The sequence below is a fragment of the Bos indicus genome, chromosome 19 (assembly GCF_029378745.1).
Source record: "Bos indicus isolate NIAB-ARS_2022 breed Sahiwal x Tharparkar chromosome 19, NIAB-ARS_B.indTharparkar_mat_pri_1.0, whole genome shotgun sequence".
Taxonomy (NCBI): domain Eukaryota; kingdom Metazoa; phylum Chordata; class Mammalia; order Artiodactyla; family Bovidae; genus Bos; species Bos indicus.
In genome coordinates, this window is record NC_091778.1 from 51775371 (window position 1) to 51836318 (window position 60948).

The window sequence follows — 60948 nt, forward strand, 5'->3', positions numbered from 1 at the left end:
AATCCACCCAATGATGTGCTTAGATCATCTAAGCCCAGTTTTCAACAATACAGAAAGAAATACAGAATCAGCCCAAGGTTCAGTTAAGTTTACGGGAAGCCATAACTCAGATCTTTGTTTAACTAGCACAATGCTAACATTGTGATGTGAAATGGTGTGATTAAAGCAGGTATACAATGCACATGCAGTACAATTGACAATCTTGGTCGATAAGTCGATATCAAAATGCCCTACAATAAACAAGTACGGAAGGTGAACACACGATTGAATATAGCCAGTACTATTATATAAGAAGATATAATTAGAAGGACGAAACACACCCACAGTCCTATAAACACTATCGAAGTGCTCTAAAGCTGCTGGAATTTTCCAAATGTGCCATTGCTTGGCCCCACAATGGGGACGACAATCCTGGGTCATGGGAGTGATAAGCCCCCGTTATACCAATTCAGCAATATGTCCTTATCAGTCCAAAAACTTGTCTTAGATTTATGAAAGCCTCCAATGCTTGATCTATTAAACCAGGAGCAATTATGATGTTCCTCCTGCTCTTCAGAACAGTTTACATTGCCAGAAACAGCTTATCTGGAGTCATAGGAGTTCCAGTATTCTTCAGTGTCTGCTCAGCCTGACGAGTCATGTTTTCACTTGAGCCCATGTCGGGTAAGGATTCAGACGATGGCGTTTCCTCATTGGCTCCTCCAGGGTCATTGACGAGACCCTTCGCGTCAACTTCGTCACTTCCCGAGGGAGTCCCGTCTTGGGGTCCCTCTTGGTAACAGACATGGCAAAGGGGAACCCAGATTTCCTCTCCATCTGCAATGACAAGACCATAACCCTTGCCTAAGAGTCGTAAGATTCCTGGAAGCCACTGATTAAATTGCTTATACCATATTGGTGTATTGATTTCTAATTTGCTGTTTTTGTCTTCTGCAAAATGTCTATCTGCATGAGTGTCAGAATTATTTTTTGTTAAGTTTAAAAAATTTAGGGAATAAAGAGTTAAATAAAATAATAATTGAGGGTTCATAGGATAAGAAGTGTATCTCCTCTTCCATTTTCCCCCTTTCTGTTTTAGTAAATGAGTTTTTAGGGTGTGGTGGGCTCTTTCAATAATGGCTTGACCCTGAGGATTATAGGGTATTCCTGTAATGTGTGTGATGTTCCATTCTGATTAAAATGAACGAAACGAATGCGAGGTGAATGTAGGTCCATTGTCTGTTATCAAGACAGAAGGAATCCCCATAATGGGGAAGGTGAGTAAGAGTGCGGAAATGGCGTGTTTATTGGATTCTGAAGAGACAGGTACTGTCCAGATAAAGTTGGAAAATGTATCTATTGAGACAAAAAGTAAAGAAAATTTTATTTAAGGAGCAGTGAGTGAAGTCAGATTGCTAAAGGGAATTAGATTGTTGCCCCTGGGGATTAACTCCTGAAATTGTAGTTCGTAAGTGCAGAGGGGCGCAGACATCACAGGTTTTAATAATATGCCGTGTTTCAGTGAGAGGAATATGGTATATAGAGTGCAATCTGTTAGCACTGGTATGAAGATTAGCATGTTCGTCATTGGCAAATGTAAAAATGGGAGCTATGAGCCTGTCAACAGCATCATTTCCTGCGACCAGAGGGTCAGGTAAACCTGAATGAGCACGTACATGTGCAATAAAGAAAGGTTCCGTATGTGAGCGAATTAAAGCTTGAGTCTGTGGAAAGAGAGTATATAATTCTTCATCTAGATTGTATAAAAAGGCAGTAACAAAATCAGGAAAAAGGGAAGCAAGGTATTTGGAATCAGTATATACGTTGAAGGATAATGGTTGAAGTGACAAAAGAGCGTGTAAAGCATACAATTCAACTCTTTGTATTGAAGAATAGGTAGTGGGTAATTTCTCTTTGATATCAGGGCCGACAATCCCTGCTATGCATTTCTTGTCGCCATCAATGAAATAGGTGGGTGCATTGGTGATAGGCTGGGATGCAATGATATTAGTTATAATGAATTTAGTACATTGTAGAAAGTCCTATAATTTTCCTTTTGGTAAATGAAATGAGATAACATTTTGAAAATCATTTAATGCCATTTGTATGGTCAAGTTATACTGTAAGGCAATTTGCAATTCCTTTTTTGTCAAGGGAATGTGTATTGCATATGGATCAAATCCAGTCAAAGTTTGTACATGGCTTCTCCCTGACATAATTAAGTGCCCTATTTTTTCAATATATGATACAATTTTTTTAGACTGTTCAGTGTGTAAATATACCCATTCTATTGGGCTATGTTGAGCTATAATTGCAGTGGGCGAATGTTCAGTGGGGAATATATTTAAAGAAACTGGTTGATCATAATCTAGCCGAGTTGAAAAAGATTGTTGAATGTGTTTCTCCATTAAGGCCAGTTCTTCTTTGGCCTCTTTTGTTAGTTGTCTAGGGCTATTAGGGTCAGGGGATCCCTTTGAAATTTTAAATGGATTTTGTAAGGCATAGGTGGGGATGCCAACAGATGGCTGCAGCCAATTAATATCTCCTAGCAATTTTTGAAAATCATTCAGTGTGCGTAGAGATTGCATAGAAATTTGAGTTTTTTGAGGTTTGATTTTAGATTCTTCCATAACATGTCCTAAATAATTAAAGGGTGCTTTCCATTGAATTTTATCTGGTGCTACAAGCAGGCCATGATTTTTAAGAGTAGTAGTAACTTCATTATATAACTGTTGTAAATAGAATTCAGATTCCATAGAGAGAAGTATATCATCCATATAATGAATTATAAAGGCACTAGGATATTTATCTCTAATGGGTTGCAATAAAACAGATATGAGATATTGGAAAATGGTAGGGGCGTTCATCATTCCCTGAAGTAGTACCGTCCACTGAAATATTTTAACAGGAGCCATGTGATTTATAGAAGGAATTGAAAAGGCAAAACATTTTCTATCTTTAGGGTGCAAAGGTATAGTAAAAAAGCAGTCTTGTAAGTCAATAATAACTATAGACTATTCTTTTGGTACCATAGAAGGGGAGGGCAATCCAGGTTGTAAGGGCCCCATAGGTAACATGGTATTATTAACATTTCTTAAATCTATCAACATTTGCCATTTTCTTGATTTCTTTTTTATTACAAAAATAGGGGATTTCATGGGGAAAATGAAGGTTCTATATGAGCTTTTTGTAATTGTTCATTAACTAATTGTGTAAGAGCTGCCAATTTTTCTTTAGTCAGGGGCCACTGAGGTGTTCATACTGGGGTATCAGATTCCCAATCGAGGGGCAGCGGTGTTAACTCAATGGCCCCCATTAAAAGGTTCATTTAAAGAAATTGTGGCTTTCATTTGTTCAAGAAAATCCCATCCCCATAAATTGATTAGGACATTAGTAATATATGGTTTAAGATAAGCTACAATTTTATTAGGGCCATACATTTGTAAATTGGATGCATTGACAAAAGTTTGTGTGGCATTAGCTTCATTTACTTCTAATAGTCCAGAAGGAGCTATAACCTTATCCCAATCAAGGGGCCATTTTGCAGTTCTAATGATTGAAATGTTAGCTCTGGTATCTAACATGCCTGTGAAATTCTTTCCCTGTATGCGTAAAGTAAGCATGGGTTTCTAATGTTCCTTTAATAAGGTGGATAGTGCAGCAGTAAGGTTGGTACTGCCAAAGCCTCCCTGCCGAACTTTATCAGACGCCTTCATTGGTTTGACATATGGTAAAAGTAATAATTGTGCAAAGTGTTCCCTTTTTTATAAGTATACATTTCCCATTTTCACAACATTTACCATAACATGTATTTCCCCTTCATAATCTTCGTCCACAACACCGGTCAATACCATTAAACCTCTCATTGTGCAGCTACTACGTCCCAAAATCAGTCCCACTGTCCCGGGTGGAATCGGGCCATAATATCCAGTGGGAATCTTGTGGGGGTTGTATAATGCTATTAGTTCCATATCATAAGGACTAGGTATATCAATGCAAGCACTCTTAGATGTAGCTGCTTGTAGCGTCATAACGCTAGGTCCTCCTTTTGTAGTGGGGCTAGAGAACGGCCCCTTTATCAGTTTCCCTGTTGTTTTGGTTGTGTGTCGGGGTTCAAGGTGTTTCCATCCTTATCAAATTTAGAATGACATTCATTCAGCCAATGGAACCCATTTTTACATCTTGGACATATTCCTGGGAGTCTCTTCTTATTAGAAGTAGTAGTATTTTTTCTGGCCTGTGTTGACATGCGACATTGTTTTTTCATATGGCTGGGCTTCCCACAGTTAAAACATTGGCATTAGCAGCTTTTTGTACATTAGTTTCCAATGTTGCCAATTTTGTTCTATGGGAACTAGATCTGATATCCCTATATGCTTTCAAATATTCCATAAGAGAGCCAGTCTCTCGAACTGGTCTGAGCATGGACTGACATTCCTCATTAGCATTTTCAAAAGCAAGTTGTTTTAAAATAATATTTTGTAAAGTTACATCCTTAATAGATTTCTCAATTGCATCCTTTAATTTTCCTATAAATTGAGAATATTCCTCCTCATGTCCTTGAATAATCTTAACAAATGAATCATCAGAGTTAGTGCTATCAACCTTTGCTTATGCCCTGCAGGCAGTTTCTTTAATGAAATCTAACATCTGAGGGGTAATATTAGCTACTTGCGCAATCATATCAGCCATGGCACTTGTTCCAGTGAGTATATCATAGGTTAAACTGGCAGGGTTACCATGAGATTGCTGGTCAATCATCAGCTGTCGGGCCTCATCATTAACCCAAATTTGCCATTGCAGTAATTGTTGAGGATTTAAAACCATCTTTGCTACTTGAAAAAAAATATATGGCATCCAATGGTCAGCCCATCCTCTGAGAAATTCTCTACAGTAAGGAGAACTAGGTCCATACAGAGTACATGCTTTCTTAAAATTAGACAACATGCTAAAATCTAGATTAGCCCAAGTATTTTGGTCTTGGGCAGGTTGATTAAATTGCATTGGGAAAGCGAAAGTGCAAGCAGGCATCTCCCAAGGAGGAGTGAAATGATTAGTATGAGCAAAGTTAGCAATTGCTGTTACAGGCAGAGCAGAAGGAAAAACCTTAGATTTGGGCTGTCCGTTGAATGAAATGACCTCCGTTCTAAGTGGCTTCAGTTTTGACATAACCTGTACATATATGTATCTAAGTTGTTTTTCTAAAAATTGTGTCTGATTGAGCATAACATTCTTATATTTCAAAGCACCTTGTATATCTTGTTCTTTAAGCTCATATTCATGTAAAGATTGAATAGTTTTTACTTCCAAATCAATGTCATATCCTTTGATTTGTTCTATGACAGCCCATATGAGTGACCAGGTAACCCTTGCCGATATGCTCGCAAAACATTATTTTTAACCCTTTTCTATATGTCTAGATTGAGTGTCCCCTCTTCTGGGAACCATGAATTGTTCCAATAAAATATGATAGCAGTCGTTCAACTGATCTCTTGAAACATTAACACCACTTTGTTTCAAAAAATGATGCATTATAGAAATGAAAGGAATTTTACTGCTATGTTGTCCCATCCTGCTTACCTCTTTCTGCAGGGGCTCATTGCTTTGTTCAGCCTTCCTTTCAAGTCCCTGTTCGTGGCACTACTTGTTGGGGATTTTTTCCCCGGGACTTGGAAGCAACAAACCTGAAAGAATGACACTCGGACAGTCTCTTGCAAGGACTGACAAGTTTATTTCTGCAGTCAAGCCTTTTTATAGAAGCAGGAACAAAGAGCTTAAAGTATACGGCCAGCAGAGCGCATACGGGGTTAACACATTAATCAGTAAAAACATTTCATGGACAGCGTGCTCTAAGTGACTCATGTGCTTATCCCACAACCCGTTTTCTCAAGTAACATCCCTATTTATTATTAAATCTTGGTGTAACCGAAGGCAGGAGATGTTTTTCTGTCCACAGTACAAAGTCAGGTACTTCTGGCCCTTCGCCATTTTCCCAAGGACTTTCTCCTTTTACGGCTATTTGGTACTACACTTCCCAACACCTACAAACACAGGAATTTCAGAAAATTCTATTTTTCAAAAGTCTCACACAAAAAGAAAGATGGGTAGCGGAGGGGCAGTAGAGTTGGTGCAGTTATAATTGTGTCTGACTGCATCATGGAGAGCAGTCCTAGAAGTGAAATATGTGTTGACCAGCATGGACAAGTACCACAGCCTCTGCCAACAATCTCATTTTATACACCTCACCTGACCCTTCCAGGCACCAAAGGACACGGGTCCCTTTCGTCCACCCCTTGAACCACACATCTCACAGCTTCCTGTCATGAAGCCAGAGAGCCCACCCAGAGCAGGGGGCGTGTAGGGAAGAAATCTGTACCTGGAGGCCAGAATGAATTGCAAATGTAGTGGTTTAAAACAACAGCAGTTAATTTTTCCACAATTCTAGAGGCCAGAAGTTCAAAACCAACGTAGGGTTGGTGCTTCCTGGAGGCTCCAAGGGAGAACCTGCCCCAGGCTTCTTCCAGCTCCTGGTGGTGTCCGCGATGCGTGCTTCCTGGGCTTGTGGCCACGTCTCCACACTCTCTGCCCCGTCACCGCATGGCCTTCTCCCAGCATCCAAAATCGTCTCTCCTTATAAGGACATCAGTCGTATCGGGATTAAGGCCAGACAGGATGGTTTCGTCTTGACTACATCTGCAAAGACCCTGACTCCAAATAAGGTTCCATTCACAGGTCCGGGTAGATATGAATTTGGGGGAGTACCATTCACCCTTGGGCTTCCCCGATGCCTCAGCAGTAAAGAACCCTCCTGCAACGCAGGAGCCGTAGGAGACGTGAATTCAATCCCTGGGTCAGGAAAATACCCTGGAGGAGAGCATGGCAACCTGCTCCAGTATTCTTGCCTGGAGAATCCCATGGACAGAGGAACCTGGTGGGCTACGGGCTGAGTTACTAACAGTTATTTAGGCTCTTCAACATTTACAAGACCACACCTTCAATCTTTTGACTGACTCCCGATATATTGTAGGGTTGTTTCCTCATATAGAGACTGCTAATATTCCAGAAAATAAAACTACTATTTTCTCCTTGTTATCTGATTTACAGAAAGAGATTGAACATAGAGATAAAAATATTTTGTGGGACATATCAGAGCCCATTCCGGCTTGCCCGGCCCTTTATATGAAGGAAATGCTTTGGCAGATGCATTGACTAAAGTAACTACTTTAAACTTACATAAAAAGATTGATAAAGCCTAAAATTCTTAGAAAATTCACCTTTAAAATTCACCTGGTTCAAGGTATAAATTTCATATCCCGGCCAGATATGTTGTAACTTGTGGGAGAGGGTATGCTTGTATTTTTCCTCAGGACGCAGATTCTCCAATTTGGGTACCGGACAGGCTAGGTCCGCAGCGCGTGCACTCGCTCGCCCCACCCCACAGCCAGCTCTCGCCTCTGCACCGCCAGCCATGCCATGCACCCTCCTCGCTGCACCCCGGGACCTAGAGCAAAGAAGTTTGTGCAGCGAGTGAGGGCCAGAGAGGAAAGCCTGCCTGTGGAGTGCCCTCCAGACAGCAAGCCCCGCCGGCGAGAGGGGAACACCCCAAGCCCAAGCGGCTGCGGCTAGCCCGAGTCCGCAATCCCCGCCCCTCCGCCCGCCGTAGGCGCCACGGCCCCCAGCCTGCAGCTCGCGTTCTGCCTCCTGATGCTGGGAACACTGCTCCCCTGGGCCGACGCATGCAGCTGCTCCCCGGTGCACCCACTACAGGCATTTTGCAATGCAGACATAGTGATCAGGGCTAAAACAGTCAGTAAAAAAGAGGTTTTTACAGGATTTAGTGCGATCGTGATGGTTTGTGGGCTTGCTTATCCTGGGAATAGCAGCTTTAATAGCAGCAATTACTTCTGTTACTGTGGCAACAATATCATTGACTCAACAACTGCATACTGCCCAATATGTTGATACCATGTCTAAAAATGTTTCTCTAACTCTAACAACACAGAAAGATATAGATAGAAAGCTGGAGATGAGGGTAGAAGACGTGTTAGAAGAGGCAATTATGCACATTGGGACTGAGTTACAGGCTTTAAAAGTGAAGGTAGCTTTGACATGCCACGCTGATTACAGGTGGATATGCGTGACACCCTTGAAGGTAAACAGATTATAAATAGAAAAAAATTAAAAATCATATGTTAGGTGTTTAGAACAGCTCTGACATTGGCCTGGACTTAGGGAAACTTCATAATCAAATACACACCTTGGAACACTCTGGACTGGATTTTACCACAGCTGGAGCAGTTAATGACTTCTTCATACCTTCTCTAACTTTGTTTCTGAAAAAAACATTCTGTCTAATATCTTTAGTTATGCTGCTGTTGGTACTCTAATTTTGCTTCTCATAATCATTCTTCCTTGTATTGTCGATTCTTCAGCAGAACATTTAGAAGCTCGCGACTGAGCTGCATCTGTCTGTTTTAAGAAATAAAAAAGGGGGAGATGCCCGGAGCCAGCGTGAGGACCTCTGCCCGTGGCAAAGGTCATGAGGAAGGAGGCTCGGCGTACACAAAGGCGGGATCGAGCCTCAGGAGTCCCCCTGGAAATTCTCGAGCATCTACCCCCAAAACCAGAGTCTGCCTACTTTACTGCTTTGTGCTCTCACCTACACCTCTGACTTTACGGGGGGCTGTCCCCCACCACCTCTCTCGGGGAAGGAGTTAACTTAGAGCTCCAGTTAATAATAATTCCTGGGAGTGACAGGAGTGTTTCAACCTACAAACTCTTCTGAAGGTTCTCTAGCCTGCCTGACAGGCTTGTCCGGCCACATGTGATTGTTCACAGCCTCCCAACCGTAAGAGGCACGAGATGCTCTAAACTTCCTAAAAACAGATTCTTCTGAGAAGTTAGAAAATTATTAGTGTAGTATAGTGGGCTGATTAGAAATTGTATTGGTGAAGAGTTTTTCATTTGTTGAGCCAATGTTTGCTGCTAAGTCTCCACATCCCCTGCCCTTATACACATTAATGAATATATAGAAGAAATAAGTATTAACCTTTGATATTAATCACATTAGACTTTAGGCTAAGCAAATTCTTTCCTTAATTAAAACCCACTGCACCTTCACCCTATAGGAATATAACTTTATCTGGTACCTTCGGAAGGTGGCGTCTGTTTTAAGAATAATCACCCCTGGAGAAATAAGTGTTCTGGTTGACTGACTGCTGTCACAAGGAGAGGGAAATAAATTGTTAGCAGGCCCCCTGGCCAGAAGATGATGTAACACCCCTTTCTATACATTTGTATGAAGCACCTGATTTTGATAAAAGTCAGGACTGCTGACCCTGCGTGACTTTTGTATTATATCTCTGTGTATAAAAGTGGACCCTGGAAAATAAAGAATGGGATCAGTTCCTGGAAAGACTGGTCTCCCCATGTCGTTTTTTCTCTCACTTTCTGGCTGAATTCCCATCTGGAACGTGGAGGCTCGTCAAGCCTACTAATTATGCCTGGGCTTCTAAGATCTGACCAGGGAGGCCTTAGTATCTCCTCTCCTTCGGGAGAATGGAAGGACGCCTGCTGCCTACGTAAGTGATGCAAATTTCTTGTCTTGAAATTTTATTGGCTTTCCACATAAACCAAGTTATTCAGCCTCTTTTCTCCGCTGAACATTCCTACTGAGCTATCCTTATTCTATTACTCTTTATATCTCTAATTAATATTTAAATAGAGCTATTGTATCCAGTTCTATTACTCTTTATATCTCTAATTAATATTTAATTAAAGCTATTGTATCCAGTTCGCCAACGCCGTCCCCACATCGAATTCTCTGGATCCGTTGGGGCTGGACCCCGGCAGGGTCACAAAGTCAGACATGACTGAAGTGACTAAGCACATACGTTTTCAACCTCAGCTCACCATTCCTCTCCCAGATAGATAGCAAAACCTTCCTCGATCTTAGAGACACTGGCACACCCATCAATAGACCTATCAAATCAACTAAATGTATCATCAGGTCAATTTGCTCTTAACCAGGTCTCAGAGATTCTCTGGGCCAGACTGAGGCCGCTTAACACGCAAGCAGACTGGAGAGAGACAGGGGTCCGGATCACTGCAGTTACACATCTTCACCAAGTTTTACATCGTACATGATGCCCCAGGCCTTGGGAGCATCTGAGGCCTGATTGTCAGAACCACATAGTAAAACCGCCTCGGCCCACTGGATAGGATGTTTCCAGGAGATGGTGTCCACCCTGTGTTCCAGCTCACACCCCTTACACACAACTTCTAGACAACGAGAGTGGATGATTATTCCTATACAGCAGGTGCAATGGGCCCAGATCCTTGCAGGGCAGCACAGATCCCAGGTCAAAGACCCACCTCAGCCCCACATCCTGAAGCTTCCCTGAGAGTCTGCTGCAGGCCTCTCGACCATCAGAGCTGAGACCACTCCAGTCCTCTACCCCACAGTGGAACTTGCCAGCCCTGCCTCATACCACATTGCTGTGGGGTCAGCTCTGGGCTCTACAAGGAAGGCACACCCAATTCAGGGTCAGTGGGTGCTCAGCCTGAAGAACACTCCGGGCAGTGCCCTACAGATGCCTGACTGATGTAACCATGTTAAGATCCAAAGACCCATGGACACCCCAGACTCAGTCCTGCTTAAGAGGAGATTTACCATCCTCTTTTATTCGCCCTGGGCCAAGAGGAAGGCAGAGGAGGGGACTCAGCCTCCAGGCCACAGTCCTCCAAACAAGGAGGGGATGCCAGCACCAGTGGGCCCAGAACACCTGGGGAGAACCTGGCTGCTGTGGGAGCCTCGGCCCTGGGAGAGCTGCCACACTTCCAGCCCCTCAACCCAAGGTCCCAAAACTATGGACTGAGGCCCACGTGGTCACCACTGTCCTGGCCTCCCTACAACACCCCAGGCTGGGAAGGACTGACCTCTCCACAACAGCCCTGGTAGCCATTAACAATGAATGAGGCCTTGGGCCTGGAGAGGAACAATGGTGAGTGGCCCAGAGACTGAGACATGGGGCCCACTGTAGCATCAGGAGAAAGGGACACAAATACCTATAAGTGGGAGGGAAGTTCTCTGTCAGATGGATTTTTTCCCATCTGAGCCTCCAGCAAAGCCACACAGTGGCCCTCAAACATGCCTTTGCATCTGGCTGACCCCTTCCAGTGTTTGGGGTTCCCAGCCACATCCCATGACCATGCAGACCAACTGGGTTTAACACATTCATTTCCCTGGGATGTAGCAATATTGTTTACTTTCCTTCTTAAAGTTTATGTGGGCAGCTAGCAGCTGAAACCAGATATATCAAAATGTCCATCTCCCCATCATGGCTGAAAGCCACCTATTCTTGCAAAAGGTTCTGTTTTCAGACCACCCGCCCTCCCAGTTCATGCTGTGCATGCCCATCTCCCAATGTAGGAAGAGAGTGGCGCAGGGTTATGCCCCTTGTCTCATGGGTGCCTCTGGCAGGCAGGGTCACTGCAGGCTGGGTGAGGGGTGGCAAGTGAGGGGATGGAAGGGACTGGGTGCCTGTCAGCACTGTCACTGAGAGTTGTTTGCCATCGATGGCTCTCTGCTCCCACCACTGGCAGAAAGCTCAGTCTTGTCACTTCCAGCAAGAGTCAGGCCGTGACCTCTGCCAGCAGCCCAGTGTGCCCCTGGGCATGGCCCTGTTGGTGCTCCCTGCCCTGCTGCCTAGAGATATGTGGAAGTCAGAGTACCTCTGGAGTTGGGGTCACAGGCTCCCCTGCTGGAAGGTTCCCAGGGAGGGAAGGCAGCAGCATGCCTCTGCTCAGATTCCTGCTGCCTCCCCAGTGCACAGGCAGGGGGAGACACACCTTCCACCCTGGATTTCAGGGGGCCGTGTGTCCCCCTGCCACCACGTGCAGAATGGATGCTGCCCTGTGAGCCAGGCTGGGGTTCCCCTGGTTCCCATGAGGCAAAGAGAGGGCCTGAGCCCTGTGACCTGGGCCCAGCTATACCCGCCCTGCCTACCAGGCCAACAAGAGGACTTAGGATTCATGCTTCTGGGGTGCATGGATTAAGGAAAGTCTCTGATCCTAAAGGCCTGAGTGATGCTGATCTGGTGAAACCTCCCACTCTGGCCCCACCTGAGAAACGGAGAGGGGGCCCCACGGATATGGAATCCATCAGCCCCAGACCTTCGCTTAAATACACCAAACACCAAAGATGTAAACCTGAATGCTTCTGGTAGACTTTCTTTTTTTCTCTCACCACTCTGTAAAAAGAGCATCTCCTTCAAAACACACATTCCAGGAAGCTAATAGAAAATGCTGAGGATTAAACATTCTGGGGAAACCATAGCAATGCAGCCTCAGTGACTGTCGGCCTGCCCTCATGGAGACCGGGCTCGTCACTGTCTCTCATCTGAGTAAATGGCTGAGGCATTTGATGATAACACATTTGTCAGTTATTAACCATCTCTTAGATTTATTTCACTTTAATTTATTTGTTTTGAAGTGAGAGAAAACCCAAACTTGTATGGAGAATGAGCTGGGAGGTTTAGACATTTGACACAGCACAGGTCACACTCACTCAGCTCCCGCTCCATGACGGTCCTGCTGGTAGGCTGTAGACAGGTCTGCACTGGAGACACCACAGGACATATGTGGGTAGCCCTCATCACTGCCACGGAGCCCGAAGCTGGGCACGGTGGGGGATGCCATGAGAGGACATCCTGAAGGGAATCATTCAGTTCAGTTCAGTTCAGTTCAGTCACTCAGGCGTGTCCGACTCTTTGCGACCCCATGAATCGCAGCACGCCAGGCCTCCCTGTCCATCACCAACTCCTGGAGTTCACTCAGACTCACGTCCATCAAGTCAGTGATGCCATCCAGCCGTCTCATCCTCTGTTGCCCCCTTCTCCTCCTGCCCCCAATCCCTCCCAGCATCAGAGTCTTTTCCAATGAGTCAACTCTTCGCATGAGGTGGCTGAAGTACTGGAGTTTCAACTTTAGCATCATTCCTTCCAAAGAAATCCCAGGGCTGATCTCCTTCAGAATGGACTGGTTGGATCTCCTTGCAGTCCAAGGGACTCTCAAGAGTCTTCTCCAACACCACAGTTCAAAAGCATCAATTCTTCGACGCTCAGCCTTCTTCACAGTCCAACTCTCACATCCATACATGACCACAGGAAAAACCATAGCCTTGACTAGACGAACCTTTGTTGGCAAAGTAATGTCTCTGCTTTTCAATATGCTATCTAGGTTGGTCATAACTTTCCTTCCAAGGAGTAAGCGTCTTTTAATTTCATGGCTGCAGTCACCATCTGTAGTGATTTTGGAGCCCAGAAAAATAAAGTGTGACACTGTTTCCCCATCTATTTCCCATGAAGTGGTGGGACCGGATGCCATGATCTTCATTTTCTGAATGTTGAGCTTTAAGCCAACTTTTTCACTCTCCACTTTCACTTTCATCACGAGGCTTTTGAGTTCCTCTTCCCTTTGTGCCACAAGGGTGGTGTCATCTGCATATCTGAGGTTATTGATATTTCTCCCGGCAATCTTGATTCTAGCTTGTGTTTCTTCCAGTCCAGCATTTCTCATGATGTACTCTGCATGTAAGTTAAATAAACAGGGTGACAATATACAGTACGCATATATATGGAATTTAGAAAGATGGTAACAATAACCGTGTATACGAGACAGCAAAAGAGACACTGATATATAGAACAGTCTTTTGGACTCTGTGGGAGAGGGAGAGGGTGGGATGATTTGGGAGAATGGCATTGAAACATGTATAATACCATATATGAAACGAGTCACCAGTCCAAGTTCGATGCACGATACTGGATGCCTGGGGCTGGTGCACTGGGATGGCCCAGAGGGATGGTACGGGGAGGGAGGAGGGAGGAGGGAGGAGGGTTCAGGATGGGGAACACGTGTATACCTGTGGTGGATTCATGTTGATATATGGCAAAACCAATACAATATTGTAAACTTAAGAGATACAATAAAGAAAAAAAATTTCAGCAAAATGGTGAGGGGGGGTGACTTCGAGGTCACCCAGCCAGATGTGATGCAGCACCATCCTTGAGGATTGTTCTATCTCTTTCTGTGACAACTGAGATTCTCTGCAATCTCAACAGACTGTCCTGGCAGCATAGGTGCCCACGAACACTCCCTGGGATGCCGGGAAAAGTGATACTGCGACAGGGGATGGTTTTCAAACTGGGTCCTGGAGCTCATCTTTGTACTAAGACTCCAGGAACAGTCATGCTTGTCTGGTGTTCATCCTGTGCCAGGCCTCATATGACATGTGTGTGCTTACTACAGGGCATCCAACCCCGAAACAGTGCCAGGCCAGTGCCAAGAAACTTCAAAACAGCCGAGTTCATGCCAGACTGGTGGGGCTCAGGGACCCCAGAGCTGGGTGTGGCCCCTCAGCTGGACTCTAGCCTGGGTCAGGCCCCCTGAGAACTGGAGAAACAGAAGGTGCCGTGTCAGAATCCAAAACCCTGAATCTTCAGCCAAAGGTCACTGTCATGTGGAGAAACCCCTGCAGCCTGTTCAGGGTCTGGCGTTGACTGGTTCACACCCTGGGCATCTTGCCCTGAAAATGACACTCTCTGCCCTAGCTTTCCGGTCACCACCAGATACATCCACGACTGAGCGTTGTTTCCACTTTGGCCCAGTCTCTTCATTCTTTCTGGAGCTTTTAGTAATTGCTTTATGCTCTTTCTCCTCTTGCTCAGTATCATCTTTGCACGTTCTGACTGGGGGTGGGGTGTGGTGGGGCGCTCATCGGTTATCATATCTTTTTGCCTTTGCATACCGTTCATGGGGTCCTCATGGCAAGAATACTGGGAGGAGTTTCCATTTCCTCCTCCAGTGGATCAGTTTTATCAGAACCTTTCACTATGTCCTGTCTGTCTTGGGGGACCCCATGTGGCATGACTCACAGTTTCATTGAGTTACACAAGCCCCTTCACCACGACAGGGCTGGGATCTATGAAGGAGTTAAGAAGGTGTATGTGCCATAATCATGATGCTGGAGATTCTTAAAGGTGGTTTCTCAAACCCCTCAGCAGAGGCAGTGGCTGGTGTGCGCTCTTTTGGTGGACTTTGCTTCTTGGGATTTGGTGGCAATTCCTTTTCATTCTTTCCTGATTCTGCAGAAAGAGAAATTGTAGGAGCAAGTCCTCGGAACACTCCAGCTTCTAGAAGCACAGTCTTCAGTACCCCGGCTCGTCTTTGCCGCTGTAGAAAGGAGGTCACCATAGCAGTGACTCGGGAGTGGGCTGGGTAATTGGCCTGGTGGGTGGAGGTAACACCCTAAAACACAATCTCTTTACACCGAAGCTTTTCGAACAGATCGAGTAATGGGGCAGAGTGACAGGCTTCCCTGTGGAGGGATGGGGCCTGCCTGGGGAGGAGGAAACGTGCCTTGTGCCAGCCACCCCACGCCTGGCCCTTGGTTAAAGCTGCAAATTCTGCTCCTTTTTGGAAAGCAAGACTCTAGATGTTGGACTCTCAGGACATTTGGGCTAAAATGTACTCACATACTCAGACTCAGACGACTCAGGAATTCTCTGTCAATTTAAATGCCATTCTCTCAGTAAGAGGAGTTTAAAAGTCATTTATATCAATGGCTTGGGGAAACAGGATTTGTGGGTCGTCAAAAATGTCTCCCCTTTTGCAACAGTCTTATAATTAGGAAAACTGCTAAGAAAGAAGCTATTAAACCATGTACGTGGTCAACAATCTAAGCTGCAGGCAAATAAGACAAGGAAGCTCATTGCTCAGGTGTTAGGATACCAAAACTGAGGGGGCCGGGAATGCAGTGCAGGAGGTAATAGAATCATTCACTAATTCAAGCCATTGCTGCCCCCCGCCCCCCAGGCTGGGCTTCCAAGCCACTGCTGGAGGAAACAGGAGAGACAGGGTGGAAATGGCAAAAAGGGGCCAGGCTAGTTGCTGCCCTGATTCTGGTCACTTGCGTTAGAAGGAAGAGGAGGAACTTGCTGCTTTTGCAATAGGTTGCCAAGCTCCACATTTCTGCCTTTTGGTCTTGACTTTCCACTGTATCGTGATCCCAATTATCACCATACCTTGGATCACAGGTGGTTTTTTTTCAAACCTCAGCCTAACCTCCCGGTCTCTGGAAACCCTTCCACACCTGTGCCTTTGGTGCCCTCTGCAGAGTGGCTCAGCGACTTACAGGTTCATCATGCCCTCGCCCCCGTGGGGACAGGTGTGCTTTCCAGGCTCCTCTAAGGAAACTGGTCAAAGGAATGTCTCAGAGTAAAACCTGGCAGGGAAAGTGCATCAGATGTCAGGTGGGTGAGTTGGAGGAGAAGAGAGAGATGAAGAAAGGTTGTGGGGTGATGGCCAGGGCAGGACGGTGGCAGCAGCCAGCCATAGGAATCGCAGGAGACCTGATGGAGGGGCCTCAGCCCTGACAACCCCTTTTCCCTGGCCAGCAGGTGGGGGCCCGTTCCTCCAACTCTGGTTCTCTTTTTTGTGTCCTGAGGCTCCAGTATCTTCCATCCCTCCAACCACTGGGACTCAGAACTGAAATAGAAACCCAAATTCCTCTTTTCCACCATGAGGACAGGTTAACCTGAAGCCCCTCAAAGGAAACACGAATCAGAAAGTCAGAAGGCTTTAGCTCTAATGAAAGAGAAACGTGAGTCCTCTGGGCGTCTGTGGCCTTGATTCGCCTGGTGCTGTGCTGTGATCTGCCCTGACTGTGTGTCCTGCAGGGTGATAGAGAGAGCTCTGGCCACTGATCAGCCCTTGAAGCTGGGGGCCCCTCTCCCTCTGGGCTCCAGCCACAGGGGAAAGTTTTGCCCCTGGGAGGGCTGGCCATAGTGCCTGCCCGTGGAGCAGGGTTGGACCCACCTGAAGCAAATCTGTGGCCACGAGGTTTGTGAGGAGTGGGCCAGCATGTGGCATGGCTCCTGGACCTCCCTGTTGTGGTCCAGGAGCAGCAGCAGCTGGTGGGCAGCACACAGCATTGCCGCTGTCCAGGCCTGCAGAACAAAGCCACATGTGACCAGGTGCTCCAGGGATGCACAGGCAGGCGACAGGGCCGATCACACCAGCACTGTCCTGAGATCTTATGTGGTCTCCTGTGTTTATGAGCGGTGTACTGCCCTCTCTTCTTCAGCAGTGCTTATTTCTAAAATTAAATTCTATAGTTCTCCTGACAATTTTAACTCTAAACCTGTCTTGGAGCTTTATTCATTGTCTGACTCCAGCAGCAGAGATTGCTCCCAGCCCAGTGACTCCATGGCATGTACGTGTGAGCATACAGGAGCCCGTGTTTGTGAAAGAGCCCGGCTGTGGGTCAAGTCGAGTCTGAGGGCAGTGACCACCGTCATGGGGTAGGTGGGCTATCAGAAGTGCACCGTGAGCCCAGCAGGACAGCACCGGGTGCCTTGAGGCAACCTCCTGTGGCATGAAGGGCTCCAGCCACACTGAGCTCCAAGGTCAAGTCACTCTGCAGAGTCTCAAGGCTGTCTAAGTAAAGATTAAACAAAAGATGAAAAAGAAAAAAAATATGTGCAAGTTGTGTCAAAGTTTGTTTTGAGAAAACGGTGTAGATCTGGGTTGGAAGAGACAGGGGGCAAAAGTGACCCGGGCGCTCCCTATCCTCCGTGAACTGCCCTGCAACATGACAGCGACACATGCAGCCAGGGCAGGCCCAAGTGCGATGCTGACGACGACAGTGTCACCAGCTGCAGGGGCCTCTGGCTGCCTGGACCCCTGAATGACCGTGTGGCACCGGCCCCCTGAACAGGCTCCCAGGGTATGGATGGAGGCCCCTGTATCCACAGATCCCCCACTGCAGACCATCACCAGGAGGCCACTCTTCCAACAGAGGGCTTGGGCAGCCAAGGGAGACCAGGTCAGGTGCATATGTGCACGGGGGATCACCCACACACGAGTCTCCCTCACCGTGAGCAGACCCTCAGACCAGGCCCCCCAGGCGTGCTGACTCAGACCTGCCAACAAGGGGCCAAGTTCAGAATCATATTCCACGCCCCCTCCACCCGACAGCAGCTGCCCCCAAGGCCTGTCCAGTTAGAGCCAGACATGACACAACGGACTGGTTCCTTATTGGGAAGGAGTACGTCAAGGCTGTATATTGTCATCCTGCATATTTAACTTATATGCAGAGTACATTGTGCAAAATGCTGGGCCGGTTGAAGCACAAGCCAGAATCAAGATTGCCAGGATTAATATCCATAATCTCAGCTATGCAGATGACACCACCCTTACGGCAGAAAGCAAACGGGAACTAAAGAGCCTCTTGATGAAAATGAAAGAAAAGAGTGAAAAAGCTGACTTAAAACATGACATTCAAAAGACTAAGATCATGGCATCTGGTCCCATCAGTCCAGTTCAGTTCAATTGCTCAGTCGTGTCCGACTCTTTGCAACCCCACAGACTGCAGCATTCCAGGACTTCCTGTCATTCACCAACTCCCAGAGTTAACTCAAACTCATGTCATTTGAGTCGGTGATGCCATCCAACCATCTCATCTTCTGTCATCCCCTTCTCCCGCCTTCAATTTTCGCCAGCATCAGGGTCTTTCAAATGAGTCAGCTCTTCGCATCAGGTGGCCAAAGGATTGGACTTTCAGCTTCCACATCAGTCCTTCCAATGAATATTCAGGACTGATTTCCTTTAGGATGGACTGGTTGGATCTCCTTGCAGTTCAAGGGACTCTCAAGAGTCTTCTCCAACACCACAGTTCAAAAGCATTAATTCCTTGCTGCTCAGCTTTCTTCATAGTCCAACTCTCACATCCATACATGACTACTGGAAAAACCATAGCTCTGACTAGATGGACCTTTGTTGGCAATGTCTCTGCTTTTTAATATGCTGTCTAGGTTAGTCATAACTTTTCTTCCAAGGAGGAAACATCTTTTAATTTCCAGGCTGCAGTCACTGGTCCCATCACTCATGGCAAATAGATGGGGACACAATGGAAACAGACTTTATTTTCTTAGGCTCTACAATCACTGCAGATGGTGTCTGCAGCCATGAAATTAAAAGACAGTGGCTCCTTGAAATGACTCTAGCAGTCATGTATGGATGTGAGAGTCGGATCGTAAAGAAAGCTGAGCACCAAAGAATTGATGCTTTTGAACTGTGATGTTGGAGAAGACTCTTGAGTCCCTTGAACTGCAAGGAGATCCAACCAGTCCATCCTAAAGGAAATCAGTCCTGAATATGCATTGGAAGGACTGATGCTGAAGTTGAAGCTCCAACACTTTGGCCCCTTGAGCGAAGAGTCAGTTCTTTGCAAAAGACTCTGATGCTGGGATAGATTGAAGGCAGGAGGAGAAAGGGACAATAGAGGATAAGACGGTTGGATGGCATCACTGACTCAATGGAAATGAGTTTGAGCAAGCTCTGGGATTTGGTGGTGGACAGGGAAGCTTGGCGTGCTGCAGTCCACGGGGTCCCAAAGAGTTAGTCACAACTGAGTGACTGAACTGATCCTGAGAAGGCCTGCCTGGGTGGTAGGGGCCTCCCCCAGTGAGCCTGGTCCCCATCTGGGCTCATAGCCTGAACACCCAGCACCTGCATCCTCGAGCAGATGTCCACATTTCCAGCTTCTTCTGATTTTAAAAGTGAGGCCATGGACAGCCTGTCAGACCAGCACCAGTTCCTAGAACAGCAGGCACAGTTCAGGGCAGCATGGGGAGCCCGGGGGTCGGCAGGGAGAGGCTGTCCGGCTGATTCAGCTCTTCTGTGCAGATGCTGCTGAGGCTTGGCTCTACAAGGACCAAGTGGACAAGTTGTAAACAGTGAGGGAGGAGCTCAACTCACCACCACCCCACCCTGACAGGTCTGCTCACCTGCCTCCCAGTCCTCTCAGCTTTCTGGCAAGAGAGCCCTCACGGGAACACGGAGGCAGGAGGCTGGGCTGCTCCGCGGGCTGGCCGTTCTGTCAAGGCCTCTGCCTAGTCCCTAGTCTGGCTTCTGAGACAGGATGACCTCCTGCTCCCGACAAGTGCCTTCCCCACCCACCTCCCCTCCCCCTAGCAGAGTGCAAGCCAGAGACGTGCAAGAGGGATGAGTATTCCAGGCCCAAGGCCATGTCATTGGTTCTAGGTCCACGTTTTCCTCTGTGTGTGTGTGAGTCGCTCAGTCCTGTCCAACTCTTAGTGACCCCATGGACTGTTGCTTGCCAGGCTTCTGTGCCCATGGAGTTCTCCAGGCAAGAATACTGGAGTGGGTTGCCATTCCCTCTTCCAGGGGTTCTTCCCAAACTAGGGATGGAAACTGAGTCTCCTACATTGCAGGCAGATTCTGTACCATCTGAACCATCAGGGAATCCCATCTGCTCCTTTAGTAGCAAACAATCCCCACATTCTTTTAGCCTCTGAATCCTTTTTAGAACCCCTTATCAGCTGAGACAGTGAATATCCAACAAGAAAATGGCAACTGGGTGGCCAATACTCCATGCTCGAAAACGATGGAGTGAAGGAGTGTGGAACCTCCATTCACATGCCACCAGTCAAGTCCCGAGATTTTGTGCCAAATGGCAACAAACTGGGTTTTGGAGAAGACAATGGCACCCCACTCCAGTACTCTTGCCTGGAAAATCCCATGAACGGAGGGCCTGGTGGGCTGTAGTCCATGGGGTCGCTAAGAGTCAGACACGACTGAGCGACCTCACATTCACTTTTCACTTTCATGCATTGGAGAAGGAAATGGCAACCCACTCCAGTGTTCTTGCCTGGAGAATCCCAGGGACGGGAGAGCCTGGGCTGCCGTCTATGGGGTCGCACAGAGTCAGACATGACTGAAGCGACTTAGCAGCAGCAGTGCATATTTTATGAAGCAGGTGAGACTCAGTGCTCTCCAAAAACCATACTCCCCTCCTTAATTTAGCAGTCTGCCTCCAAAAGCTACCCAGGTAACTCAGAGATAAAGAATCTGTCTACCCAGCAGGAGAGGCAAGTTTGGTCCCTGGGTGGGGAAGATCCCCTCGAGAAGGGAATGGCAACACACTCCAGTATTCTTGCCTGGGAAATCTCAAGGACGGAGGAGCCTGATGGTCTACAGTCCATGGGATGCTAAAAGAGCTGGACGCAACTCAGCAAATAAAACAGCAGCAGCCACCTCCAAAGTGGGGAGGGGCGGGAAGCCGACTCTGTAAACACGTGTTCCTCCGCCCCAGGGACACCCATGGCTGTTGAGCAGCCTTCATTGAGAACCCACTGTGCTCAGAATGGCTGGCCTTCACCCCGTTGGGAGAGCAGGGACCTCGTCAGAACAAAACACCCTTGTTTATTGACCCCTCGAAGAAGGGAACTGCACCCTCTCTCCCTTACTCACCCCCACCCCAGGGGGCCCAGCCTCAGTGTGGACAGTCCCCTGGGGTTCCCATGAAGCCTGAGCAGCCGGCTGGGCTCTGCTTTCAGCCTGTGGACCTCCCCCTCAGGCTGACTCTGGCACATTCTGGAAGGTGGGGACCTGAACCCTCAGGTGTGTGCTGACCAGCTGAGGCCTGGGCACCTGGACCTGTCCCCAGAGCACCTGCCCTCAGCTTCCTGCTCACAGCCCTCCTGGGGCCCCTTGTGGAAAACACCCAATTTTAAACTTTGACCCTCAGTCACTCTCAGACCTGGTGGCCTCTGGCCCTTATATTCTAGCCCTGGGTCAGGACGCTCTGCCAGGAGGGGAGGTCAGAGTTCAAATGAGGATGCAGAGGAAGAAAGCACTGCCCCAGGCTTGGGGTGAGGAGGGGGAGGACAGGAGGGGCATCTGTGCTCCTGGAGTGTCCTGGCACTGACGGCCAATCTTCTCAGGCCAGGAGGGCGGGAAGACCCTCGAACCTTCTGACCCCTACTGAAGGCTGAGTGAGTCTCTGAACAGGGTGGCATTGGGGGAGTGTTCTGGGGGGATGCAGTTGACTAAAAGAAAACCACACAGTGAGAGAGCTATGATGGAGTTAGAGAATCTGTCCCAAGAGATGGGGGAGGCCAGTTCGTGGGGCTTCTGGCCAGGAGTACAGGTGGGCTTTCCTGGCGCTCTAGTGGTAAAGAACCCGCCTACCAATGCAGGAACCGTACGAGACCTGGGTTCGATCTCTGGGATAGCAAGATCCCCTGAGGAGGGCATGGCAACCCACCCCAGTATTCTTGCCTGGAGAATCCCATGGACTGAGGAGCCTGGTGGGGTACAGGCCGTAGGGTCGCAGAGTCGGACACAACTGAAATGACTTGGCATGATGCACAGATGGTGAAGGATACGTCTGGGCGAAGGTGACTCTACTGCTTGCCACAGAGAACAGATATATCACAAGTTAAGGGTGAGGGTGCTTTTCTTTTGTGGGAAAACGCAAGCAGGTGGGGTCAGTGAAATTCTTCCTGAGTCACCTAACGATCTAAGAGGCTGCTTGTCCAGATACACAGAGTCCGTTAACGTCTCTAATTCCTGTCTGAGCACAGAAGTGCACTGTGAGTCAGCGGCTGCAGAGGATTCATCTTTGCAGAACTGGACAGTGAGCAAGACACTCTGTGCTCCTCTTTTGTGTGCAGGGTCAAGCCCAGCAGGCTGCAGCCCTCAGCTGAGTCACTCAGGGATGGCCCCTCAGCCTTGGTGACCATCCAGGAGCCCCTGGGAGCTCCCCCTCTTCTCCAGATGGTCTTGAGGGTGACAGTCCTCCCAGGAAAGGCAGCATGGTGGTGCCAGGGTCCCACAGCCCCTCCCCTGGGAGAAGCCCCAGATGGGTCAGAAGAGTGAGGTGATGGCCTTCAAAGGACCCATGGTTTTGCACTTAGAGCCCGTGGGCATTTCAGCCTGGCCCCAGCCCTTCCACCCACCGCCCCGGAGCCTTGGGGAAGCCCTGAGATAGCCATGTGGGGGATTATTTTACTGTCCCTTCACATCCCATAAACCCCACTCTCTTTAATCTAATAAAAATTGTTGTTTATTCTTAAAGAACACAGTATTCTCTGATTACTTGAGCACAGGATCATTGTAGAAATTCTGGAGGAAAAAAAGTTGAAGAAACTGTAAAAACCTATAGTTCCCAAACTCAGACATACTTCCTGATGATATTTTATGTTCGTCTAGCTTTTCTGGACGTATATGTTTCTATGGATTCAAAAGGAATGGGCTTCCCAGGTGGCACCAGTGGTAAAGAACCTGCCTGCCAATTCAGGAGCTATAAGCACATGCAGGCTCGATCCCCGGATCGGGAAGATCTCCTGGAGGATCGCATGGCAACCCACTTCAGAATTCTTGCCTGGGAAATCCCATTACAAGAGGAGCCTGGCAGGCTGCAGGCCAGTGGGTCCCAAAGAGTCAGACACCATTGAAACGAGTTAGCATGCAGGCAGTCATTCAAAGGGAAATTGGGACGATGCTGTCTGCACAGTTGGGGGTTTAGGCTGCCTGGTTCTGCTGATGCCCCCACAGTACTGTCAGATGTGCCCAGCCTCAGCACAGGCCCTCAGTCCACACCAGACACGTCCACACACAGGAGCTGTTATGGAACCTGTAACTGAGGCAGCTACGGTCACAGGAGCACCCCAACCAGATCCTCTACTTCCCCGCAGACCCTCAGGTGATCCCAGGAGCACTGGCTCCTCCAGGCTCAGCGGCACTTCCAGGAGCAGGGCCCCTCTCTGCCACACGACAGACCCCAGGGGTCCTCCTCCTTGATGACCATTTCAAGCAGCCCCTGAAGATGGTCGTTACCAGCTCCTGCCTCCCCCAGGAACAGCTGAGGAGTCTGCCTCTGTCCGCAGCGCTCTTTCTGAGATGCCTCTTGGAAACTCCCAAGGAGGGAGGGCATCTCCCAAGATCAGAAGGAGCCGCATCCTGGGCCCTGGCCTGCCCTCTCTTTGGTCTGGGGTTAGAGTCTTCCCAGAGAAGCGTCCTGATTCTTGGGTAATTCTGGGAATGGAGGCAGAAAGTTGAAAGGAGAGAGCAAACTCTGTGTGTGAAGGTTCCTCCACCACCTTCTCTGGGGGTCACTCGGAGTGACTAGGGCAAGAGAGAGCCAGAAGCCAGGGTGTATGGGCCAGTCTCACGCTCAGTGGGATGAAGGGAAGCCTCTTTGAAGGGCTCTAACTTTTATGTATGTTTTTGTAACTGCATGTCCCTCCCGGGCCTGCTGGTCCAGGGACTTCCCGGGATTGGGGCATAAGCCTCACCCCCCTGGCACTGGTTCCCACTCAGCCCTCCACAAATGTCTGTTGAATAAACAAGAGTTGATTTGGAAAAGAATTCACACTGTTAGAATAGAGTACTTTAAACAAACCAATAAATAACAACACAAAATCAACCAACCAACACAAAAATGGACTTATCCTATCCCCAAAATTCCCTTGCTAGGGATGCCTCTCACCTTACAGGTGAGGATTCTGTGGGGAGCAGGTTTGAACACCCCAAGTCTTCTGGCACCCTGGCAGTTTCCGAGGGTGCTCCCCCAGGGCCCAGAGTAGCCAGGCCAGTCCCCCAGGAAGGTCTGAGTTGGCTCAGGGACTCTCGTCTGGTATCCCCAGCTCCTGTGCCTGCAGCCCCACCAGTGACTTGCCTGCCATGCCCCAGCTGCTGCCAGGGAGCTCGTCACACTTGCACAGGACTTGCCCTCCAAGGTAAACACCCGACTGGGCCCCACCGGGGGAAGGACACCCACTCTGCGCTCAGAGGCATTAGAACAAGGGGGAACTTGCTCTTTGGGGACCAGGGGGAAGCGCAGGCTGGTAAGCCTGTGTGGAGGCAGGGGGACAGCAGCAGGATGGGTGTTTAACTGAGGAAAGGAGGCAGGCGGTGCCTCAGTCAGGGCCACCAAGGAATGGGGCCACCAACCCCCTCATGGCACTGTGCATCCTGTACATAAACGCAGCGCTTGTGAGCACACCCGGGGATTCCCTCTCGGGATACCATCCCCGGAGACTTACTTTCTGTTTACCTCTTATTTCACTGCTATGCAGAGTACATCATGCGAATTGCCAGGCTGGATGAAGCACAAGCTGGAGTCAAGACTGTTGGAAGAAATACCAACAACCTCATAGATGCAGATGATACCACTCTAAATGACAGAAAGTGAAGAGGAACCAAAGAGCCTCCTGATGAGGGTGAAAGAGGAGAGTGAAAAAGCTGGCTTAAAACTCAATATTTATAAAACTAAGACCATAGCATCTGATCCCATCACTTCAGGGCAAAGAAAGGGAAAAAGTGGAAGCAGTGACAGATTTTCTTTTCTTGGGCTCCAAAATCACTGTGGATGGTTACTGTAGCCATGAAATTAAAAGATACTTGCTTCTTTCAGAAGGAAGGAAAGCTATGCCCAACCTAAACAGCATGTTAAAAAAACAGAGACATCACTTTGCTGACAAAGTTCCATATAGTCAAAGCTATGTTTTTTTCAGTAGTCATGGACAGATGTGAGAGTTGGACCATAAAAAGGCTGAGTGCTGAAGAACTGATGCTTTTGAACGGTGGTGCTGGGGAAGACACTTGAGAGTCCCTTGGACAGCAAGGAGATCAAAGCAGCCAATCCTAAAGGAAATCAACACATCGGCCACCTGATGCGAAGAGCTGACTCACTGGAAATGACCCTGATGCTGGGAAAGATTGAAGTCGAAAGGAGAAGGAGGCAGCAGAGGATGAGATGGTTGGACAGCATCACTGACTCAATGGACACAAATCTGAGCAAACTCTGGGAGACAGTGAAGGACAGGGGAGCCTGGCATGCTGCTGCCCATGGGGTCACAGTCAGGCACAACTTAGCAACCCAACAACAACAGCTTTTGTAAATGCTGGGCAATGAACACGTTGTCATAAGGGATAACAGTGTTCTAATGTTTAAATCACCTAGTGAGCCATTCCTCTTCCAGGCAGAGCTGCCTCCCCGTGTCTACTGTGGCCAATGAATCTCCGTTCCTGTTGCCCCATCAGCAAGGTGACCTAAGGTACACTGACAGGGCTCGTCCCCAGAGGGGAGAGGAGAGTGTCCAGTCGGCAGTGGCCTTCGAGCCAGGGTCTGGGCAGCCCGGAAGCATCAGGGACCCTGGAGGGAGCTGTGGGGACCACGTGGCTCAGCCAGACTGGCGGAGCCCACCTCCTCCCTGACTCTGAGGGGCCACTGCAGGAGTTAGACCCTCAGGACCGAGTTACTCAATGCACAGCGGGGGCGGGGCAGAGCCAGAGCTACCTCATGATCCCTGAAGCAGCAACAAGCACCCCAGTTATAAGCACTTCCATAAGTAAAATGTTATACTATGTTGAAGAAAATAAAAGAACGTTTAGATAAAGGGAAAGGCATATCTGGGTGTTGGTTGAGGAAGGATGAATACTGAAAATGTGATTCTTTCAAAAAATGATTTGTAAAGACAAATAATTCCCAAGAGCACTGATTGCTGGGGCAGCTGGGGACAAAATAACCAGATGTTTGAGGAATGCAGCCATTTCATAAAGCAAACATCATGCTTCTGGGTGACTCCATCAGAAAGAGAAATATTAATGGGTGAAGAATTTTAGTCTTACATTTTAAAACTTAAAAATTTCTAAAGTACGGACGTTCCCTGGTACTCTAATGGTATGGATTTTGCACTTTCACTGCCGTGGCCTGGGTCCAATCGCTACTTGAGGAACTGAGATCCCACAAGCCACGTGGCATGGCCAGCTTGGCTGAAAACATTCTGGACCTGAGACTGAAAAGACTGTGACGTGAATGCTGACATCTGGACTGCAGGAGCCCTAGGGAGATCACTGAAAAGGAAAAGGAAGGATGTGCATTTCTTGGAGTTTAGATAAAAGAAGAAAAGAAAATGCAAGATTTTGGTTGGAAGGGGGATATAGGCACTAGGGTGAAGAAGTAAGTAAAACACTCCCCTCTCCTGACCAAGGGCTTCCCAGGTGGCTCAGTGGTAGAGAAGCTGCCTGACAAAGCAGGAGATGCAGGAGGCACGGGCTCAATGCCTGGATCAGGAAGATCCTCTGGCCGAGGACATGGCAACCCCCTCCGTTGGCTGAGGAAATGGCAACCCCCTCCAGTATTCTTGCCTGGAGAATCCCATGGACAGAAGAGCCTGGTGGGCTGCAGTCCACAGGATCGCAAAACACCAGACACGACTCAGCAACTGAGCCCAGCACAGCCCTCCTCACCAGAGACAAGAGGGAAAGTTTAAATCTTCCCCAAAAGGATGATGTACATAGGAATGAGCACAACCGGATTCTTCCTCAGCTGCTCTGGAAATAAGGCGACACTGGACCAGGGCTTTCGAAATATCGAGGAAACAAGAAGCCATGATTCTGGGACTGTGAACCCAGCCTCAAAGCTCACAAACACAAAGCCCTGTTTAAACACACTCTTAGGCTCATGAGCCCTTGGAGGGTCTGCAGTCCGAGACCTGCCCTGAAGTGGGGGTGCCGAGTGTCTGAGATGCCAGCAGACATGTGTTCACGAACGTGGCCACATGCCTCGGGGAAGCTGCTCAACCAGAATGAGAGAATACAAGTCTATATATGTCAGCGTAGGATGGGTGAGGGCTGGTCCACGAGGATCCATAACTGGATGCCTGGAAAGAGAACTCAACTATCAGAGACTGTCACGTTGGATAAAAATCTAGATAGCTTCTACTTATAAGAGATAAACCTACCTTGTGGACACAAAGGGCTGAAAGTAAAAGTCTTTAAAATAATCTACTGTGAAGATTCTAACAAGAGACAGTTAGTGTTGCTGTACCGATATCAGACAAAAGAGACTAAGATAAATTGGATGATTAGGGTGAAGCGGGTCACTATCTGACGACAAAGGCTCAGTTTACAGAGAAGGTAAAGTCTCCTACATACGAACCATCAAATTGAGAGCTTTCCAAACTGCTAACGTGTGTTCGCATGTCCATTCACGTAAGTTGATCCACGTGTCTGGCGTGCATTGCCATATGCAAGCGTCCTGCACAAGCCGCTGTGCTTTCGGGGACCTCACAGTACTATATAGAGTATATAGAGTCTTTATTTCAGGGACAAGACCTGAATGTGGAACAGTGCATGACCTGTGCAGCAGCCCTCAGAACACAATCCAGTGTTACCAAGTCATCAATGTACTGTCCAGACATCACCGATCTGTTTTTCAAGAGGATAGATAGAATTGAATTCAGTGAGGAACCGGAACCTATGCCCGTGGATCATGAATGAAGTTGCAGCTCGCCCTCCGTCTCCTATTGCTGATCACCCTTCATGTCTACCATCTCCCACCTCCTCTCCCTCCTTTTGCAGTTAGTAACTCTGCTTGCTTCTTCACCTGACGCCAGACCCTGTATGCCAGTACTGCACTACTGGATTTTTCAACAGACTGCACTCTAAGATTTAAACGTTCCATTTCTTGTGTTTGTGGGTTTGTTATGTATTATTTGTGTAAAAAGTACTATACACCAATTGGTCTTCAAAAGTGGCCCTACTGGTAAAGAACCCCCCTCCCAATGCAGCAGACATAAGAGATGTGGGTTCAGTTCCTGGGTAGGGAAGAGCCCCCAGAGGAGGGAATGGCAACCCACTCCAGTATTCTTGCCTGGAGAATCCCATGCACGGAGGAGCCTGGCGGGCTACAGTCCATAGTGTTGCACAGAGTCGGACACAGCGCAAGCAACTTGGCACGCATGCATTACAAACCGATTACAGTATAGCAGTCCCCACTCCAGTGTTCTTGCCTGGAGAATCCCAGGGACGGGAACCTGGTGGGCTGCCGTCTATGGGGTCCACAGAGTCAGACAAGACTGAAGCGACTTAGCAGCAGCAGCAGCAGCAGGACTACATAGCCATTGTGTTAGTCGGGTACCAAGGCTAGCTTTGTTGGACTCACAAATTAGACTTGTGAATGTGCTCCCAAAACACACATGTAAGGTTCATATGTAGGGGACTCAGTGTATAACACTTTAAGTATTTTTGCATCTAATAGTATAGCTTCCATAAATGCTTCTAATAGCATATATGATAAAAGACTGCTAGAACCACAGGGAGAAATGGATGATCCTCCGTCTTCGGAGCAGTTCCAACCCACCTCTCCCAACCATTGACAAATCAGCTCAAGCTGAAAACATTTGGCAAGTACATAAAAGATCTACATTACCCCACTGACCACTTTGATGGGAGGGACCCCAGAAGATACAGGGATGTCTCAAGGACCTGAGGCATTTACAAAAACTGTGTGTGTGTGTGTGTGTGTGCGTGTGGCAACTGAGACACAAAATGGCAAAATGTCCCAGTGAGGGAGCCCAGAGAATGAGGACAGAAGTTAGAAAGAAGTCACAAGCTGCTAACAGAAAGATAAACATGCCACCACTTCTGGAATATGAAGAATGTGCTGCTGAATGTTTGTTTGTAGTCAGATAGGAAATCAGGACTGAAATCGACAAATTCCTAGAACCAAGACAAAACGAAACTCCACCCTTCCCGTGATGCAGCAGATGCTATGATTTGAGGGTGAAACTTTCAAGAGAAGTAAAGGGATGACATTGAGGGAGCCTAGTGCCCTTGAAAGACAGGTTCCCAGGTTGCACAGCAAAAGATGCACGCCTTAGACAAGCGTGAGTGTTTGTACAGACACAAGAAATGTCTAGAAAGCTCTAAGAGGAAGTGTCCACAAATGTTACCTTTGGGAAGTAAACAGGAGTCCCAGTGAGATACAGCACAGTTCATTTCTCTTATCTTCTTGGGACATTTGAGTGGTTTCAGTTCAGTTCAGTTCAGTCCCTCAGTCGTGTCCGACTCTTTGCGACCCCATGAACTGCAGCATGCAAGGCCTCCCTGTCCATCACCAACTCCCTGAGTCCACCCAAACCCATGTCCATCGAGTCGGTGATGCCATCCAACCATCTCATCCTCTGTCATCCCCTTCTCCTCCTGCATCACGGTCTTTTCAAATGAGTCAGCTCTTTGCATCAGCTGGCCAGAGTATTGGAGTTTCAGCTTCAACATCCGTCCTTCGGATCAGTCCTGAACACCCAGGACTGATCTCCTTAAGGATGGACTGGTTGGATCTCCTTGCAGTCCAAGGGACTCTCAAGAGTCTTCTCCAACACCACAGTTCAGAAGCATCAATTCTGTGCTCAGCTTTCTTCACAGTCCAACTCTCACATCCATACATGACCACTGGAAAAACCATAGCCTTGACTAGATGGACCTTTGTTGGCAATGTCTCTGCTCTTTAATATGCTGTCTAAGTTGGTCATAACTTTCCTTCCAAGGAGTAAGTGTCTTTTAATTTCATTGCCACAATCACCATCTGCAGTGCTTTACTTTCAACATAAACTAGTTTCATTTTCCAATGCTTTATCAGGATACCCATTTTCATCAAGGTCCCAGGAGGTCTCATTCTGTAGGGACAAGACTCTAAGTGCTCAGCCGAAGCTCAAGGCCCATCAGTGTGTGGGACTCTCCTCTCCTCCTGCTGCAACAGCCCCTTCCCAGGAGCCCCCATGAACTGAGAGACCCTAGGCAAGGCTGGATGTGAGGGCAAGCAAGGACTGATTTGGAAGGTGGCCTTGGAACTAGACCCTCCCTCCAGCACAGAGGAGAATGGTGGGCAAGCATCAAACACGACGTGTGGCAATTTGGTCCCCAGGCTGGATCATATCTGAGGCCCTTCGGATGGGGCCAGGGACCCAGGCCTTCGTGCCTCTTTGTGGGGAGGATGAATTTCACACTGACTTTCATGCACCTTCCTGTGAGGACAACTGACTCTGAGGTTTATTTATCCACCAGGCAAAGGTTACTCCTTTGGCACAGCCAGGACTTTGTCCTGTTCAACTCAGCTCCAGACACCAACTTGTTGCTCAACGTTCAGGCCCTGAGTCCAGCTGGAGAATGGCCCTTCTTGCCCTTGATCTCCTTAAAGATCTAGAGGATCCACCTGTGGGGCAGCTGCAATGTTCTTTCCTGTCCAGTCTAGGCCCTTCCTCTGCCACCCACAAAATTCAGGGATCCCCTAGAACTTGGTTCTGCATTTTCCTTTCTTTACATGAAAGCTGGGCATCACCCACACCAGCAACTCTCTGCCCACTTGACGAGTACTTGCCCAGCCTGAGTCCACAGCCTCTCCCCTGGTGGCCCAGAAATACTTCTTTGCCCCTTACTCCACTCTACACCCTGCCAGCAGGTCACTTTAGGTTCTATTGGAAGGGGACAGTCCACAGGGCACTCAGTTGGCACTGCGGACCTCTGGGCTTCCTCACCCCACCTCCAAACCATCAATAACTGTGGGGTCGCCCTTCTCCATACACCTTCGAGGCTTCTGCTCCCCCATGGAAGGACCTTCAGACTCACTGCCCCCACCCCACTCCTGCCTTCCAGGGGGCTTTATTGGAAGTGCAGGTCTGAGGACGGATGTCCTACACTGAACAGAGAAAAACTCTTTCTCCTGCTCCCAACCCCTGCCACAGCATCCCTGCTGGGTCTCTCTCTCCCAGGCTCTCTCCTCGGGGGTGCGGGGACAGAGCCAGGCCCAGCCCTGCACATGCCCCTTTGTCTCTGGTCACCCTTGGCTCATGACTCCGCTGCCCCAGGTGTGACCTCCCAGGATACATGCTGCCCACAGCTGAGGCTGCACCTGGCCCTCTGACACAAGGAAGATGGAGCTGGGAGGGTGTACGCAGGCAGGCTAGGCAGCGGGATGATGACAGCAGCCTTCCTCCTGGTCTGCAGGAAATCTGGGCACTGCTGGTGAGAGCCCAGAAGCTAGTGAGGCTGGACGTGGACCAAGGACTCCGGGTTCAAATCAACAGCAGCCGCTTGCCCCCAGCAATTTGAAAAAAACAGAGCCTGGAGTCGAACAAAGAATGATTGAAACACCTCTGTCCTTCCCCGCCCTTGTGACTCTCACACATTGCCCTTATTCCCCACTTTCAGAGTCTCAAAGAGAGACTTCTATCTTAGTGATTTTTATAAGCACCAAAACCATTTCTACATGAGAGACGTACACATCCCTGCAAGGACACTCCTGGCTTCCAGCACTTCTCTGAGGTCAGCACCTATTGGACTCCACCCTCTAGGAATGAGGGCACTCAGGTATGCCCCAGGGACACCTGTTTTGGCCACAGAGTGTCTCTATACACAGCCTGCTAGGACTCTCCGTGGGGAGGGAGCCGGGAAGAGGGGCTCCTTCTGCTCAAGGGCTAATGAAGGACAATTTATAGTTTAAACTCTTTACCACTTGCTCCTACTCACTCTCGCTCCTTATCCCTGCCTGTGTCCCCAGCATGACTTCTATCTAGGTGGACCCAACTTGCATTTCTGAAAGATGGAATCAGGCTCTGAGGATTCTCAATGGGCAGGGCTTGGCCCAGTGTCTGTGTGTGGGGGTGATGTACACAGCAGGGGACTAGCAGGTCCCCAGATCCACGCAGCGGGGTGAACACACCCGGCTCCCCATAGGAGGATCTGTTCAGATGGAGCTTGAAAGGGGAGAACTCCAGGAACTTGGTCTCCTGGAAAACTGCCACCTACCGTTTTCTTTAGAATGATCATCTAATGCCCTGCGTTTAATAAAAATGTAATAAGAAATTCACTATCAAGAAACTCATCTTTTCCCCTGAACTCAGGGCAGTTCCTGAAACTTGAGTGACTTCCCATAACTTGAGGTTTCCTTCCTGAATGTTGGACGTGGGTGTCAGACCTCACGTGCATGGATTCTGAATCCTCCTCCCGCCTCCTCCTTGCTTGGCTCCGCCCTGGAATCTTTTGGGTTTAGTCCAGCGGCGCAAACCGGCGCACAGACAGGCTGAAGCTGCGGACCGGCTGGGCAGGCAGAGTGCAGAAGACGCAGGCGTGGAGGAGGCGGGGTACCCGGGCGCAGGTGAGAGCTTGAGGGGCGGTGGCCGGGGCTCCTGGTGTCCGCCGACCACTCAGCGTACTCAAATGGGGGCTGGGTTGATGGAGATGGGGCGCTGAGCTCTCAGGCTCTGCCTCTGCGCCTCCGCTGAGGGAGTGAAAAAGACAAAGACTTCGCAGTCCTGGTGGGGAACTGCGTCTCTGCAGCGCGGCCCCAGGCTTGGCTCTGCCCGTCTGTGGAAGGACAGAGAGTTGGCATCTCGAGCTCCTAGACGTCCACCCATCCGCACAGAGCCCCTGCTGTCCCGGACCACATCTGGGACGGAACACTTTCACATCCAAGCCAACACTGTGGCTCTCATACTTGCCCACACGCTCACTTTCATGCACATACACACTTGTGTGCACTCACAAGGGGCACACATGCACACTCAGCTCATTCACTCACAAACACTCATTAAGACAGAACGAAACCTCTGAGACTTCCCCTAAGGTCGGGGGAGAGGGGCACTCCACTGACTTTCTACGCTCTCCTTTCATTTTTGGTTAAGCTGCAGCAGCAATCTCAAAATTCAGTTCACCACCCACTACTGGTGAATGATCTGCCATTTGAAAGCCACTTTCCACTCCCAGTGCCTGAGAAGCCAGAGACCCTGGGAGGCCCTCATCCCCTGGGACTAAATAATGAAGGTGGTGGGAAGGTACAGACCACCCCTCCCCTCTCCCCACTCCACCCCCCAGAGAGTGCAACCAGCAGGTGCAAGGAGGGGGAGGATTCTCAGAGGAAGTGCCTTGTGAAAGAGAGTGAGAAGTAGCTCAGCTGATGGGCTGGCCAGCACTGAGGCTGTGAGCCAGAAAGGGTTTACAGACTCAGCCCCCAGGCCTGAAGGAACTTATTACTGCCCAGTAGGGATCTCTCCTGGCCATAGCAGCAGGGACAGGACACAGCAAAGGCTCCCTGGACTGGGGCATCCCTTCCCTCTGAACCAGGGTTGGGGCTCCGTTTCAGTGTCTCCTGAAGGTGGTTGGTCGCCTCCCTCCACACTGTTGGTGAAAGGCCTGCCTGGACAGCAGGGTGCTCACCATCCCATGTAAATATCCAGGTACATACACGTTACCACTGAGCCTTTGCGTGGAAAACCTGGTCCAGCTTCTCCTAGGTGCTGCAGGAATGGAGATCCCTGCTGACCGAGAACCCCTGTGCCCCTGGTCACCTGAATAGCCTCGAGCCACATACCTGCTGCCTCAGTTTCCCCAAGGTCCTGTGGCAGGACAAAGTGCTGGCAACGGCATGCACCTTCCAAGGTGTTCCACTGACTCCCAAATGTGATCAGGTCCCCAGTGACAGCACAAATCCCAGCTGTGTGCCCCAGCTTAATACATGGAGATACCAGCAGCTGTGACAGTGATCTGAGAGAATGGTGAATTGTTGCCTCACTTTTCCCAACTCCAGAAACCTCAGGGCCCCTCCAGCTCTTGCCCCATCATGCAGTCTTCCTGTAGCACCCCCCACCCTCTGCCTTCTCACCCCGCTCTTCCCCTGTTGTGCCCTGGCCTCTCTCTCTCCCATTTTCCTGTCCTTTGCAGCATCAGAGACAAGAGGAGGGACTCAGGCAGAGGAGTGGAAATGCCAAACGTAAAAACCCATATGAATTTCAGATAACGAATCACTTTGAAATGTAAATATGTGGCAAATATTGCATAAAATATACCTATATTTAAAAATAAGACAGCAGTGGAACCCCAGACTGATAAGGGCGGCAAAGGTGCCTGAGGACACGGGGAGCTCCTCCCACCCCCAGTCCAGCTCCTCCATCCCCAGTCCAGCTCCTCCCACCCCCAGTCCAGCTCCTCCATCCCCAGTCCAGCTCTTTGCAGACACCCCTTCTGAACTCTATAATGTGGAAAAGTCTGTATCTCCATTGTACAGATTTGGTTTAATTGAGACTGGTCGATGGTTTCCAGGATCTGCCTCAACCTGGAGTTTTTCCCAGCTCCTAGGCTGTATCGTCTGACGATGAGGAGCCAGGCCCATGGTGGTTGGAGTTTGGGAGCAGAGCCTGGTGGGAAGGGACCCTGGCATTTCCTTGTCCAGATTCTGGAACCCTCCAGGGGCTTTCCCAGTGAGGAGAACCTCAGGGAGCACATGAAGTTGAACTGAGAGGCTCGTGTGTGTGAGGGCAGAGCCCCACCATGGCCTAGGGAAGGCTCAGGGAAGACTGGAGGTTTAGGGGCAGTGGGAAGAGCGGCAGGGAGTCCCAGCCAGTGCCCGTCTGGGAGCCCACACCTTCAGCAACCTTGGACAACATGACAGAAGATGGCCAGGGCTCACCTGTGCACAGGCCATACTCCCTCAGGAGGACTCCAAGCGGTGGTAGAAAGTCAGTGACACTTCCTGCTTTCAGAGTTTCTGGTCTTTTCATTATCTGTGAGAACATACCTATAAATAACACATCTAAATAAATAACACAAATGGGTATTTAAGGTGAAGCTAAAACAGATACTAATGTTTAAAAATGAGTCAATGTTAAATAATTTTTAGAACATAGGGGTATGTGAAAAGTGAAAGTGTTAGTTGCTCTGTCATGTCTGACTCTTTGTGACCCCATGGACTGTAGCCCACCAGGCTCCTGCATCCATGGGATTCTCCAGGCAAGAATACTGAAGTGGGTTGCCATGCCCTCCTCCAAGGGATCATTCCAACCCAGGGGTCCAACCCACGTCTCCCGCATTGCAGGCAGATTCTTTACCATCTGAGCCACCAGAGGAGCCCACCAATACTGGAATGGGTAGCCTATCCCTTCTCCAGGGGATCTTCCCAATCCAGGAATCGAACCGGGGTCTCCTGCATTAAAGGCAAATTCTTTACCAGTTGAGCTACCAGGGAAGAACTAATTTTTAGGACATAGGGATAGTGTTGTGAAAACCACAGAGGTTAGGGTGGGGAGGCTGGCAAGACAGGCTCTCTAGGGTGTTTCCCTGGCAGGTAGACAAAATATGAGATACTGAGAGCAGAGGGTGGTTTGGTGAGCCTGATGTAGGCTCAAGGGACCCCACACACCTTTCCCAGGGGGCCATGCGCTCGCTGCTGGAAGACACCATCCGCCCTCCCACCCGACCTCTGGACTTCAGCCTGCTTCGTCCCTTTTGCTTTCCTTTTACTTGTCAACACACACGCTCCCTCCCAGAGTCCAGTTGGACAGGTCAGCGTGTGTTACAAAAACACCGTTTTGCTGAGGTCACCCCTCTCCATGTCACCTGGTCCAGGTGCAGACCAAGGTTGACCTTTGACTCATTCAGCTCTGCCGGGCCCCTGCCCAGAGCTCATTGGAGGGGACTGACTGCACCCTTCGTGTGGCATCGGCCCTGCAGGGAATTCTGAGCAGGTCTAGGGACTGAGCACCTATTGTAGGCAGAGCATGTGGGGGCCCTAGGGGCCCTCCCCCCAGCACTGTGTGTGTGTGTGTGTGTGTGTGTGTGTGTCTCTGTGTGTGTGTCTCTGTGTGTGTGTCTCTGTGTGTGGGTCTGTGTGTGTGTGTGTCTGTGTGTGTGTGTGTCTGTGTGTGTGTGTGTCTGTGTGTGTGTGTCTGTCTGTGTGTCTGTCTGTGTGTCTGTGTGTGTGTGTGTGGGGGGGGGGTCTGTGTGTGTGTCTGTGTGTGTCTGTGTGTGTGTGTCTATGTGTGTCTGTGTGTGTGTGTCTGTCTGTCTGTCTGTCTGTGTGTTTGTCTGTGTGTGTGTGTGTGCTGTGTGCAGGGACAGGGTGCTCTCCCAGGGAGTGGGAGTAGGATCCTGGAAACTTCTGAAGAGGGGGTGGCTTCTCCAGGCTAGCTTGTGCTGGCTCCACATGGAGTGAGACCCTGCATGGTTCAGGACTGTGAATGAACCCACTCATTCATTTACTTTCAATCAACGTCCTGGTGGCTCAGAGGATCTGCCTCCAAGGCGGGAGACTCAGGTTCGATCTCTGGGTTGGGAAAATCCCCTGGAGAAGGGAAGGGCAACCTACTCCAGTATTCTTGCCTGGAAAATCCCATGGACAGAGGACCCTGGCAGACTACAGTCCATGGGGTCACAAACAGTCAAACAGGACTGAGTGATTTTCACTTTCACTTTTCACTCAGCATCCCAGAAAGTGTACTAGGAACTTGAAACACAACTCCTAAATTTATGGGAAGGATGAAAGCTGGACAATGGTCAGGAAAACGTGATGAGGAAAGGTTTTGAGGGGGTGAGATTCCTTCTGGATACTATAGACCCCTGGCTGTCTCCCTCCCAGAGAGACCACAGCTGCCCTTCCCACTAAGTCTCCTGGTCGCACTGGGCATTCGGTGATGATGCCAGGCCACCAGCAGGAGGCTCCCCCTCTCACACATGAGGGATCACTGCTCTCAGAGCACAGGCTTAGGTGGCATTCTTCCTTTGGGTCCCTGGGGGGTTAGCCCTCCATGTGACCCTGAGGACACCTGCCTGCTCCAGCCTTGGGGCTAGTGGGCAGGCCTCCCTGGAAACGTATTTTCAGCCTGGGGAGACTTGGCCTGCCTCCCCATCGATAGGACACACAGGCCCACGTTCGATGGGGAACAGGGGGGCAAAGGCTGTTCTGAGGTCAGTGGAAGCAGCAGAGTGGCTGGGATCCGAGGGGAGATCTTGAGGAGACTGGAAAGGCTGGGGGTCCTGCCCAAGGCTTCCTCCAGGACGGGTCAGTGGCCAGAGATGAGCACACAAGATCAATCTCCTGCCTGCTCAGGCAGCCTCAGGGGAGGACATCCCTGGGCGAGGGTCTCCCTCCAGGCAGCCCTGAGGGCTCTGGCTAGGAGGCCAGGAGTCACTGTCGAACACCAGCAAGGGTGCCTTTGGGCCCGATGGGTCACTGGGCACCATTCTGTGTATGAGAACCTTCCAATTTAAGAAAAGTTATTTTATAAAAAATACTCAGGAAAAGAATTGAGCAGATCTTATCTAAGGTGCCAGGAAAAGCCCCAGCACAGGAAGTTGCAACACCTCTTTCTAGAACATTCCATCACATGAGGTTCTCAGCAGTAAGTAATAGTGTTGAGCTATTTATGCCCCATCCTGGCAATTGCTGAAAGGCAGCTACTGGGTTGTGTCTACATGTGAAATCTCAGCCTCTCTTGCATTATGCTGAGCAGGCTGGGGCAGGATCAGGGCAGCTGTCTCTCTTCACTCAATCACCAAATTCTTGGTTCCAAAAAAAAAGAATTAAAACCGTGTTAATGTTCTTGTGAGAAACTAATGTCCAAGGAAAGATAAACAGCCATAGAGAGAACCTGCCTTCCTGGGGTGAAAACGCATGATGGACAGCATAGTGGCCTGTACCCTGCGGCTGGCAGGGCCTGAATGGCCCCACGTGGTGAGGCCACCTTGGCCAGGGCGACAGGGTGCTTCACTCTTCAGTGCCTCAGGCACCACTTGTCCTCCTGGAAAGGAGCAACATTAGACCTGTGACATGCCACTTGCAAACAGACCTTGAGGAATATTCAAGATTTGAGCATAAAAATAGACAAAATTTGACGGTGATGGATATTCCACCATCTGGGAAGCCTTTTAAAAAGGATACTGTACACAAACAAACAAAAACTACTTTAAAACAAAACCCTGGAGCTTTGAAGGAAAAGACAGACAGGACGACATAAACACGTGGAGTCCTTATTCCAAAGACGATCTGGGGAGAAATGATGATGGAAATGTACTTACCCTGGAAGGCAGTTTGTTTCTTTAAGGGGTTAAAGTCTTATAAAGCTGTAAGGAGAAGACAGACACTCCCAGGAAGAGGAGCAAAGGGTTTGCAAAGGCAGTGACAATGCGGAAATCTGAAGGGCCAGAAACAGGGTGAGCTGGTCAGCCCTCCACAGCACCAGGTGTCACCAGGAAGAGGCGGAGCTAGAAGCCAAGGGGACAGGGCAGCTCACAAGCTAAGACAAAGGGAATCCTTGCAGCCACTGAAGTCAAGCTTTCAGGATCGGGGGAGGCAGACCTCACCAGCAGCACACTACAAAGTGAGAACCAGACACAGAGAAGTGGACAGAACGTGACCCCAGAACACTCCCTCCAGTGTCTGTGGTTTGTGCATGATTATTCCAATGAGGGGAAAGCTGAGGTCTGGGGAAAGAGGGAGGGGCCAGTATGAGTGTCCTGGGGCAGCCGTGACCAAGAACCACAAACAAGGAATCAAAAGAAGCAAAGTTTGCCCTCTTCCAGTTTGGAGGCCGGAAGTCCAAAATCAAGGTATCAGCATGGCTGCAGGGAAATATCCTTCCTTGTCTCTTCCAGCTTCTGGTGGTTCTGGCGTCCCTTGGCTTGTGGCCACATCCCTCCAGTCTGTGCCTCTGTCAGCTCCTGGCCTCTCCCTGTGTCTCTTTCTTACAAATTTCTCTCTTCTTACAAGAAAGCCAGTCACATTAGATTGGGTCCACGCTGCCCTAATACGACCTCCTCTTTATGGCTGCAAAGGCTCTATTTCCAAGTAAGATCACCTTCACAGATTCTGGGTGGACATGTGTTTTGGGGCCACCTTTCACCCTTCCCTGATGGATCAGTGGTAAAGAAACTGCCTGCCAACGCAGGAGAGGTGAGTTTAATCCCTGAATCGGTAAAATCCCCTAGAGAAGGAAATGGCAACCCACTCCAATATTCTTGCAAGGGAAATCCCATGGACAGCAGAGCCTGGTGGGCTCCAGTACACGGGGTTGCAAAGAGTCAGACATGGCTTAGCGACTAAAAAGCAGCATTCACCCTTGTACATACAGTACAGAGGGCGAGAAGAGAGAGACAGTAGTGGGCTGTTTAACCTGATTCCACATATGTAAAATCACATACATGTGTGTGCACAGAACACGTGTCTCTCAGGTGACGTCTTTCTTCCTCAACTACAAATGTTGTACTTATGTGAGAAAAGAAGGCTGTCCTTCTGACAGTAAATTAGGAATAGAAGCAAGTTTAGAACATCAAGGGAAGCCAGAGACAGGAGCACCAGTCACAGGGGTCTGGGGGCTGAGACTGTCCCTCGCCATGTCATTCTCCTTGTTTGACCCAGAATCTCCTGGAGTCAGGACTGGGGCTGGTCACCAATGGCCCTCAGCTCCTGGAAGCAATTACATCCACACTTTCCTTTGCTCCTGGCCCTTCTGCCCAGTACCCAGCAAAGTGGAAAAGGAAAATCAGAGACACTGAATTCAAAACCAAAGGGTACCAAGTCCATGGCATTCTGGAAAAGGCAAAACTCCTGACATGGTAAAAAGATCAATGGTTATCAGGAGTTGGGGGAAGGATGGATGAATGGATGGAAAACAGAGGATTTTTCGGGCAGTGAAGCAACTTTTTGTTGTTGTTCAGTCACTAAGTCACATCCCATTCTTTGTAACTCCATGGATTGTAACCCGCCAGGCTCCTCTGTCCTCCACTATCTCCTGAGTTTGCTCAAATTCATGTCCATAGAGTTGGTGATACTATCTAACCATCTCATCCTCTGTATAGTACCTAATGGTAGCTACATGTCATTATGAAAAGTGAAAGTGTTAGTTGCTCAGTCATGTCTGAGTCTGTCCATGGAATTTGCCAGGAAAGGCTACTGGAGTTGGTTGCCATTTCCTACTCCAGAGGATCTCCCTGATTCAGGGATTGAACCCTCATCTCTTGTGTCTCCTGCATCGGCAGGCAGATTCTTTACCACTGTGCCGTTTGGGAATCGCAAATGTCAGTTTTACTGGATGTCAAAGCCTGAGATGATCATTTGTTTCAGAGGAAGTGAAAGTTCAGCTTTCCGGACTGTAACTCACGGGTAGCACAGGAAGACTCTTGTTGTTGATAAAAGCAAATCTGGAGAGTGGACCAAGTGTCCCCAAATGCCAATCCTCAGAATGCAAGAGCCAAGAGGGACAGGGAGCATCCAAGGTGGTCTTAGGCTGGTGTCAGGTTCAAGTGGCCACACGAGATTCTGTGTGTCATGACCGTCTCTACAGGACACATGCTCAGGGAGTTTTGCATGTTTTATATAAAATTCAAGATAAACCCAGCAATATAAATGGACTTGTGTCCCAGGGACTTGTTTCCTGTCTCATCTGTGTTTCTCATCTGTCTGACAGTGGTCCCACTGCAGACATTATAAAGGTGTCGAGAAGGGTCATGACACAGTTGGGTCAGGGAGGAGCTTGGGGACCCTCACCCACCCTGGCCAGGGTGCAGCCCCTCTCACTGGCTTCCCAAGGAGCCTAAGGGAACTCTGACTCATCAGCTTTCCTTCCTTCAGGGAGTGTCCCCAAAACCAGTAAGGAGGACGAGGGACCCCTTAAAACTCATCCACGTCCTGCTGGCCATGCTGACGTCAGCATCCACTCTCCTCGCTCCCCGGATATTCTGGGTCCTCTTGTTGTTGGCCGCCTTCAGGAGTGCTCAGAGTGGAAGTAAGTCGCATGGTCCCAACTCTGCCAGGGGGACCCCAGCAGGGGCAAGATGGGTGTGGGAGGAGAGACCTAGATCAGGCCAGGAGGGGCCCAGGCTCCAGGTCATGCCAGTGACCCCAGGAAGGACAGTCAGTGGATGTCCTGAGGTCTAGCCATGACCCACACGTGTGACTTTCCCCCCACAGCCTGGGACAACCCCAACTGCACCAAGGGTGTGGTTTCTGTGTTGAGGGGCAAGCCAGCCATGATGAGCTGCAGCATCTCCAATGCCTTCTCCCACATCAACATCTCCTTGAAAGCGAACCACACAGCACCCTGGAAGCTCATCTTCAGTGTAAAGCCCCCAGGAGACTTCTGCCAGGATGGATGGCAGCTCCGGATTTGGGAGGGTGAGGCCCATCTGGTGATTGAAGAAGCCCAGGACATCCAGGCAGGGCAGTACAAGTGGAGTCTGCAGGGGCGCCAGAGAAATGTCGAAAGCACCACCCTGAACGTCTCAGGTCAGCGGAGCAGAGAGCGGGGGTTTGACCCCAAGAGCTTCTCTGTTTGGCTGGGGGCGGGGGAACAATTTGGGAGGAGTGACTCGTGCCCACCTGAGGTGCCCAGAGCCACGGAGATGAGGCCTGAAGAGGACTTCTACCCTGCCCCACCCACGGCTGTGCTGTCTCTGAGCTTCTCACGGCAGCCCCAGCACGTGTGCCTGCTCACTGTCCCCGTGTGCTCAGGGAGCTGGAACTTCCCTCCCTAAACACCGCCTATCCCCCCACCCCCACCCCTTGCTTTGCTGCAAACTCCCCAAGTAACCGTCGCTCCCTCCCCACCCTCGCCTGTTCATACGCAGTCAGAGTCACCCTGAGCGCTGGGGACAGGAAGCAGGGGTCCAGCTTTGCCCCAGACCAGGAACAGTGGGAGGGGCTGAGAGGCACCCCTCAGCCTAGCCGGGCCCTGGGCGGGGGACCCAGTGAGGCCTTTATGAACTCCTGTATCCAGGGCTCATCTGACACCTGGGGTGGAGGGGCTGCTTCAGGGCAGGCCCTGGGCAGGCCCCCGCCAACCTGCCCTGTGTCTCTTTAGCAGACCCGCATTACCTGCCTCTCACACCTCCCACAGGTAGGTGTTCCTATCTTCATCCTGGGCTACAGGAGGGGAGCCCCCAGAAAGCCCCCTTGGGTCTTCCCTCCACAGACACCCTCACCCTCTGTGCCTGGAGCCCTGCCCATCCCATGCACCCATCCCCCTGCCACTCTCCCACCCATGGGCTTCCCAACCACAAGCGATGTCCCCCTTGAGGGTGCCCCCAAGGTGGTGGGGGCTCCTGCACAATTGAACAAAGGAGGCAGGGCCTGGCCCCACCCCGCAGGCCCGTGCATAACGCTGTGCAGTCTCCAGACTGATCCAGAGGACAAGAGCCAGAACCACGTGGTCTTCCCCATCCTCGCCCTGGTCGTCCTCTCCATCCTGCTGATCTGCGCGCTGGCCTGGCAACGAAGGCGTGGTTACCCACTCTCCAGGCTCCAGCAGGTATGGGCCACTGTGCCTGGTCAGTGGGCTGGGGAGGGGATCTCGCATGGGGTCATCTCAGACCTGGCATAAACACTCTGCCCCATGTCCATGTACCCACCAAGACTAGTGAGAGAGAGTGAGCAGTGCCCCTTCTCCGGAGGACCCCAGCCAGCAAATGCAGTCCCAGTCCCAGAACACAGATGCCCCACCGCAGACAGGCCACTGATTCCACACCGTCCCTAGGACCCCCTGGACGATGGCATGCAGACTTCCTTCTCCTTCCACGAGACCTAAGATGTGTGGGCAGTGGATGTGTCTGCAGATGCACCTGCAGACAGAAGGGTGTCTGCACGTGGCTTTCATCTCCCTCCCTCCCTCCTCTCTCCCCAGGTAAGGGGGCTCTGAGCCCGGAGTACCCAGCACACCGCACTACGCAGAGCGGAATCGCTATGGGCATGACCAGGCCAAGAACTAGGAAGCTTGGCAACATCCTGGCCTCTCCCTAAAACACATGCCAAGGAGGGGTCCTTAGTAGGTCCTGGGGTCCAAAGTACAAAAATCTCAAGTTCCAAAGCACTTGACCTAACAGGACCCTCCCCCCTCCTCCACCCAACCCATGCCTGGGCTCCTCCTCTGGGCAGGAGTGCCACGCTGCAGTCACCTGGGAGATGCCCCCGTATGGGGTCCTCGGCCGATCATGTCTTTGGACCATGAATAAGACCCTCTTGGACCCTCTTTTCTTTGGACCATGAATAAGAACCAGTTTGAGGGACCTTCCAGGAAGCACCTGTGGAACCAAAATGAGGATATCAGTGGCCTGAGATGATGCATGAAGCCTCCTCCACCACCGCCACAGGGTAGAGCAGTCCCTCTGGATGGGAGGCCGGACAGGTGGCTGCTGGTGGAATCTGTGTCCAACCTCCCTGGTCTCCCCCAGACCTCTCTGTCACCTGCCCCACATGCTGCCCCTTCCTGTTCACAAATGTATATCAAACAGTACCCCAAACTGTATATGCCAGATGCCTTTACAAAAAAAATTGTATAATTCCTGTGAGTGTATCCATTTTTTGGGGGGGTGGTGGGTGGCGGTAGGTCTTTTTTTCTTCCTTTTCTCTTTTGTTCTCTTATGATTGGATGACTATCTTTAGTCCTGCGCTTGAATTCCTTTTTCTTTTGTGTGTGTATATCTATGATATTAATAGATTTTTGGTTTGCCATAACCATGAGACTCTGATACAGCAGTCTACATACACGTGCATGATTGCTTTAAGTTGCTGATCTCTTCCTTTCCAATGCATTTCAAATATCCTGCATGCGTACTCTCCTCCTTTCATGATTACTGGTTTTGATATCATGTGTGTGTGTGTGGATGATTTCCTGCTTTTACTGTATGTTTGCTTTTACCGATGAGCCCTCCCATTTCATCCTTTTCTTGTTTCTCGTTGTGGCCTTTTCTTTTCAGCATAGAGAAGTTCCTTTAAAGATAGAGCTGCTGGGATGACCCAGAGGGATGGTATGGGGAGGGAGGTGGGAGGGGGGTTCAGGATGGGGAACACGTGTACACCCGTGGCGGATTCATGTTGATGTATGACAAAACCAATACAATATTGTAAAGTTATTAGCCTCCAATTAAAATAAATAAATGAGTAAAAAGATAGAGCTGGTTTGGTGGTTCATTGACTGTATTCTTAAAAGATACATATAAAGTGATAAAAGGTTTTTCTAGAAGTACTACATTCAGCACTTTGCAAAGCAATCATCCACATTGCTAATCTTCAAGATGAATACACTAAACTGACTAGCAAATCATTGAATGAGCTGAGAAATACATCTTTAAGTGAAGAAAATAAAAATCTGAAAGAAGCTGCTGTGAGTCTTACAAGCTAAAAAGTCCCAACGAGGGCTTCCCTGGTGGTCCAGTGGTTAAGAATTCGCCTTGCAACGCAGGGGACATGGGTTCAATCTCTGGTGAGGGAATTAAGATCCCAAGTGCTGTGGGGCAGCTAAGCCTACATGCCACAACTAGAGAGCCCATGAGACCCGACACAGCCAAATAAATAAGTATTAAAAAAAACAAATACATGCAGAAGGCCAGATATCTGGGAGTCCTCACTCATCTTGAAGAATCTCAGATTGGATCAATGCACGGTGCCTGGCGACTCTCCTCACAGGAGGGTAACGATCCCAGAACAGCTTCGCTGGCACCCAGACTCCAGGTCTAGAACTGACCGTATTTGCATCTCCCAGGTTAAAGAAAGGTTCGTGCCAGAAATGCTGGGTTTGTTCCACCCCCTGGGCCAGGCCCCTCAGACACAGTGGGCACGGCACGCGGGACCGCCATGCTTTGGGGGCCAAGGAAATCTGTTCCATTTTGCCTAAGGCAAACCAAAGGTGTTGATGCTTTGAAAGTCGTTCAAAGGTCATTTTAATATTGCTATTACGGTGGGACGGGCTCACATTAAGTCATTCAGCCCCTGCACACCCAAGGCAGGAAGCCTAGAAAGAAATACTGTGTCTGGGTCTTTGACTAATTTTAATTTTCGACTTGTTGCTTATCTGTACATTCAAGGATTTCTCTAAAGGAAGTTTAGCCCTGAGTCCTTGCAGTGTCCTAGAAACCCTTCCCCCCAGACCCCCCTTGCTCGTCCTCAGCCACACTGGCCCTCCTGCAGGCACTCAGAAACCCCAGGCATTCTCTGGCCCTGGGGACCATGCGTGTGCTGATGCCTCTGCTTGGAACCCTGTTCCCAGATATGCAACCTGACTCTCTTTCACCTCCTCAGTCCTTTACTCCTGTGGCCCCTGAGGTTCGGCACCCCTCTCCCAGCAGGTGCTGTGTGTCCTGCCGCAGGTCTGCTCGTCCTTCCCTGGAGTCGTCTCCAGGCCACGGGCCTCTCGTTCATCTCACCCTCTGCCCTTGGCACTGGCGCTGGCACACACGGGCGCCCAGAGAGTGCTGGTGATGAACAAAGGCAGGACGAGGTTGGAATGGGGTGTGTTTGACAACTCAGACGCTTTTATTGCTTCCTGGCAACAATTTTGCTAGGATCCTCTGGGCCTTTGGCAAGATTCTGCCCCTGAAATAGATACCCCCTCACGCAAGAAGTGTCTGTAGATAGGTGGACAGCCCCTGCTAGGGGCGGTCACCCAGCAAACCTAATCTGCTCCCACCCTAGACCCCACCCAGGACCCCGAACCATCAGCACAGGAGCGTCCAGTCAGAGGAGGGGGTCTCCAGGGAGGAAATCTCTTAGGACTGTCTGGCCATGTGTGAGCCACGTGCACACACCCGGCACACGCACATGTGGCTTTGGGCCAACACTGGAAACTTGGCCCTCTAGCCAAGGCTGCCAGAACAGAGAAACGTCTTCCTCTTCCTGGTTGCCCAGAGTCTGTCTCCTCTTCAAGGACCTCCAAGCCCTCGGGGTCAGGGTCCAGGCATGGGTCTCCCTCTGCCCTGAGGGCTGCTCACCAGGACCCTGGTGCACCAACATACTGGATGGTAGCCCAGCTGAGCGGTGTCCAGCCCTTGCACCCACAGGAAAGAGAATCGTGAGCCACTCGGGCAGCCACAACCTGGGCACATGCCCCGGGTCTTTCCCTATGACCACACCCAGCCCCCAGGCTGCAGTGGTGACTGACTTGATACTCCAAGTTTCTGGACATAAATCAGGTCCCAGCAGAAAGTGAGCCAGAAGACCAGGATATCTGGAAGCTGACCCCCATCCCCACCTGGGTACCCCCTTGTCTTTCTCCTGGTCCTGCCCCTGCCCATTCTTGCCCTCCTTTCTCCTCTCCCTGGTGTGCAACCTGGGCAGAGGGCCAGGATCACAGATCTACATGTGAGTGCTCAGACTTAAGAGTTGGGGAGGAGTGCTGCCCCTCCCAGCCTTGCCTACAGCACGTCCCCTCGCTCATGGTACCACCTCCAGCAAGCCTTCCTGGAGGGCTCAACCGCCCGTCACTGTGTGCAGCCCCCCTGCCTACCTCCTGCTCCATCTTGCTCCCACCGCGCCTGAACGTGGCACCTGGGAGGTGGTGGTGGCACGCAGTTGGGCGCTACAGACAGGAAGAACCGTGACAGCCCAGTGAGAGGGGCCCCTGCTCTTCCTCCTGCAGTGAGCATGGTTGGGCTCCTGGGGCTCCTGCTGTTCCCCTTGCTCCAGGCCGCTGGAGGTAAGGCTTCCCGACTCTCCATTACCCCATCCCCCACCACACCCCCCGCAGCAGGCTTAGCGCTTCCACTCAGCCGCGTTGCAGCCCTCCCCTCCCCACCTCAGACTGTCTTTCCAGGGAAGGGGGTGATCTCTGGTGACTTTGAGGGAGACCTTCCCTTCGGGCCCTGGAAGTCCCTGCTGGGGGTCAAGTCCAGCCTTGGACACTTGGACCCAAAACCATGGGTGTTGAGATGTGGCTGATGTCTGGGTACAGAGTCTCTGTGGTTGAAACTCTTCTTTCTCTTTATCTGAATTTTCTCCTACAACCATCAAGGCTGTTTTTGTCTTGAGAAAACATCGTCCTTCTGCTTGCCTTTTGTGCAAAGTTCTGCAGTGAGCAAGAGCCCTTAGTTCCATAAAGTGGGATGGGGAATTGGCGGGCACAATTCTTGTGCCCCCTCCCCCCAAAAAAGAGCTGCAAAATTTAGTTTCTGGAGAAGTCGATGTTTGGATTATGTTTGCACCTGGAAGCTGGCCCTGCTGGGCCCCACTAGGCAGACGAGGGAAATTTTTGGGTGTCTCAGGGACAAGTCAGATGTGCCCACCTCATGGAGCCACTGGCTTCAAGTGCCTGGAAATGGTGGGAAACTGAGGCAGTTAGTGTTAAAAGAAACAGGGAGAGAAGACAGTGCCCCTGGCTCTTGCGGGAACTGCCATTTAAGAGGGGGAGAAGGTGTAGAACCGGGAAGAGTGGTTGGAGGTCTAAGTGCTTTGGAAGGAAGAGGCCCCCCCTCCAACTTCCCCTGACCCTCAGGGTGGGGAGAGGTCACAGGTGGCCTGGCCCTCTGGGATCCCCCTGGAACTTGAGGACAGCCCAGGGTGCTGGCACCATGTGTCGCTTGCTCCAAGGCTTCCAAAATTTGCTTCATCCTTGGTGACATGTCAACAGTGGACTGTCCCTGGGCACCACTGCCCTGTCACCATCCCCTGCACAGAGATGGGTCCCTGCCCTTCTGGCCAGGCCAATGGTGATGGTGGCAGGTCCTCCTTGCAGAGGTGTGGCAGTCCCCCCGCAAAACGATCGCTTTAGAGGGGGACTCCGTCAACATCACCTGCTCCACCCCGGGGACCCTGCATGGCATCTACCTGAAAAAAACGTGGCCGAACAACAGCGATGTGATTTACTATGAAGATGGGTCGGAGCCCACCGTGGACCCGCAGTTCCAGGGCCGCATTGCCTACTCAGGGCTGCAAAGCAACCTGACCATCAGCTTGTACCACCTGCAGTTGGCTGACACCGGTGGCTATACCTGTGTGGCCATCATGGATGATAAGATCTTTGGTCCCGGCACCTTGGTCATGGTGACAGGTAGGGAGTATGCCAGTCCTGGGACCTCTCCACCTGCCACTCGCCAGCCTGGGGTCCATCTGCCCCTGTCTGGGAACCTTCCCTCTAAGTTTGCTTGAGTTACTCCTTCCAACATGAGCCCAACTCCTCTAGAAAGCCTCCTGGATTCCCCCCCACCCCCCATACACACTCCAAAGACCCACCCTGCCCTGAACCACAGAGATTCCCAGGGACTCCCTCACCTGCCGAATGCCTCTCTCTGTTCCTTCTTCCCAGACCAACTGCCCCAGGCAGCGAACACATGCCAGGAGTCTTGGCCGATACACTTTGCCCTCCCCACGGCCCTGGCTGTGGGCTTCTTCCTCATCGGGCTGGGACTGGGAGCAGTGTGTGTGCTGATAAGAACACAGGTCAGTATGGACCCTCAGGTGTCACCAGTGTCCCTAGAAGCCCACTTCTCTCAGAGAGCATGACGGGAAGGAAAGTGGGTAAGCCTCGGGGATCTGGCCTCATGGGAAACCCCAGCACCCACTCACTCCTTCTGTCAGGGGCCCTGGGAGCTTAGAGGGTTTGGATGGTGAGGCCCAAGGTGAGAGGAAGCCCAAGAACTGGAACCACCTGCAGGGATGATCGTGGTGCCAGGAACACAGGTCCTGGTCAGCTATTTAAGGGGGATTAGCAAGGTTCAGGGTGGCTCAGAGGGTAAAGAATCTGCCTGCAGTGCAGCAGACCCGAGTTTGAGCCCTGGATCAGAAAGATCCCCCAGAGAAGGGAATGGCTACTCACTCCAGTATTCTTGCCTGGAGAATCCACCTGAACAGTGGAGCCTGGTGGGCTACAGTCCCTGTGGTTGCAAAGAGGTGGACACGACTGAGTGACTAATACTTTTCACAGAGGGTTCCAGAGAGATCCTTTCAGAGAACATGGGCATGCTGCATGTGACTGTGAAAGTGTGCACACATATACATATGTGTGCATGCGTGCATGAGTGAGGCTTGTGAGCATGTGAAAACCACGTGCAATTGTGTGCTGGAGGTGGGAAAGGAGGGGCCAACAGAAACAGGGGCCAGGGAGTGGTCAGCTCACCCCTGGTCCTTCAGCTTTCACCCCCGCATTAGCCCAGCACCTCCAGCTCTGCATCCCCAGGGAGCCAGGCCCCCTTCCCTGTCCAGGGCCAGGGTGCAAGGTCAATTCTACCTTCCACCTCCCCACCGCTGCCCCCGGGGCCCTGCCTCTGCCCACATCACCCAGGCCTGGGCAGCGCTGGAGAACCGAGGGGCAGGCTGAGGACCCTCCTGGAACAGCTTCATGCAGGCCCCCAAATCTATTATAAAAGCTTCCTGAGGGGAAATGCCATGAAGACAGAGGGTGCTCCTGAGCGAGCTGCCGCAGTGGGAGACAGCAGGCTTTCTTTCAGATCCAGAAACTCTGCTGTGCGAAGGATAAGAGCCCAGTGTTCGTGATCTATGAGGACATGTCCCACAGCCGCTGTAACACCATGTCCATCCCCAACCAGTACCAGTGAGCCCGGCAGGACCCCAGGCCTCCCTCTGTCTAGCAGAGCTCTGGGCCGACCATCCACCCAGAACGAACACACAGGCAGCTCCCCACAGCAGTCAGGCTCCCACAGCCTCCTCCAGGAAGCCCTCCTTGCCTGCCTCCCACCCTTGAGGCTGCTCCTGGCACCTTGGAACCACTGGAAAGGAAACTTCTCTGCCCCACGGCTACCCTGGCCTTTGCATGGTAAAAGAGACTGCTCTGAAGGATGGACCTGCCTTGGGGTAGTGGTCAACTGGGAGGCTGGGAGCTGAACTCTGACCCCAGTCAAGCCTTGCCAGAAATAAAGGACTTCTCTTCTCCCCTTTCCAACTCCAGTGTCTATTTCTCAGCCAGTTCAGAGTCGAGGCGGGGAGGTTTGCCTGACACCTTCTCTGGCATCGCTGAGGATTTCTGCAGCCTAAAGGATTCTGTGTGAGATTTTCAGGAAGGAGGGAGGGGCCAGGGGACACAAACTCACTCCAGTTCCTGTTATGGCTGAGAAGGTGCACATCAACCAGAGCCCTCCCAGCCTCGCTGGCCTCCACCACAGGGTGAGTTGCGGACAGAGGAAGGGGAGCAGTGATCTGAGAGTCTCAACAGAGCTGCTGGGCTCTTAACTGGGCTGCTCCCAGTGGGCGCTCATGTTGCGGTGTGATGGGAATTGGGGAACCGACCTTGGGGAAACAAATGCACCCCGCATGGGTGTGAACTGTAGCTGCATCCTCCCGGACCTGGAGCCAAGAACTGGTAGACCATGCTGCCCACCAACTGAAATGAGAAAGCCCTTCATCCACTGGGTTTGCAAAGATTAAAATGTCTTTAAATAATGACACTCCTTTTAGCTGGAATTGAGTCTTGGGGACATGATCTTTGGTCACAGAAACAAGATTACAGTGATAGCCATGTCAGTGTTGCTTTCAATGACAAAACCAGCCACTGAGAAACTCCCTAGATGTCCAAATAAGAGAACCGCTCTACCGATTATGGTGCGCACACACACCAAGTGCTAAAAAGACACCATGAAGAGCGAAACATCATGCTAGGACCTTTGCGAGATGCCATAAGGATACAAGCTGGTGCAGAGTATATGTGTGACCCCACACATGTACAGATGGGAGTGTGTGGTTGTTTAAATGCCTGGCAGCACCATTACGTCTACACGGATGAAATAATGGAAGAACAGAAGAGGTGGTTCTGTCTGGCTGTGGGGTGTGTGTCACTGGGGCAGGGATTCACTGAGACACACTGGGTTTGGGGTGGGCAGCTTGGGATGTGATCTCAACAGCTCTTGTGGAGGGTACCAGGACCTGCGGCTGGGACCCAGATGGGGAGGCAGAGACAAGGAACACAGCACGCCCGTCTCCCAGGGGCCCGAGGAAAGGCAGGCTGTCCCGCTGAGCCAAGTGCGGCAAGTGTTCACCTGTTACCTGATGACTTCTGGTCCCCCTCCTGACCACTCAGCAGCATGTCACTGGGCTAGTCCTGCCCCTCTGGGACTCAGTTTTCCCATCTGTAAATTAGGGGAGTGGGCCCATGCTCCCTTCAAGAGCTGGGTTCAGGACTTCCCTGGGGGTCCATTGGCTAAGACTCCATGCCCCCAGTGTAGGAGGCCCAGGTTCAATTCTTGGTCAGGGAGCTACATCCCACGTGCCTCTATCTAAAGATGCCACATGCTGCAAGGAAGATCAAAGATCCTGAGTGCTGCGACTAAGACCTGGCACAGCCAAATAAATAATAATAATAATAATTTACAAAGAGCTGGACTCTGTGGTTTCCCAGTCACAATGAGTGCCCTTTCCACTGCCCCCACCCTCAGCTCTCACCGTAGCTTTAGCCTCTTCCCAGCTACTGAGACAAAAGCAGACAGCACCTTCAGCATCAGCCCACCTCCAGGGGCCCTTGTCATCGGACACATCTCTCCACCTGACTCCACCCCAGTGACCAGCGGTCGTGCCCCCTCCAACCTCTGCCCTTTCTTGTGGTCTGTGCTGGGGGTCATGCTGCCCACCGTCCTCCCCTCACATGATCACCCTTAACTGTCTGCTTCTCTGTCCTTTCTATAGAGGGCAGGGCTGAGTCCCTCCTCCATGTGCCCCCTGCCCCACATCGAGCCCCATGCTTGCTGGACGTGTTCCATACACGTAAGCACATTGGCATTTAAATACTGCTGGCTTTGTTTCTGTTGTGACAGACAGCCTGAGTGCGCTCTGGGTCTTGGTTCTCCCACATCTACCCCTGGGCCTTGATTTCCTCAGTGTCAAATGGGGACAGGGAATTCCCTGGCAGTCCAGTGGTTGGAACTTTGTCCTTTCACTGCCAAAGGCCCAGGTTCGACCCCTAGTCAGGGAACTAGGATCCCGAGAGCTGCACAGCGTGGCCAATAAATAAATAAATAAAAAAGAAGGACAGGGTCTGCTCTACCTAGGGGTGGGGGGGCATGAGGACTGAGATATCTCGGGACAGCCCTCAGAGTAGCCTCTGTACAGCAAACGCTCCACCACCTGTGCAGGTATGGGCTGAGCCCCTGGAAGCTGGAGGCAAAGGCCTTGACTGCAGGCAGCAGCCCCCATCCTCAGACTGAAGCTTTGGGGGTTCCAAGGCGGGCCTTTTAGAATTGGAGAAACAGAGTTCAGCTTGGCCCAGGCTGGCCTATCACTGGGGATAGCAATGGAAACACGGGCCTCTAGGCATTGGCTCCTCCCTTCTCAAGCCCCCAAAGCCCGAGAATGGCCACTGACCCTCCTGACACAGGGGCTGGCCAGGGGCTGCAGCCAAGGGGGAGGGGCTGGCATGGTGGGCAGAGGGGTTGGAGTGGAGGGTCTTGGCTGGCCCAGGGGGGGCCCTCTTTCCACTCCAGTTTGGCCTGCCCCAAAACCCTGGGCTAAACTCTCAAATTAAAAGAAAGTCTCAAATTGGATTTAAAAGAAAAGATTCAACACTATATTTTCTTCAAAGAGCCACAGGACACCTGTGGGACAAAAAGTATGGAAAACATATAAAAAGCTAACATGAACTACAGAGTTACCAATTCTATTTTCTGACAAAACAGTACTTCTGGCAAAGCAGCAACAGAACAAAAACATATAACCAACATGTACCCGTGTATCTAAAATTAGCAAAATAGGTACGAACAGGAAGGACATAACCACGGGGAGAAATAGATAGATCAACCACTTACGCCTGAGATTTCAAAATGCCCCTTCAGATGTGAATTAAGCTGTTAGTTAACGTGAAATCCCACACTCATCAAACAGAAAACAGACACGACGGCACGGCATATGAAAAGCTTTTAAAAATGATCATTTACTGTCGAGAGGAGCTGAGCAAAAACAGAAACAGAATGAAGCCTGCAGACTCAACGCTGTTGACATGAGCTGCAAATGTTAACCGCACAAAAGAGCAACGCCCGTTTTATCCTAACTAGACATTCCCATGAGAAGTCAGCCCTGAGCTTCTGAGCGGGGCAGGGGGCAGGCTGTGAGTTATCCTGGATGATCTGGAGGGGCCTCTGACAGGGACCCAGCCTGGAGGCCATGTGGCCAGCCCCAAGATCCACCCCGGGCTCGCCCTAGAGTGCGGCAGGGAGGCTCGCTCCAAGGTTCAGGCAGCATGTGCAGCCCAGGGGAGCCAGAGCTCACGCACACCAAGAGGGACTCTCTAAGGAAACCAACATGAAATCACCAGTACAAAACCAGAGACAGAAGCAAATGCTTATTTGAAACGAGGAAAGAAATCGCAAATTTTATAAAGCATCCAAAATATCCAGGAAATAACAATATTTTGAAATTAACTGACACCGCTGACCATTCTGGTCTTTTTGTTTGTTTTTGTTTGGCTGCATAATTTCACTGCCTCCTCTTTGGTGGCCTCTTCAAATGACCACGAAAGAACACAGAGAAATATCATCCTTATGAAAGCACAAGCCTGGCCAGGACAAGATGTTCATGAGGGACCAGGATGTGCTTGGCCAGCTGGGGATGTGAAACAGGTGCCTTGGCTCCCTACAAACACAGGAATTTCAGGAAATTCTACTTTTCAGGAGTCTCACACAAAAAGAAAAAAGGGTGGGGGCGGGGGGGGGGCGCAGCTATAATTGTGTCTGACTGCATCGTGGAGAGCAGTCCTAGAAGTAAAATGTGTGTTGACCAGCATGGACAAGTACCACGGCCTCTGCCAACAATCTCACATCTTATACACCTCACCTGACGCTGCCAGGACATGGATGCGAAGGACACGGATCCCTTTTGTCCAGCCCTTGAATGACACATCTCACACCTTCCTGTCATGAAGCCAGAGAGCCTGCCCAGAGCAGGGGGCGTGTAGGGAAGAAATCTGTACCTGGAGGCCAGAATGAATTGCAAATGTAGTGGTTTAAAAAACAGCAATTAATTTTTTCACAATTCTAGAGGCCAGAAGGTCAAAACCAGCGTAGGGTTGGTACTTCCTGGAGGCTCCAAGGGAGAACCTGCCCCAGGCTTCTTCCAGCTACTGGTGGTGCCGGAGATGCGTGCTTCCTGGGCTTATGGCCGCGTCTCCACACTCTCTGCCCCGTCACCACATGGCCTTCTCCCAGTATCCAAAATCGTCTCTCCTTATAAGGACATCAGTCGAATCGGGATTAAGGCCAGACAGGATGGTCTCATCCTGACTTGACTACATCTACAAAGACCCTGTCTCCAAATAAGGTTCCATTCACACGTCCTGGATGGACATGAATTTGGGGGAGTACCATTCACCCTTGGGCTTCCCTGGTGGCTCAGCGGTAAAGAACCTGCCTGCAATGCAGGAGCTGCAGGAGACGTGGGTTCGATCCCTAGGTCAGGAAGATCCCCTGGAGGAGAACATGGCAACCCGCTCCAATATTCTTGCCTGGAGAATCCCATGGACAGAAGAACCTGGTGGGATACAGTCCATGGGGTTGCAAAGAGTCAGACCCAAGTGAAGCAACTTAGCACACACGTATTCACCCTCAGTGCTCCATTCCTCTCCCAGATAGATAGCAAAATCTTCATCGATCTTAAGAGCCACTGCACACCCATAAATAGACCTCGCAAACCAACTAAATGTATTCTCAGCTCAATTTGCTCTTAGCCAGGCCTCAGAGACGCTCTGGGCCAGACTGAGGCCACCTGACACGCAAGCAGACTGGAGGGAGACAGGGGTCTGGACCACTGCGGTTACACATCTTCACCAAGTTTTACATCATACGCGATGCTCCAGGCCTTGCGAGCGCCTAAGGCCTGATTGTCAGAACCACATAGCAAAGCCGCCTGGGCCCACTGGCTAGTTTATTTCCAGGAGATGGTGTCCACCCTGATTCTGCTCAAACCGCCTACGCACTGCTTCTAGATACCGTAGAGGGGATGGTTATTTCTGTATGGCAGGTGAGATGGGGCCCAGATCCTTGAAGGGCAGCATGGATCCCAGATCAAAGACCCACCTCAACCCCACATCCTGAAGCTTCCTTGAGGGTCTGCTATGGGCCTCTCAACCATCAGGACTGAGACCACCACAAGCCCTTACCCTACTGTGGAGCTTTCCAGCCCGGCCACATACCACATTGCTGTGGGGTCAGCTCTGGGCTCTCCGAGGAGGGGACACCCAATTCAGGGTCAGTGGCTGCTTGGCCTGAAGAACACGCCGGGCTGTGCCTGAGTGATGTAACCACTTTGGGGTCCAAAGGCAGAACCAGGGCAGTTTTTGTTCTTCTCACTGAACAATTTTCATGTCTGTGCAACAAATACTGACCGAGTGGCCATTCTGCACGGTGGTCTAGGCCCTGTGGGTACACCCGTAAAACAGGGCCCAACCCCCAAGGAGCCAGCACTCCCAGGAGCCAGGAGAGAGGTCTGGAAAGAAGCACTTGGGTGCAGGTGACAGAAACAGCGTGAGGGGCTTCAGGGAGCCGGGGCCGGGGGAGGGCCGCAAGGCTTCACGGGGCCAGCTTGGGGACTCCCGGGGACCATGCCGCAAGAGGGACAGAAGGATCTCAGCCTGACACCAGGCTGAGGGTCAGGGCTATAGACAAGTCCATCTCCTGCCTTCACTGCCCCCGTGGAGAACTCAGGTCACTACGGGCCTGAGCAAGGGGGAGGGCTAAACACGAGGAGCCAGGCACAGAGACGGGCAGCCACCGAAATGTCAGGCTACCCACAGGCGCCTGTCAGCCGCATCAGCAGAGGCTGTGGTTGCCACGACAGGGGCTTCTCTCAGGGCCACAGGAAGGAGAGGCAAGACCTGCAGTTGCCCTCACCAAATTCTCACCCCCCGACACCGCAGGCCTCACATCCGCCCCCAACCCTCCTCAGTCCTGCAGCCCCCCATCCTTCCCCACAAGCTCCCAACCCCCACACGGGTAATAACACAAGTGGTGTCTGGTGCCTGTATCCTGGCAACTATCTTTCACACCTAAACCCAGGAACCTGCGACTCATAAAGTGAGCCCTGCCCCCGCCACCCTGGCAAATGAAAACTCACAGCCTCAATATGGTCCAGGGACCCTTGGGCACCCTGTCCTGTCCCCCTGCCCCCACCCAGCTACTGGTGCAGCCAGAGTCCTGGCAGGCCCAGGCCTGACCCCCATGCCCACCTCACTGGGTCCTGCCCCACCTCCTCTGGAGCCCTTGGCCAGCCCTCTCCACCTGTCTCTGGCTTCTGGGTGCTTCTTTCACCCTCCTTCCCTCCCCTCTGCCTCCTCCCCTTCCCTCCTCTTCTTGGGTCCCCCTCATCCCTCCCCTCTTCCTCCTCCCCCTCCTCAGATTCTGACACTCTGTTCTCTGGTGGATGGTGTCCAGGGCCTCCTGAGCCTCCCTGGTCTTCCTGGGGATGGATGACCATGGGCAGGTGGCCTGTCTTCTCAGGCTGGGGCTCCCACAGATCCTCAGACCTGCCCCCCAACACACGCATGGCCTCTGCTTCTCTCAGCCTCAAGCCCTGGGCTTCAGGCATTTCAGTCCTCAAAAGGCCACAGTCTGCCTCCCCCCAAGTGACAAAACCAAGTCAGGGTGGGTGACCAAGTCAGGGGCCCCCCTGAGCCCCCACTTCTGACAGATGGCCCAGGAAGGAGGGCTCCCTGCAGGTTGTTACCAAACTCAGGTTCTGCTGCTCACCACTCAAAAGCCAATAATTCAAGAGGCAAGTATCAGTAGAGAGGAAAGTTGCTTTACTCACAAAAGCCGGCAATCTGGGGAGAAGGTGGACTCATGTACGGAGACCAACTCTGAAGATTCTGCTCAGACAAGACAGTTTTTATTTTTTATTATTTTATTTTTATTTTTTTTAACACCAAAAATATTTTGTACTGGGGTACAGCCGATCAGCCATGACAGTTTTTAAAGGGGAAAAAAGGGAAAGAATCTCAGTGAATCACTGAGGCAGGAAGTTGGGTGCTATATCATTCTCCTTTGCATGCATTGGCTGCCTCTCTCTCTCCATGTTATCTTGCCTTTGTGATCTGCCTGCAGGATTGTGAGAGCTGGTCATTTTTTAACTCCGCAGTTCTTCGTTCTTACTTCTTTTTATCTAGGAAACAAGTTAACAGATTAGGCAAGACATGGTGTGCATTCAGGAGAGCATAAGCCAAGAGTTAGCTTAAGTTACCTAGTGATCTTGTTCCTAGAATTAGTCTTTTAAGGTTGGAAGGGAACAGAAATGGGCAAATAGGAAATGAGGCAAAAGAGCTGCTTTCAACTCCCCACTGTCAAACATCATTCCATTTCTATAGAATTATGGGTGAAGTTCCATCTTCTGTAACTTCATGCTGATATAAGACACCATATTCCTAAGAGTGGAAGATGTCAACTTGGGCCTATAGCAACTCTTCGCTGACAATTTTAGGATTGCCTGCTTACATATATGGGCAGAGCAAGCTACAGTTATTTTGATGCCCACAAAAGGTATGGATTATTATGAGAAAAAATGTTAATCCCATTCTCTTGAGGCCAGTTCTTGGAATTGCGATAGCCATAGATTCAGTGGGTTTCCCTGGTGGCTCAGAGGATAAAGAATCTGCCTGCAATGCAGGAGACCCAGGTTCAATACCTGGGTTGGGAAGATGCCCTGGAGAAGGGAATGGCAACCCCTCCGGTATTCTTGCCTGGAGAATCCCATGGACAGAGGAGCCTGGCGGGCTACAGTCCGTGGGGTTGCCAAGAATCGGCCACGACTGAACAACTAACATACACACACAGATTCCGTGTGGCTCAAGTTGGAGCAGCTTCTTTCGTGGCTGTGGTCTGGTCATCACACAGTTAGATTTTCCTTCTGGTGGCAGTTATAGTATCTGTAAAGTCAACTCAAAAATGTGTTACCAGACTCTTTGTGACTCTGTTGTCCTGATCATTAACTGTTTAGTTTTATATTTGGGGAGGGGGGTCTGCAGGGTTCTGCTTGGTTCCAAGGAGAGACCCCACATCTCCTTGAAGGTAAGGGGTCACCATCAAGTCCTATGGTTGCATTTCAGGAGTTGCATCAAAACCACTGCTGCCCCACCCCCACCCCATTCAGACACAGCAGCCCCAGGAGATGAAAGGGAGGGGGCTCTGCTTCACTGAAAGACCTGCAAACAGGGGAATCTCCCCACTTGACATTTGACACGTGGAGACTCAGAAGGCCAAGTGACACAGCATTAGGCCTCAGTCCCCCCATACCCCAATGTGTCCCTTCCCCATAGCTCCATAGCCTGGAACACAGCTCACCCCTCCAGAATCCCTATCCTGTAAGACCCCACCCCTCCGGTAGGATGGGACTTTCCGGCTCTCCTAAAGGCTCAGGCACCCAACAGCCCAAGGCCCTTCCCTATAGCTCCTGGCAACAGCAGCCTGCACCCCTCTCTGTACTCACAGCTCAGCATGGTCTTGGGGCTTCCTGAGTCAGAGCAAACCTGCCTAGATACCATGGAGAAAGACCGCAGAAAGCTGAGGGACCCCATCCTGGACTCCTGTCAGTCATCCCCATACCCACAGTGGTCACCAGAGTGGTGGAATAGTTTCTATTTCCAAGAAATTGACTCTGAGCAAGATGTGGTACCCTGGGTCCGGGGGTCTTTGAGGAGCCTCCTGGGCTACAGCTGAGTTGAGTTCAAGAGTTACCTGTCCCCTGTGTCATAAGCTCCAAGCGCACTCTGGCCACCCAGCTCTTCCTCACCCACAAATGTGGGAATGCCACTCAGGATCCAGGAACAGCTCCCAGAGGCTAGAGGAGATAGCCCACCTTGTCTGTGAACCTGCCGGACCTCATGATGCTAGGCCACCATCGGGGGAGCCAGCCCAGACCTACAGCTCCTGCAGACCAAGTTCACCCAGCAGGGCCTACAGGTAGATGCTGTGGAGGCTAGGCTTCTTGTTTTTCACAGGTGGGCAGAGAGCCCACATCCTGCCTCTCCTAGGGGTGCACTTCTCTAAACATACTCTGCTCTAGGGCAGTGTTCTCTCCGTTCCCAACCATTGTCTCCCCTCTCCTGGGGCCTCCACCAGGTGCCTCCATAGCAGGAACACAGTTCTCCCCTCCAGGATCTCCATCCTGTAAGACCCCACCCATCGTGGTGGGATGGCACTCTCCAGCCTGGACCACCCTCCATCATTCCAGGATCCCCACCCTGTAAGACCCCACTCATGGTGGGATGGCACTCTCTGGCTCTCTTAAAGGCTCAGGCACCCAACAGCCATCCCCCACAGTCAGGCCAGGAGCATGAAGCCCAGAGGATGTCCCACCTGCTCAAGGCCACCTTGGTCCCCACCTGATAGGTGACCTCAGAAGGAAGATCTCTTCAAGAGGGAACCCAAACCCCATATTTTGTGATTTTACCATATGTAATTTGAGTAACAAGGCATGGGACTCTCAGCAGGGACCCTCAGCTCTGCCTCAGGCATGGGTGTGAGTCATGTGATCTCCAGAAAGAGGGATTCCTGGGGGAAGATCAGAGGACCAAACCATGGGTGCAGGGTATTCTGGGCAACCCCACTTTCTCTCCTGAACATGGTACATAGCAAGAAGTTCCAGGCTGTACTTGGTACATCCAGAGAACAATCACCCTAACTTCCTTCTACCTACCTTCCCCCCCACACACACACCTTCTGCCTGAGTGTCTCACTTCACCTAGACTCAAGGCTTTGGCCTTCACATGCCACAGGTGGGCAGTCTCCTGGGGGACCAGCAGAAGCTGGAAAGATCCCCTGTCCACTCTTGCAACTCCTTGGGTCCCGACCTCCCCCTGCCAAGGGGCTGTCACTTGCCAAACTACAGGGGTGGAAAACAGTGGTCAACCCCCCAAATTAGCTGTCCTCCTATGATCCTCCAGCCATGGCATCCTGGGGACACACTGATGCCCCTCACTTGGGCCTCATCAGCGTCATCAGAAAGGATAGCTGGTGTTGAATGGGATCTCTTGTGACATGGCCCATCACATCATCTTGCCTGTAGCCAGGCCACTTGGAAGTGGGGCTACCTCTCTCATCCCTTCCCAGGACATTGTATGTCCCCCAGGTCAACCTCAAGCATGCTGGACTCCTGCCTGGACCCTTTTCTCTGTTCCAGGGCCCGGGCTCCCACCATCATGTGCTGCCCCTCCCTACTCGCCCACTTCTCTTCTGGTTCCCTGCTGTTGTCACTCTTCACCCAGAGAGCCTGCTCTGAGCTGAGATCTGCCCCTCCATTTCTGCCCTCTCGTGTCTAGGCCAAACCCTGATGGCCCCACCCAGTCCATTCTGGGCACTTGTGACTAGGAGGTCCAGTTGGGCCCACATGTCATAGCCTCTCCCTTCCAATATCTCAGCCGGTTATCCTCCCATTGCCCCCAGAACCCCTGGCTGGTTTTGTGGGACTGAAGCCTTCTCCACCTACTTCCTCTGGAGCCACGGGAAAGGTTTGAACAAGGAAAAGGGCCCTGAGTAGTGGCTGTGCCCACGACACAGCCTGCACACACCCACACCCACCTTTTCTTTCCCCTGGCTTGCCTGTGACCCACCCTCTTCTCTCTGCTGAAATCCTCAGACCTGGCCCCTAGCTGCCTTCAAGGGCCTTCAGTGCTCGCAGGTGTGGAGCTCCCAGATGGTGTCCCTGCCTGCACCCAGCCTGGTACAGCGTGGTGGCCGGGCGGGGTCTGAACCAGGTCCCCCAGTCCCTGTGGGTGCTATGGAGCCCAAGGAGCCTTAACCAATTCATGTCTATGCAGCGGCAGCTGCCTCCCCTCAGAGTGATGTGAAGTGCAGAGCCTCCTGCCCTCT

The 60948-nt window shown here is 50.9% G+C and overlaps 2 protein-coding genes and 3 long non-coding RNA genes across 10 annotated transcripts in view; 2 read left to right on the plus strand and 3 right to left on the minus strand.

Annotated features, from left to right (window-relative positions):
• Positions 1 to 6091, minus strand: part of LOC109573446 (uncharacterized) — a 7058-nt gene extending 967 nt beyond the window's left edge. Inside the window, exons 1-2 of one of the 2 annotated variants that reach the window (XR_002182916.2) lie at positions 5560 to 6087; positions 321 to 816 (exon numbers count right to left, since the gene is read on the minus strand). This is a non-coding gene — a long non-coding RNA (uncharacterized lncRNA). Of the gene's footprint in view, positions 1 to 320; positions 817 to 5559 lie in introns of both variants that reach the window. The other variant, XR_002182917.2, reaches the window with a different exon arrangement.
• Positions 6092 to 12300: 6209 nt separating this feature from the next.
• On the minus strand, positions 12301 to 39225 carry LOC139177607 (uncharacterized). Its single transcript, XR_011562121.1, has 3 exons — positions 38476 to 39225; positions 35093 to 35200; positions 12301 to 19744 (listed from the first exon to the last, which is right to left on the minus strand). It is a non-coding gene; the product is annotated as an uncharacterized lncRNA (long non-coding RNA).
• LOC109574264 (secreted and transmembrane protein 1A-like) lies at positions 32679 to 44340 on the plus strand. Of its 4 annotated transcripts, none has more exons than XM_070773852.1 (6): positions 32679 to 32785; positions 41027 to 41180; positions 41366 to 41680; positions 42255 to 42290; positions 42541 to 42701; positions 43074 to 44340. In XM_070773852.1, the coding sequence occupies exons 2-6, from the start codon at positions 41093 to 41095 to the stop codon at positions 43086 to 43088; spliced, it is 615 nt and encodes a 204-aa protein (XP_070629953.1). In that variant the 5' UTR covers positions 32679 to 32785; positions 41027 to 41092; the 3' UTR covers positions 43089 to 44340. The 4 variants fall into 4 exon arrangements, with proteins under 4 accessions (XP_070629953.1, XP_070629952.1, XP_019837755.2 ...); XM_070773851.1 differs by lacking the exon at positions 43074 to 44340 and adding an exon at positions 42927 to 43067; XM_019982196.2 differs by lacking the exon at positions 43074 to 44340 and adding an exon at positions 42927 to 43067 and having other exon boundaries at positions 42258 to 42290.
• A 2247-nt stretch (positions 44341 to 46587) lies between these two features.
• CD7 (CD7 molecule) lies at positions 46588 to 50057 on the plus strand. 2 transcript variants are annotated; one of them, XM_019982546.2, is made up of 4 exons: positions 46588 to 46859; positions 47895 to 48209; positions 48465 to 48676; positions 49606 to 50057. In XM_019982546.2, the coding sequence occupies exons 1-3, from the start codon at positions 46808 to 46810 to the stop codon at positions 48659 to 48661; spliced, it is 564 nt and encodes a 187-aa protein (XP_019838105.2). In that variant the 5' UTR covers positions 46588 to 46807; the 3' UTR covers positions 48662 to 48676; positions 49606 to 50057. The 2 variants fall into 2 exon arrangements, with proteins under 2 accessions (XP_019838105.2, XP_019838104.2); XM_019982545.2 differs by having other exon boundaries at positions 46600 to 46859; positions 48465 to 48598.
• Positions 50058 to 56868: 6811 nt separating this feature from the next.
• On the minus strand, positions 56869 to 60020 carry LOC139177608 (uncharacterized). The gene is made up of 3 exons (XR_011562122.1): positions 58816 to 60020; positions 57767 to 58007; positions 56869 to 57247 (listed from the first exon to the last, which is right to left on the minus strand). It is a non-coding gene; the product is annotated as an uncharacterized lncRNA (long non-coding RNA).
• Between the last annotated feature and the right edge of the window lie 928 nt (positions 60021 to 60948).

What these genes read in the sequence shown, in the direction of transcription:
- LOC109574264 (XM_070773851.1), top strand. Translation starts at nt 41,093, where the DNA reads ATGCTGACGTCAGCATCCACTCTCCTCGCTCCCCGGATATTCTGGGTC. An exon ending in CAGGAGTGCTCAGAGTGGAA is followed by an intron (nt 41,181 to 41,365) that starts GTAAGTCGCATG and finishes TTCCCCCCACAG; the next exon opens with CCTGGGACAACCCCAACTGC. An exon ending in GCCTCTCACACCTCCCACAG is followed by an intron (nt 42,291 to 42,540) that starts GTAGGTGTTCCT and finishes CCCACCCCGCAG; the next exon opens with GCCCGTGCATAACGCTGTGC.
- CD7 (XM_019982545.2), top strand. Translation starts at nt 46,808, where the DNA reads ATGGTTGGGCTCCTGGGGCTCCTGCTGTTCCCCTTGCTCCAGGCCGCT. An exon ending in CACCTTGGTCATGGTGACAG is followed by an intron (nt 48,210 to 48,464) that starts GTAGGGAGTATG and finishes CCTTCTTCCCAG; the next exon opens with ACCAACTGCCCCAGGCAGCG. An exon ending in GTGTGCTGATAAGAACACAG is followed by an intron (nt 48,599 to 49,605) that starts GTCAGTATGGAC and finishes GCTTTCTTTCAG; the next exon opens with ATCCAGAAACTCTGCTGTGC.